Here is a 72,089-nt window from a genome sequence, read left to right on the forward strand (position 1 = left end):
TTGACAAAAGGTGATTATTTCTCATTAAAAAAAGAAAGTAATTTATACTTTGTCTTAAAGTTTTAAAGCAGGATATTCCAGTTTTAAGACAAAGAAATGGCAAAAAAAATAAAATAAACATATATACTGGCAAGTGTTCTTTTGACTCACAACTGTAATCTAAATACTTTGAAAGACCAAGGCAGGCAGATTGACCACAAAATTTTGAGGCCAGTCTTGGCAACATGGCATAGCTCTGTCTCTACAAAAAATACAAAAATTAGTCAGGCATAGTGGCACATGCCTGTGGTCTCAACTACTTGGGAGGCTGATATGAGAGGATCACCAGAGTTTGGGAAGCTGAGGCTGCAGTGAGCTATGATCATGCCATTGCACTCCAGCCTGAGCAACAGAGTGAGACCTTATCTCAATAAATAAATAAATAAAAGACCTAGGACAAATTCTTTTAAGAGTATGTGTGTGTATGTGTATACATACAAATATTTTTTACAAATATCCTCCAGCAGTATGAAGTTGATTAGTACAATGGAGGAACAACATTTAACAGCTGTCCTGTGCCTTAAGGGACATAAGTCTTGATTGTCCATTCATAGATACTGTATTTAAAGGAACAATAACTTTATTCTATTTAATTTAGTAGCAACTTCTCCAGAATGGATTGCAGTCAGAAAACTGTCAGATCTCTTTTGGGTGAGAACTTTGGAATGTTAAGGAAGTCTGTTTCTTAAAAATGAATGATGGTCAGGTAGCTGGATGTAGTTATTTAGGTTTCTGTTTATTATAAGTAGAGATATTTTTCTGAGTTTTCTACTAGTTTAGTTGTAGAACAATTCTTCTCTTCCTCTGTGTTAATTGGAACCTTGGCAGATATACTTTCACTGGTTTTACTGAAATGTATTGTTCCACTAAAATAAGGGTAAAAAGAGAAGGAACAGAATAGAAAATCTTCAGTCTTCAGATTTAGTGCTACCAACGCCTTAGAAGACCCAGTTTTCAGAGTTGCTGGAGGAATAGAGATGTCTACAGATTTCTGACGAATGTCACCATTAGTTTTCCTTTTTAATTATGCTGTGGAGGAAAGTTAGTTATTTCATATAAGAGAGAAAGGGTTTGCTCTGAGGGTAGCAGCATATAACTTTCCACCTCTATATTTTAATGTACATTTTCAGTAGGGTTAGGAGCAATGTTGGTGATACGGATGGGAGGCAGGGAAATACTGGGTAGAAGAGGGGAGTCCCCAGCAAAAGCCACACATTTTCAAGCCTGGAACCACAGACCAAAGTGATAACATTTATTGCTGTTTTCCCACTCAAATGTTGTTTTTTGGCCCACCCCACACCCCATCCTGTACCCATGAAAACCACAGGTCCCACCACCAGAGCAGCAGAACAGCAGAGTGGCAGTGTGGCAGAGAAAGAAAGAAAGAAAGAAAGAAAGAAAGAAAGAAAGAAAGAAAGAAAGAAAGAAAGAAAGAAAGAAAGAGAGAGAGAAAGAGAGAAAGAGAGAAAGAGAGAAAGAGAGAAAGAGAGAAAGGAAGGAAAGAAAGAAGCTGCCGGATGTCAGAGAGAAACAGTTTGAGCTCAGAGGGACAGCTTGATGGTGGGACCCCAGAGAAGAATTTGGCTGAAGACAGTGAACTCCAGGGGAAGACCACCTTCCCATTCCATCCCCTTTCCAGCTCCCCATCCTGCTGAGAGCCAATTTCACCCCTCAATAAAATCCTCTACATTCACCACCCTTCAATTTGTTCGCATGACCTGATTCTTCCTGGACGCTAAACAAGAACTGGGGTACCAAGAGGGCAGGTCCAAAAGGCTGTCACCCTGACCCTCCACTGAGCTGTTAAATACCTAAGTCATCTGTGGATAGAAAAGTTAAAAGAGCACACTGTAACTTTCACCCTCTGGGGCTTTGGGGGTCACAGAAGCCCCCCTAGATGCTGCCATGGGATAGCACAGAGTTCTACCCCTGCTGGCACCCAGAAGCCCTCCTCCTGGCCCCTACACCACTCATCTGTGAGCTCCCCCTCCTATGAGGGGTGGAGAGCTGTGGGCTGAGTAAACAAGCCAACCCCTTTGCGACTCTTGCAAAGGGGCCAGGGAACTATCCCATTTCATCAGCACTCTTGGCAGGTGCCAATGTCCTTTCATCTTCTCTGCTTTTGCAAGAAAAAAAAAGAAATCGATTTTTTTATGTAGATTTGAAACCTTCAGTCTAAGTTTTAACTCCAAAATATTGTTCATATCTCCAAATTTAGCACAAATGGAGTTGCACCACTCTCTCTCATTCATTCTGGAGTAGGTTTTAGGTTAGTCAATGCACCTTCAGCCTTGCTCAGTGCACTGTGTGCCTGATGCCTCATTCCTAGGTGACAGTTTGACCTAGGTGAGTAGTCATTCCAATTCTCAGTACATACTTTCTTTTCATTTTATTTGAATGTTTAGGATTGAATTTGTAGTCATCTATAAAATGGATGATTCTTTATACAGGAAGTAATTGCAATATTATGAATCCCTTCCAAAGGAGTAAAAAGAGAATCATTATACTATGCCTTTTGCCTTTTTTTCTTTTCTATGTTTGGGTTGATTTAACTTTTTATTTGATATTGATGAAACAATTAGAGTAATTTCCTTGGAACATCTTCATGATCAGTTTTACATGCCTGATAGTTTCATCATCTGCCAACTTCCATGACAACATCATTACTTTTGGAAACATCTCTTACATTAACCTCTGCTCTCTAACTCCATTGTTCATAGTATTTCCTGTGTTAATTGGATAGTTATTTCATTTCATAATTCTCTTTGTTTGGACCCAAAACTTCACGATTCTTACACAATTGACTACCATCTCTTCGTTGTTTATATGATTTACTATAACGTGTGGATCTCCATCTGTCTTTATGGTTTCTTGTTTTATTCCTTGGAGTTTTGCGAGGAATCTCTAATATCATTGCCAAGGATTTAGTCAGGATCTTTTTTTGGAGGGGGGGGGGCATATTTATTCTTATCTTTTGACTTTGCACTCAGTTCATTTTTATCTATATCTTTTTAATCTGGATTAAGTGTCTATTCCAACTTGTAGTGATGCCATAGCTTCATTAGACATTTTTGGGCAATCAGAGATAAAGGTTTCACTTGTCAGTATGAGGCAGGGCACTGTTCATAATTTCAGCAATGCTTTGGGAATTCACTACATAAGAAGCTGCTCCGCCTTGGATATAAGCAAGTTCATGTCGGGCGCTCTGGGACTGTAGGTTCAGAGGCAATGTATCTTTTGTCTTCTCAGGTGAATCTGATGGCAAGAATTTGAAATATGCAGTTTGGGCATTATACTGAACTTCATAAAAGTCAGATAAAGACTTCTGGTTAGAAGTGTTGCAGGAGCACTGGCAGCTTGCTCTGGCTTTTTGTTATTTGGAAAAAACAACCTAATTTTCCCATAAGCCAATATGACAGAACTCATATTTTATAAAAATATGTTTTTTCTGTGATCTGATATTTCATACAAATGAATCAACATTATTTTAACAAAGCACTATTTTAGTTGTATACTCTTTTGTTTGCAGAAAACTGATAAGAGGAGCACAATCATATTGGGCTTTACATCTTAGCCTCTTGCCAAGGAAATTATGGAATCTTTGTGAATTGTGGTTGGTTACATAGTTTATAAACCAGAGATTTCGTTTCCTCTTCTTATTTATGTAGGAAGTACAAGCTTCCTAGTATTCTCTTCTGCAAGCTAGAGAACGAGGAAAGCCAGTGTTGTGATCCAGTCTGAGTCCAAAGCCTTAGAACCAGGAAATGTCTTCATGACTAATACGTGAAGTATTATTAAAATATGCCTAAATCAAACAAAGCATAATTCTCAGTGTAAGGCCAAAGGTCTGGGAAACTGGGGAACTCCAATGTCTGAGAGCAGGAAGAAATGAATGCCCTAGCTTTAGAAGAGAGTGAATTTACCTTACCTGACTTTTTGCTCTGTTTGGGCAGGGCCTGCACGAATTGGGTGATGCCTGCCAACACTGGTGAAGGTAGATCATCTTTACACAGCTTAGTGATTCCAACGCCAATCTCTTCCAGAAAAGCCCTCGTAGACACATCCAGAGATAATGCTCTCCCTGCTGACTATACCTTATCTCCGTCAAGATGACGTGGAAAATTAGCCATCACACTTCACTTGACAGTTTTAAAGTGTTTTCAAAATGACTGTTACGTAAAACAGAAAGCCAATCATCTTTCACATAATTGAGACCCACCCTGAAGAATGAGAGATAGCTGTAATATATTTACAGTTCACTGCCTTTCAGAGTATTTACTCAGAATTATACTAGAAGTAATTTCATGAAAATAATATTTTATTGTACAACCTTTTCATTCTACTTCAATGAAAAGCAGGCATGAACATTACTCAAGCTTCAAATTTTACTGAAAAGTAAACATTTTAATTAAGCTTAAGGAAAAAAGAAATTTTCTGAGATTTCCAGTGTATACCGAAGTGTCTTTCCATTAAGAATAATTAAAAGTCACAAAATATGCTGATAACTTGCCAACTGAGGGGAATATTTAGTGGTATAGAAATCAGCAATGAGAAATGTTGGCTCCAACTTCATCCCAAGCGTCCAGTAATACCATAGCACTGTTTGAAATGCACTCTTAAAAATTATAAAAAAGTTAGAATGTCTTGCCCAATGTTTTATATGAAGCAGTCTTACTGAAATAGTTGTTTTAAAGCAAACTATTTTTCATCACTCTATGTTAATTTAAAAAAGTGGTTATTATGTAATAATAAAATGTTCTGGTTAGTAATTTCCGAACTATGACCTTGGTTTGTTAATGTTGAAGAGAGAATTAGGACCCTCTTGTATCTGCTAAACTGTGAATATTTTTACTTTGTTTGTTGTTGTTGTTTGTTTTCTTCAAGTCTTGAAAAATACTAGCCAATGCTTGGGCAAAGCTGTTTCTCTATTTGGGATATAAATTAGAGAAAATGGATTTTAAGAATTAGAAAATATGAAGCAACACAAATAATGCTTTATTGCCATTGCTTGGTTTTTAAGCCAAATATGACAGAAAGGTCACAGCCTTTGGGGTGCCCCTGTTTGACCCTAGACCCAGGTGCTGCCAGCATCTGGGCTCAAATTCCAACCCTTCCCCCATTCCTGGTATTGTGCAACTGACAGTGAACTGTAGTCCTGTGGAACTTATTCAGCTGCAGCTAAGCAGCTGGAGATAATCCTGAGTAAAATTCATTTATTGATGAGAAAAAAAAGACTTTTCTACAGCTGATTGAATTGTGTATTCCAATGAAAAGGGAGGAGTACTTATAGAACACTCCTAGATTATATACTTCCAGAATATAGAACAAATTCTCAGATTTGGGATTAGAGTTCATAAATATATAATTGTTATGCATTGTGTATTTTTTATATAATATATAATACATCATATTTAGGTGTAACATATAAATTATATTTGTTTAAAATTAAATGATAATCATATCAAAAAGGGAAAACAAATGTTTTAATGTGCTTAGTACTTAATATGTACTAGGCTTTGTGCATCACATAATTTGGTGCTCTAGGAAAAAGAGCTGAAGGATTTACCCCAAGCTTACGTGGCTTTCCTGATCCAGCCTGATAGGAGGCACAGCAGCAATACGGCAGTACTCCACAGCGCCACCTACTGATACTAAAGGCTGGAATGATGTCTATTGGAGTTTTTTTTTCTCCCACTTTCCGAAATTAAAGAAAAAAGAGACAAAATAAGGGCCTGATTGTTGGTGACCAGGAATGAGGGGAGTAAAGCCAGTTTTCAGGTAGCATTGCCAGACAAAATACAGGTCGTGTACTTAAATTTAAATTTCAGGTCGGGCATGGTGGCTCACACCTGTAATCCCAGCACTTTAGGAGCCCAAAGTGGACAGATCATGAGGTCAGGAGATCAAACCCATCCTGACCAACACGGTGAAACCCATCCTTACTAAAAATACAAAAAAAAAAAAAAAAAGAAAGAAATTAGCTGGGTGTGGTGGCACGCGATTGTAGCCCCAGCTACTGGGGAGGCTGAGGCAGAAGAATCGCTTGAAGCCAGCACACGGTGGCTGCAGCGAGCCGAGATCCTGCCACTGCACTCCAGCCTGGGTGACAGAGCAAGACTCCATCTCAAAAAAAAAAAAAGAAAAAAATGAATTTCAGATAAAAGGTTTTTTGTAGTATATTATTTTTAAAAAACTATTCAATCATACTTATTAAAGCACTGTTAGCAAGGCTTTAGTCAGGACCATCAGGATAGGTAAAGGGACCACTGCAATGAGGTTTTGCAGTGAGGGAGAGATATTGGGCCAACTCCAAATACAATATGGTTAAGTGGAAGTGTATAGCCAAGGACCAGTGTGGGAGTCAGTGGATGGAAAATTGCTAACAGGAACATTAGGCATAAGGGGGACTCTGGCTAAAGCAACCCCACAGGATTCGTGCAGAAGACAGGTCAGGGTGAACAGGCGTCACCTGGAGGATGGTGGATGAGGAACCTGATCAGATATCCAGAGTGATCAGATATCAAGGATGGGTGGTTCTTGCTAAACTGCCTTAGCAGGGTTATTTGCTAAAACTGAATTTTATAAGGAAATCCACACATGGGACTAGCCAAAGATTTAGAAGGCTGACTAAAGTTTTCCCAAGCAAAGAACTTTTGTCAGTACGTCCCAAATGTAATATGGAATATACTGTAGAGAAGATGATTTGCAGTTTATCTGAAATTTGAATATAACCCTAGTTATACTCTATTTTTGTTTACTACATCTGGGAACACTACCCATGGAAAGCATCCCTGGGATCTTTCCACCAACCCAAATTAATCCAGATATAGCTTTTCAAATTTTTCAAAATTCTGCATTAAATGCAAAGCTGAAGGTATGGGAATTTCTCTAAGGGCTGCAAATCATTGCAGAGAAATATCTCAGGCCTGAATTTGTTCCCACTCTGAAAGTTAAGGTCATTATTAAGCTGCTCTGCTGAGAACAGTAATATGTAAATCTAGGCAACCAACGGTCTTGAACCTCAATGATAGTAACCACCTGGGGTTTCAGATCACCAGTTACTGTATCATCTGGAGTTACCTAATCCCTAGTCTTCACCTAGACATCTTAATATGGAAACACTGAATTGCAAACAAAGCAATTACATTGGAGAAAGATTTAAAAGAGAAACTGAATGAACAGATTCTTGCATTTGAAAAGATAATATGAAACATAATTTTTCCCTCAGAACAGAATGGGTGAGAATGCAAACATTCTAAAAGGTATGAGGTGCTATCTAATTGTGGTTTTAATTTCCATTTCTCTAAATGATTAGTGATACTGAGGTTTATTTTTTTTCCTATAACATTAGGCCATTTGTATTTCCTATTTGGAGAAAGATCTATTTGGGTGCTTTGCCCATTTTAAAATCAGGTTTATTTGTTTTCTTGCTTTTGAGTTGTTCAAGTTCCTTATATAGTTTAGTTTGAATATTAACCCCTTGTTGAATATACAGTTAGCACCCAAAGTAAAACTTCTCCCCCTCTGAAGTTTTGCTAAAAATCAATTGACAGAGGCAGCTTAATAGGATAAATGGCAAACAAATCTGTAAAGATGCATGGAGAAAATCACAGAGTCATCACCCCACCAAGCAATAGGGTATAGATGGTGAAATACCCTTATTCTTAGGGGAAAGGGAGATGGAGAAGTGTGGACGATTTTGGGGGAATAGTAAATAATTTGGGGAGAACTTAATGGGGTGAAGATCACACAAGTGGCCTGGGACAAAGTCTATTGGGCTTGCAGAGAAGACAATGGTTTGTGAGAAAAATCTATCCAGGTGTGTTAAGAGACTTCATTCTTTTTCCTGCAATATGACTTCAGTTAATGAAAACCCATGGAAGGCACCAGAAGTAGCTGTTTTCTTATTTGGTGAGTCTGAACTTAAAGCAAATAAAGGAACTTCAGAGAACAACTTCCTTCTGTGCTCTGGGAAAACAGAGGATTAAGAAACAGGGGTTGAGGAGGAGGTCAGAGAGAGCTTGAGGCTTCTTTAGTTCCACCTGTCAAATCACCATATTTTAGGGGATCCGTTTCTGAGCTCCAACAATAGTTCGGAAATATCTTCTCCTAATCTGTAAGTTGTCTCTTTACTTCATTAATTGTTTCCTTTGCTGTGCAGAAACTTTTTTTATTTTATGCAATTTCATTTGTTTATTTTCACTGTTGCTGCACAAATCCAAAAATTATTGCCCAGACCAATGTTTTGAAGCTTTCCCCCATGTTTTCTTTTAGTAGTTTTATAGTTTTAAGTCTTTAATCGGTTTTCAGTTGGTTTTTATATATGGTATGAGATAGGGGTCCAATTTTATTCTTCTGCATGTGGATATATAATTTTCCCACCACCATTCATTGAAAAAACTATTTTTTCCCCATTGCGTATTCAACCATTAGGGACTGGGGGTGGGGAATAGAGAGATGCTCCCCACATGCCACAGGGTAGTAGGTTTCAGTTAAGAGGAATAAGCTTTTGAGATTTATTGCACAGCATAGTGACTATAGTTAATAATAGCGTATTGGATCTCTCCAAATTGCCAAGAGAATAAATCTCAAATGTTCTCACCACAGAAAATGATAAGTATGTGAGATGATGAAATGTTAATTAGTTTGATTTAATCATTCCATAGGGCACACATGTATCAGAACATCACATTTTATTCCATAATATTTTATGATTTTGATTTGTATTTTCCCAGTTATTAGTGACATTGAGTACATTTTCATATACCTGTTAGTATAAGAAATAAATTCTTGCCGGGTGCAGTGGCTCACGCCTGTAATCCCAGCACTTTGGGAGGCTGAGGCACTGGATCACGAGGTCAGGAGATCAAGACCATCCTGGCTAAGATGGTGAAACCTGTCTCTACTAAAAATACAAAAAATTAGCAGGGCATGATGGTGGGCACCTGTAGTCCCAGGTACTCAGGAGGCTGAGGCAGGAGAACTGCGTGAACCCAGGAGACAGCTTGCAGTGCGCCGAAATAGTGACACTGGATTCCAGCCTAGGTGACAGAGTGAGACTCCATCTCAACAACAACAAAAGATAAATAAAATTTTAAAAAATAAATTCTTTGCTCATTCTAAAATTGGAAAATGGGGTTATCAGTTCCAATGTGCTTCTAAAGATTAGTTGGGGCTTTGCTGTAACATCTGGACATAGGTATCTGGTTTGGAACAAATCCACTTCCTCTCTGTGTAGTACCTGGCACTACTGGCACCTTTGTCATTCAAATAGGCACACTCTCCTGCTCCCAGGATAGGAAACCTGCAAGAGAAGAAGCAGAATCAGTGTGTCACTGAACATGTCTTCAAAAGCAGAGAGAAAGAAGATGAGAAAGTGAGAAAACTAACATTAATTCAACCTCTAAAAATAATGTTGTTTTTCCTTGTGTCGCGGTGACTAATTAGTCAGTGGGCTTTGCTTAGCAGGAGATGTTATAAATCAACTATTGGAATAGTGCAAAGTCCTGAATCAAACCTATTTCATGCCTGTAAGCGTAATATTCTTTCCAGCACATCCAAAGCCTTAGCTGGCAGATGGGAGAAGTCTGATACCTGTTTTCTTTTACACCGTTTCCCAACATTTTGCTGCCTTAAATAAATGAAGACTCAGCAGCTATATCTAAAAACTATGCTTGATTTTATTCCTCCGACTTCCCTGTTTGTTTTAGTACTGAAACTGCAGTGCTATTTAGCTGAGTTTAGATGACTTGGCACAGATATTTTAGGTCAGCATTTGAATTATAAATTTCTCCTCTTTGCTCATTGGCATCACTATCATCTATGATATGATTTGCTAATTGTTGAAACATGCTAGACCTTAATCATATAATATTTCACATTTCTTTAAGTGATGAGCAGTTTCCAACAACTGGTTAGTTAACCATATATTTGATCCTTAAAATATTTTGAGAGGCCAGGCGTGGTGGCTCACACCGGTAATTCCAACATTTTGGGAGGCCGAGATGGGAGGATTGCTTGAGCTCAGGAGTTCAAGATCAGCCCAGGCAACATAGTGAGACCCCATCTCTGGAAAAAAAAAAAAAAAAAGCCAAGCAAGGTGGTACACACCTGTAGTCCCAGCTACTCAGGAGGCTGAGGTGAGAGGCTCACTTGAGCCAGGGAAGTCAAGGCTGCAGTGAGCCATGATGGTACTACTGCACTCCAGCCTGGGTAACAGAGTGAAACCCTGTTTCTCAAAAATGCAAACAAACAAAAAAACATTTTGAGAATTAGGTAGAGAAAATTTACTACTTCCGTACTGTAAAATAGGAAATAAAAGTTAATTCTAGATATTTATAAAGCAGTCACAATGTGCTGGGCAGTGTAGATACAGCAATGTATAAATGTACGTGTTCTCTGATTTCTAAAACTTACCATCCTATCCAAGGTCAAAAGCTAATGAGAAAAAACTCATTTCAAAGCTGCCAATGTCAAGTCTGGGGCTCTTCTTATTAAATAAAGTTAAATTTCCAATATCGATGAATGTATTATAATAAAGTAGCTTTTCAAAACTGTCTCATCTCTCAGACAAACGTTGAGTGAAATTGTGTGAATCCAATTTTTCCAGCATTATCTCAAATATTTTTAGTAATCTAAAGATCCTATAAATACACAATTGACATTAAATTTTCTAGTGCCAAACTTTACCCATTTACAAATTTTAAAACTATCATCTTATTTTAAATAATAGGTATAATTGCTGTCACTCATAATCTTTCTCTGATACATCAAAACCTCTGTTCCTCATATCAACCCTGTGAAATCAGGAGGACAAGTGCAATTCAATTTTGTTGTGGAGGTCAGGAACAGACTTAAAGATACTGTATAGTTTGCTTGAAATGGAAGTGTTTGAAAATGACATAGATAAGCCTGGAGCCAAGTTCACAGTCAGTCTACCTCACCATGACAGGTGTTGGATTCATTCGAGGAACTTGTGAAACCTTAGCAACATACAAGTTGGCACCATCTTCTTTTATGACTAATCTTAAAATGAGAATTTTTAAAGCATGTAACTAGAGAATACTTTAGATTTAATGCAAAGTAAATTCAAATACAAATATTACTGCCAGATTTTTCAGAACTTACCATCTTGTCCATTCAGTACCATTTATCCATTTCCATGGTTGGCCTTGTTCTCTGCTCAGCCCAATCCAGTGATCAGAGGGGCCTTTATATCTCAACAGGAAATTCTTTCAGAAAACACAGAGATGATAGTCATTAATCTAACATAACCCATCCTCTCGCAGAAATGTTGCTGCTATGCTATAATCTTAACTACTCATAATTGTCTTCGTTTTTATTTTGTATTGTTTAGTAATACACACAGAATAGGTATGCTATATTATACATATCAAAAGAAGATAATTTAAAACTGAGACAAATTGTTGATAATTTGGTTACTTTTGTTTCTGTATAGTACTCTTTTGTATGACTCTTCCCCAATTTATCTATTATACTATTGGTTGACACCAGGGTTTTATCAAGTTTGGAAGGTATGCTACTATGACATTCTTGTCACTTGTCCTAGAATAGAATTTTTAGGCCCCAGGATATGCTTTTTGTCAACTTTAAGAAATGACACTAGGCCAGGCACGTGTAATCCCAGCACTTTGGGAGGCCGAGGTGGACGGATCACCTGAGGCCAAGAGTTTGAGACTAGCCTTGGCCAACATGATAAAGCTCCCTTTCTATTAAAAAAATACAAAAATTAGCTGGGCATGATGGCACACACCTATAATCCCAGCTATTTGGGAGGCTGAGGTGTGAGAATCATTTGAACCTGGGAGACAAAAGTTGTAGTGAGTCAAGATCACACCACTGCACTCCAGCCTGGGCAATAGAGTGAGATTCTGTCTCAAAAAGAAAGAAAGAAATGACACCAGACTAATGTAAGTGTACCAAATTATCCTCACAGCAGCAGTGTAGGCTGGTTTCCTTTGCTGTGTTTGCTTGTCAACATGTACTGTCCTTTTTATGATTACAAGTTCTGAATTTGAATGCAGTTAAATATATAAACAATTTCCTTTATTAGTCATAAATTTAGGGACTTATTAAGTAAATCTTTTACTCTTTCAAATCATAAAGATGACTTTTATTTTTGCTTTACTTTTTTTAGTTCCTTATAGTGTACAGTTAGGCTATGGATTTGAGACCTTTCTTCCTTTTTAGTTATCTGTTCACAGCTATAAATTTCCCTCTTAGAACTATGTTTGCTGTATACCATAAACGTGCTATTTGTATTTTTACTTCATTTGTCTCAAGGTATTTTCTCAAGTCCCTTGTGATTTTTTCTTTGACCACTGGCTGTCTAAGAGTTGGGTTTTTAAATTTCTACATATGCGTGACTTTTCCGGTTTTTCTAGATATCGATTTCTAACTTCATTCCATTGTAACTGCAAAAGATACTTTTTATGACTTCAAACTTTTCAAATGTATTAATTTTTTTAGGTTTTGTGGCCTAACATATGGTCTATTTTGAAGAATGTTCCATGTGCACTTGAGAAGAATGAGTATTCTGCTCTTGCTGGGTAGGTTATTCTGTATATGCCCGTTAGGGATAATTGGTTTATAGTGTTGTTCAAATTTTCGATTTCCTTATTGATATTCTGTCTAGTTGTTTAATCTCATATTGAAAGTGGAATATTTCATTCTCCAACTTTTCGTAGAACCGTTTGTTTCTCCCTTAAATTATAGCAATTATTGCTTCATATATTTTGGGGCTGTGTTAGTAAGTATATATATTTCATGACTGATAATTACTTTGCTATGTCAAAATTTTTATCAATGCATAATGCCCTTCTTTGTCTCTTGTAAAATTTTTTACCTTAGTTTATTTTGTCTGACAAAAATATTGCCACTCAACACTATTTTGGTTACTACTGCTTGTATGGAATATCTTTCTAAGTCCTTTTACTTTCAACTTCTTTGTGTCCCTGTATCTAAGGCAACTCTCTTGTAGACAGCATATAGATGAGTCTTGTTTTTCTTTTTAATTTATTTTGGTTTTTAGCCAACTTGTCAGTCTTGGCCCTTTACCAGGATGGGTTCATCCTTTTTTATTTAATTACTAAAACAAAGTTTACTTTTGCCATTTAATCATTTGTTTTCTCTATATCTTATATGTCTTTGTTTCTCAAGTTGTCTGTTACTGACATTTTTCATATTTAATTGATTTTTTACAGTGTATTGTTTTTCTTTTTTTCTTTTCTGTATATTTTTGGTAATTTTATTAGTGGTTACCTTGAGAATTATAATTAGCATCTTAAACTTTTAACAATATAATTTCATAATATCAACATAGCTTCAATAACTATGTAAACATTTTGATCCTATATGTCTTCTTCCCTCCTGCTTCATAAGATTGTCACAGATTGCATCTTTATACATTATATGACCACTCTCATAGATTTATAATTTTTATTCATTTGCCTATGAAATTATAGATAAATATAAATATAGAAAGCTATAAATAGGAGAAGTTATAAACTATATGACACATATAGTAATTCTGGGTTTTATATTTACCTCTATTGTTACCTTTAGCAATATTCTTTATTTTGGGGGCTCTGAATTGCTTTCTAGTGTCCTTTCAGTTCAGCCTCAAAGGTTTCCTTTAGCATTTTTTGTAGCACATGTCTACTGGTAATAAAATTCCTTAATTATTTGTTATCTGAAAATGTGTTATTTTTTCCTTCATTCTTGAAGGACAGCTTTGCTATATATAGAATGCATAGTTGGCAGTTTTATTTTTTCTTTCAGACATTTAAATATGCCATTCCACTGCCTTCTGATCTCCATGGTTTCTCAGAGAAAATTAGCTATTAATTTTATTTAGGGTCTTATGTAAATGATGAGTTGCTTCATTCTTACTGCTTTCAAAATTCTCTCTTTGGATTTTGTCAACTTGACTATAATTTGTCTCAGTGTAGATCTCTTTAAGTTTACCCTTTTGGAGTTAATTGAGCCTTTTGGATGTATATATTTATGTATTTCCCCAGATTTTGGAAAGTTTTGTTCATTATTTCTTTAAGTGTATTTTTCTGCTTCTCTTTCTCTTCTCTTTCTTGGATTTCTACAGTGCATATCTTGGTATGTTTGCTCATGTCCTACAGATTTCTTAGAATCTGTTTATTTGTCTTCATTCTTTTTCTTTGTTTTTCTTAGTCTGGATTGTTTCAGTTGTCTTAATTTCAAGTTTTCTGATCTCTTACTTCTCAAATCTGCTGTTGAACTTCTTCAGTGAATTTTTAAAATTATTTTTAAATTTAAGTCACTGTACTTTTCAGCTCTGGAATTTTTGCTTGGTTCTTTTTTACAATTTCTACCTTTATATTGATATTCTAATTTTGTTCATTTATTATGTTTTGAGTTTCCTTTAGCTTTTTGTCTAGTTTCCTTTAGCTCATTGGTTATACTTAAGACTGCTGATTTAACATTCTTGACCCATATTTTTAATATCTGGGCCTCTTCAGGGATAGTTTCTGTCAGATTACTTTTTTTCCTGTGAATGAATCATACTTTTCTTTGCATCTTTTGTTTTTTTTGTTTTTGTTTTTTTGTTTTTTGTTGTTGTTGTTGTTGTTGTTGTTGTTTTTGAGAACTGGACATTATGAGTACTATGTTGTGGTAACTCTGGTAACTTAATCTTTCTGCTTTTCAGGGATTGTCGAATCTTGGTTGCTGTGGTTCACAGTCATTTGGTCATGATTTTTCCCAACTATTTTTATTCACTGTTGTGCATGGTCATTGAAATCTCTGTTCTGTTATCCCTGCAGTCAGCCAGTTATCTAACAAAAATTGTCTTAAATGCCTGCTTCCCAAATCGAGGAAAAACACGTACTATTTATTTAAATCCTTTGGAAGCCACTTCAGCTGATGAGGATTGATGCAATGATAGCCTGCTTCTGTGTCTGCCCCTCAGCATTCAAAGGCAGAAATCAGCAATAACCCTGATATTTGGAGAAAAAGATTCTTATTGTCCACCCTGGCAGCAGGAATTCATTACAGGAACATGGGCAGCAGTTCCCATGGCTCCCTGCAATAATGGGGTGTAGAAAATAGTTATTATTGAGTGGAAACACTGAAATTCACTGGAATTAACCAAAATGTATCATCCTTTTTATCAAACTCTTCCCTTGATGCTTCCAGTGTTTAACTAGACTCAAGAATTCCAAAATAGTTACTTCAGACAGTTTTTGACAATTTAATAGTTTTCTTAGTGGAGAAACAGATTTCTGTAGCTTTTTAGTCCACCATCCTCTCTGACACCATTCTTGCTTGACTTATTGTTTTTATTTTATTATTTTTTTGAGACAGAGTCTGTTGCCCAGACTGGAGTACAGTAGCGTGATCTCGGCTAAATGCAGCCTCCACCTCCCAGGTTCAAGCAGTTCTCCTGCCTCAGCCTCCTGAGTAGCTGGAAGGCGTGTGCCACCATGCCCAGCTAATTTTTGTATTTTTTAGTTGAGATGGGGTTTCACCATGTTGGCCAGGCTGGTCTCGAACTCCTGACCTCAAGTGATCCACCCACCTTGGCCTCCCAAAGTGCTGGGGTTACAGGCATGTGTTGCTGCTGCTGGCCTTGTTTGATTTATTTTGAAACAATGTTGCTAACTTCTTACAAATTTAAAATTGTGTTTTTACCAGTACTTTTCTAATCCTTATTTGCACAGTTCTGGCTCAGCGTCAAAGAAGGCTCTGGCTTGCTTGCCCTCTGGGCCCGTTCCTGCCATGAATGTTAAGGTAATTTTAGATGGTTCACTGTAAAATGTAATACATGCTAGGTCACTCTTTTCTTATACAAAAAAAAAAAAAAAATCAATGTAAGGCAGATGTCTAAACCTACCTCTTAGATAACTTCACAGGAAAAAATATCCTTGTAGGCCTGAATCTTTGATTCTGACCAGAACTATTTTCTTACCAGTTCCTGGAAGCTTTCAACCTGAGCAAGATCAGCATCTTGTGAGTCACAAAACCTCTGACTTGATGTCCAGTTCTTGGTGTCATCAGAAAAATAGAAACACTTTCTTTGAAAACCAATCCAGCTTTCTGGGCACGCAGCTTGAAGACATACTGATGACTTTTGATGGCAGTTAGCATTTATTGCTGAAAATAAAATAAAAATAAATAAAATTAAAAAATAAAATAAAATAAAATAAAAATTTACACTTTTATATCATATTGTATAAATTACCAAGTGCTAATATACTTTTTGACACTCTCATTAAGTATTAAATGTATTATTTTCATTTTTCAAATGAGAAATATGATGCTAAATATAATTGTATACACTACACAGCAAATGGCAAAACTGAGATTCAAGCTCATGCCTTCAGCAGGGGGTGAGCTGAAAAAGGAATTAGTAATTTAAGTGTGCTCTGGGCCATGTACCTATTTGGCTCTCAACAGTGTTACCCTTTCTTAAAATACTAGATACGTTAATGATAGCATTTGATCAGCTTTGGAGAACAGATAGTTCTCCTGTATTTACAGCCACTCCCCACCACTCATTACCTCCTGAGCCCTCCTCCTGTCAGATCAGCAGTGGCATTAGATTCTCATAGGAGTGAAAACGCTGTTGGGAACTGCTCATGTGAGGAATCTAGGTTGTGGGCTCCTGGTGACAATCTAATGTCTGATGATCTGTTACTGTCTCCCATCACTCACAGATGGTACCATCTACTTTCAGAAAAACAAGCTCAGGGCTCCCACTGATTCTACATTATGTTGAGTTGTATAATTATTTTACTATATATTATTACACAATGTAATAATAATGGAAATAAAGGGCACAATAAAAGAAATGCACTTAAATTATCCCCAAGCCATTCTTTGACCCCAGTCTATGAGAACGCTGTCTTTCACAAAACTGGTCCCTCGTGCCAAAAAGGTTGGGGACTGCTGCTCTAGATGACTTAGTAAAATGAAGGGCAGGACATAGACACCTCATGTGAATAAGGTTTCTTGATGTGAAAAGGCCTCATATATGTCTAAATACTATCATAAATATGAAATAAGTTGTACAGTGAGCTTCCTTCCACTAAGGAGATTTAGTGAGGTTTTCTACACTTTGAAGGCAGCAATACCTCATGGACAGGCTTTTCTGAACCACTTCTTATATAATCAGGAGAAATGCTCTCTTCATGTGGGATCTAAAGCAACGAATGTTTCTCCAGATAGTTGTCACTGAGCCCCTAGTAGCTGACTGTTCATCTTCCATTATATGATCCCCTTCTCCCTTCAACTCAACAGTTCTGAAAGTGTCTATGATAGACCAGAATGCTGGGTATTCATAGAATCATTAATATCAATTGGCATCTTTATCATTGGATTTGGCTCTTATGAGATGAGAAATCATGCTTTGTTGTGAATAATAACTGGTGTAATCTGAATGTCAAATCATAACACCAGGCAAACATGTATTGTACCTGGTTTGGTATCACAAACTAGGTACCAAATTATAACTATTATCATGTAATTCCTTGAACCAGACCACAAGGCAGGATGACTTTCCCCAAATCTGTGCATCTTTGTTGTGCTATCACTGCTCCTGTATCAACCAGTTTAAAGAAAATGACCAGATCAGAGAGGGCAAGATGGCTGATTAGGAACAGCTCCAGTCTGCAGCTCCCAGTGAGACCGATGCAGAAGGCAGGTGATTTCTGCATTTCCAACTGAGGTACCCGGATCATCTCACTGGGACTGGTTACACAGTGGGTACAGCCCACGGAGGGCAAGCAGAAGCAGGGTGGGGCATCGCTTCACCCAGGAAGCACAAGGGGTGGGGGAGCTCCCTCTCCTAGCCAAGTGAAGCCATGAGGGACTGTGCTGTGAGGGAAGGTGCTATCTGGCCCAGACGCTATACTTTTCCCACGGTTTTTGCAACCCACAGACCAGGAGATTCCCTAGTGCCTACACCACGAGAACCCTGGGTTTCAAGCACAAAACTGGGCGGCCGTTTGGGCAGTCACCGGGCTAGCTGTAGGAGTTTTTTTTCAATGCCCCAGTGGTGCCTGGAACCCACTGAGACAGAACCATTCACTCTGCTGGAAAAGGGGTTGAAGCCAGGGAGCCAAGTGGTCTTGCTCAGTGGGTCCAACCCCCACAGAGCCCAGCAAGCTAAGATCCACTGACTGGAAATTCTTCCTACCAGCACAGCAGTCTTAAGTGGACCCCGGATGCTCAAGTTTGGTGAGGGGAAGAGCATCCGCCATTACTGAGGCTTGAGTAGGCAGTTTTCTTCTCACAGTGTAAACAAAGCCCCCGGAGAAGTTCGGACTGGGCAGAGCCCATCACAGTGCAGCAAAGCTACTGCAGCCAGACTGCCTCTTTAGATTCCTTCTCTCTGGGCAGGACATCTCTGAAAGAAAGGCAGCAGCCCCAGACAGGGGCTTATAGATAAAACTCTTATCTCCCTGGGACAGAGCACCTGGGGGAAAGGGTGGCTGTGGTTGTGGCTTCAGCAGACTTAAACATTCCTGTCAGCCACCTCTGAAAAGAGCCCCTAGTAGCTGTCTGTTCAGCTCAGTTGGATCTCCCAGCACAGAGCTCGAGCTTTTCTAAGGGAAAGACTGCCTTCTCAAGTGGGTCCCTGACCCCCATGCCTCCTGACTGGGAGATACCAATCCAAATGCTCATCAGTGATAGACTGGATAAAGAAACTATGGCACATATACACCATGGAATTCTATGCAGCCATGAAGAAGAATGAGATCATATTCTTTGCAGGGAGACTAATGAAACTGGAAACCATCATTCTCATCAAACTAACACAGGAACAGAAAAGCAAACACTGCAGGTTCTCACTCACATGTGGGAAGTGAACAATGAGAACACGTGGATGCAGGGAGGGGAACATCACACATTGAGGCCTGTTGAGGGTTGTGGGGGAACAGGAAGGATAGCATTAGGATAAATACCTAATATAGATGACAGGTTGATGGGTGCATCAAAACACCATGGCACGTGTATACCTATGTAACAAACCTGCAGGTTCTCCACATTTATCCCAGAACTTAAAGTATAATTTAAAAAAAAGTCAGAGACCCAAGCTATAACTGCAAAGCTCTATTAGGAATTTTTATAAATAAAGACAATATATTAAAATCTAAATAACTCGATCTAAATGGGGAAATACCACATCTGAATAGTTAACTAGCAATCTACATGTTAAATAAAACATAAAGATGATACAAAGTAATAAATAATAACACATTTAAAAAAAAGAAAGAAAGGAAATGACCAGATTAATAGATGGCTCCAGCTATTGGCTCCACACAAGAAATCATTTCCAGTCAAAGTGCTAGCTGAAAGGAAGAGAAACACATAATGGATAATAAAGGAAAACAGTCATAAGTGTCAATTTCATATGCTTACTGTAAAAAAAGGGCTATAAATTTAAATTATACTTTAGAATAAATTCCCTTGATTAATATTGAGGTATCTACAGACTACAAAAATTGTCTCCTTCCAGTTTTTTCTTTCTTAAATAGTTGTAATTAGTTGACTTAAATCTCTGAAATAAAAAAAAATTTTGCTTCATAAATGTATAAAGTATATTATCTGTGATTTCAAAATGGCAAAAGATAATAAGCAAAAGATTTGCAAATGAATAGGAATTATCCAGAACATGGAGTGTTCCAAGTATTGCTGACTCTAAGTTATGTAAGCAGTATTTGAAGGGTCTCTCTGAAATTACTTCAGAATCCAATAATGGGGGTAGATTTTAGGTTGATACGTAGAGGGGCATGAGGTTTGGGGAAAGTGTTTTTGTAGTTTTCTATGTTTCAGCTTGGTTTATATTAGATGCAATGCAAGCATGTTTTGAGGTACAAGATAATTTTTATAGCTAAATTGCTTTTAGGGTACAATCACTAAAAGGAATTTGTTTTCTAGGGAGATGGGCTACATATGCTAAAAAAAACAAGGGCCAGAACATGCTCAAATAGCTAAGAAGAAAGACCAGGCTGCCTGTGATGTTATAGCCACTTAGTAGTTTTGTATACTTTTGTATGCTATTTTTCATGAAACAAGGCTATTGTAGAGGTAAAATTAACTCTGTCCCTAGACTGGATAAGGGACTATTTTTCAGTTTACTATTTTTTTAAATTTGTGCATCAGTATTCTTAAGGAATAGTGGTCTGTCTTCTACCTTCTGAAGATTCTGATCATCTCACTAAACTTGGAATAATGTGAACCCTACTTACATAATTAAAATTTTTGATGCCACTTAAAAAGCTATTGGAGTTTAACTGAATTAGTGAGACAATATATCAAAAGCTGTAAAGAATAACAAAATTAGATTCTTTCTCTTCTTTTTACAAGTATAATTCTCTCTAGATGAATGAAGATTACAGTTCACTTACCGCTTAAAGCAACAACGATTCCACACACTATGATTGTCACAAACAAGATTAAGAAAAATAAGGGCCAAATTAAGGTAGCTTTACTAGAATGCTCTTTTGAGTGCCGATAACCTGGAAAAAATTATTGAAAAACATTTTAGCAATTAAATACATACATAATACTGCTAGAAACATTAACTATCAAAATGTTATTTTTATTTAATTCCTTCCCTTTTCACTAGAGGATGCAAATGACCTGTCATCTTACAAACTTACTATTCTATCTCTACAGTTTAATCGTTTTCGAAAGTTAAAAGAATTGATTTTAACTTTCCAGCTACCATATTCAGGTTACCCTTTCAATTGGAGAGATTCATGTCAACTAAACCACAGGAACGAAATCAACATCCAAATCGTTGGAAATTCAACATAGCAAATTATTCTGATTGCTGTCTAAAAATGTAAAGAAATATTTTTAAACGATATTAAGAGGAGATCTATTGATTAAAATGGACTTAAAAGGCATTGTTTTGGAGGAAAAAAAGGCAAAACTGAAATGATAAAGTGATTATGGTAGAGGTCAAATTAGTGTTATTCTTGGAAGGATAGGAGAGTGAATAGTTAAGAATACATAGAGGGCCTCTGAGCCACATAACAACGATCTTTCTCAGACAGTGTTAGTAGTTGTATTAGTCCATCCTCAATGCTATGAAGAACTGCCCGAGACTGGATAATTTAAAAAGGAAAGAAGTTTAATTGACTCACAGTTCCGCATGGCTGGGGAGGCCTCAGGAAACTTACAATAATGGTGGAAGAAGCAGCAAACATGTTTTTCTTCACGTGGCACCAGGGGAGAGAAGTGCCTAACAAAGGGGTAAAGCCCCTTATAAAACCATCAGATCTCATGAAAACTCACTATCACGAGAACAGCATGAGGGTAACCACCTCCATGATTCAGTTATCTCCCATTGGGTCCCTCCCATGACAAGTGGGGATTATGAGAAATACAATTCAAGATGAGATTTGGGTGAAGACACAGCTAGGCCATATCAGGAGTCAACAAAGGTGTTTATCTTACAGTAATTAATCAAGCTACATATTTGTATTGTATAATTTCCTGTATCTGTGTTATATTTCAAAATGTCTTAGGTTATCTAAAACCTCTTATAAAGTTTATTATTGGAACCCTGTTCTGACACAATCTCTTGCATACAATTCACACTTCTAGTTAATTTATCTAGATTTGTCCTTAGCTAAATAGGCATATTTTTCTCTAACATTCCCCACAACACTAGAGACATTAGCAAGCTTTACATTGATGTTTCCCAAGATATTTGTCTTAATCAACAGATTTTAGTTTTTAGCAGTTTAAGTTGACAGAAATACTGAACGAAAAATATAGAGTTCACATATGCCCCTGTACCCCCTTTATAAAATATTTAAGAAATCATAAGAGAATCCAGAGGAAAATAAATTCTACATGTAGAGAAACAAAGATAAAAATGACGTTTACATTCTCCTCAAAAACCATGCAAGTAAGAAGACAGTGGAAACAAATATTTAAAGTATTAAGAGAAAAAAACCTTATCAACTTAGAATTCTTTAGCCTAAAAAATTCTTCAAAATGAATGACAAACAAATACTATTTTAGACAAACATTGAGATAACTTGTTGCCAGTAGACCTGTCTTATGTCAAAAAACAAAAAAGGTAAATGCAATTATTTTAAAAGGAAAGAGAATTATACAGGTTAGAAACATAAATTATATGGAAAAGGAAGAATATAAAAAATAAGTGAAGGTAAAATAAAACTATTTATTTTTCTTATTCTTAATTGATCTAACAAATGACAATTTATTCAAAATAATAATAGTAGCAATATATTTAATTATGTGTGCTTATATATATATCTTTATATATATTTATATGCTTATGTATTCTTATATGTAAATAAAATAAATAACAGAAATGACACATGCAATAAAAGCAGGGAATTAGGATTTTTTTATTAGAAGATGCTCATAGTACCTGTGAAATGGTATAGTATTATTTGAAAGCAAACTTATGTTAGTTGTGAGTGTATATTGCAAACACTAGGGTAACCACTAAAATCACATTTTTTAAAGTATAATTGATATACCAAGAATGAGAAAAAAAATGGAACTTTATAAATGCTAAGTTAAAAACTAAACATGCAGGGAAAAAAACGGAAGACAAGGCTGGGTATGGTAGCTTACACTCATAATCCCAACCCTTTCGGACACTGAGGCAGGAGGATCATTTGAGGCCAGAAGTTCAAGACCAGACTGGGAGACGCAGCAAGACTCTGTCTCTACAAAAATTAAATAAAAATTAGCCAGGCTTTGTGGCATATGCCTATAACACCAGGTACTCAGGCCTTAGGTGGTAGAATCACTTGAGCCTAGGATTTCAAGGGTACAGGGAGCTATAATTACACCATCACTCTCCAGCCTAATGAACAGAATGAGAGTCTGCCTCTGAAGAGAATGAAAAACGAAATAGAAACAAAGAACAAAGGAAAAAATAGAAAACAGAAAGAAATATGGTAGATATTTAATCCACCTATGTTAATAATCACTTTAATATCAATGATCTAAATGCACCAGTTAAAAATCAGAGATTAAACTATATGATATCTGCAGGAAATGCACTTTAAATATAAAGACACACGAACTAAAAGTAAATGGATTGTAAATATATATATATGTATATATATCATACTGGTACAAACAAAAGAAAGTAGGAGAAGCTATACAAATTTCAAACAGAACAAACCTCAAAGCAAGGAAATTTATCAGGAATGATGAAAATTATTGCATAATAGTATAAGAATTGGTTTTCCAAGAAACTATGTTATGTTTCCACATAACAAACCTAAATGTGCATGCACCTAACAAGAGAGTATTTAACTACATGAGGCAAAAATTAATAGAACTGCAAGGAGAAATCGATGAATTCATTATCCTAGTTGGAGATTTCAACAACACTCTATTGGAAATGCACAGATCCAGCAGGATACAGCGGCTCATGCCTGTAATCTCAGCACCTTCGGAAGCCAAAAAGGCTGGATTATTTGATCTCAGGAGTCCAAGACCAACCTGAGCAATGTGGTAAAACTCTGTCTCTACAAAAAGACAAAAATGAGCCAAATGTGGTGGTATGTGCCGGTATTCCCAGTTACTCAGGAGACTGAGATGTGAGGATTGCTTGAACCCGGGGAGCAGTGGTTGAAATGAGATGAGACTGCACTACTGCACTCCAGCCTGGGTGACAGAGCGAGACTCTGTCTCAAAAACAACAAAATAAAAAAATAATAATAATAAAAATAAAAATAAAAGAAAGAAAGAAACGCACACATCCGGCAGGGAGAAAATCAGTAGAACTTAGGTGAACTCAGCAACATAATCAATCAACTGAATATAATTGACATCTATAGACTACTTCGTCCAACAACAGCAGAATATACACTCTCAAGATTACATGGAATAGTCACCATAACAGACCACCTTCTGGGCCATAAAACATACCCTAGCAAATTTAACAAAATAGAAATCATACAGTGTCTGCTCTCAGACCACAATGTAAATAAATTAGAGTCAATAACAAAGAAAAGTTTTAAATCCCACTAATCTCCACAAACGTGGTGATTAAACAATATGTTTCTAAACAACATATGGGTCAAGGAAGAAATCACAACAGAAATTTTAAAATATTTCAACTAAATGAAAATGAAAATACAGCTTAACAAAATTTGTGGGATGCAGTAAAAGCATTGTTTAAGGAGAAATTGATAGCATTGAATGCATCTATTAGAAAAAAATAAAGATCTAAAATTAATTAGCTAAGTTTACACCTTAGGAAACTACAAATAGAAGAGAAAATCAGGTACAAAGTAAACAGAAGAAAAGAAATAATTAGAGCAGAAATAAAAAAAATGGGACATTAATAGAAAAAGTTATCACAACCAAAAACCAGGTTTTGAAAGATTAAAAATAATGCATAAGGCTCTAGCCTGGCTGATTAAGAAGAAAAGAGGAAGGACACAAATTACCTATATCAGAAATAAATAAGTAGCTATTACTACAGATCCCATGGATGCTAAAATGGACAGTTCTATGTCCACAGAGAGGATCAGTCACTTGAGAGACATAATTTCTCTAAACTCATACATGGAGAAATAGATGACCTAAATATGTTTACATTTGTTACAGAGGTTATATACAGAAGACCTTCCAAAACAGAAAGCACCATGTCAAGATGGACTCGCTGGTAAATTCAACCAAACATTTAAGGAAAAAATTATACCAATTCTCTATAATTTGTTTTAGAAGTCAGAGCAGACAGACTACTTCTTAACTCATTCTATGAGGCCAGCTTTATCCTAATAGGAAAATCAGATTAAGACATTACAGGAAAAGAAAACTATGGGCCACTATACCCCACGAACATAGATGCAAAACCTCAACAAAACTTCAGCAAATCCAATCCAATGATGTATAAAAAGAATTATACACTGTAATGAAGTGAAATTTATTTCAGCTATTTAAGGCAAGTTCAGCATTCAAAAATCAATTAATGTTATCCATAACATTAACAAGCTAAAAAAAATCACTTGATTATATCAATATATACAAAAAAATTTAACAAAATTCAATAGCCATTTGTGATAAAAACTCTCAGTAAACAAAATTCAACATGGATTTGTGACAAAAACTCTCAGTAAACTAGAAACAGGGAAGAACTTCTTCACCTTAATAAAGAATATCTACAATAATCTACAGCTAACATCCTCAAGTATGGTGAGAAACTTGAAGTTTTCCCACTAAGATCAAGAACAAGGCAAAGATGTCCTTCTTGCCAATGCTTTACAACATTGTTCTGGAAGTGCTAGATAACACAGTAAGACAAGAAAAGGAAATAAAGGAAATAAAAGGTATACAGATGAGAAAGTAAGAAATAAAACTGTATTTCTCTGCAGATGACATAATCATCCATGTAGAAAATCCTGAAGAATTGAAAATTCTGGGAACTGATCTGCAAGGTTATTGATATGTAAGGTTGTAGAATGCATGGCTAATATACAAAAGTCAATCACTTTTCTATATGCCAGAAATAAACAAACAGACTTTTATTTGAGAACACAGTGCCATACACATTAGCATTCAAAAAATAAACTACTTAGGTATAAATCTAACAAAATATGTACAAAATCTATATGTGGAAAACTACAAACTGATGAATGAAATCAAAGTAGAACTAAATAAATGGAGAAGTATTTTATGTTCATGGAGAGAAAGACTCAACATTGCCAAGATATCAATTCTTCCCAGCTTAATCTACAGATTAAATGCAATGATAATAATAATCTCAGCAAGTTATTGTGCAAATATCAACAAACTGATTCTAAAGTTTGTATAGATAGGCAAAAGACCCAGAAAAGCAAACACATTATTGAAGGAGACGAGCAAAGTTAAACAACTGATACTACCTGACTTCATGATTTACTCTGAAGCTACAGTAATCAAGACAATGTGGTATTTGTTAAAGAACAGACAAATAAGGCCGGGCGTGGTGGCTCACTCCTGTAATCCCAGCACTTTGGGAGGCCAAGGGGGGCAGATCACGAGGTCAGGAGATTGAGACCATCCTGGCTAACATGGTGAAACCTCGTCTCTACTAAAAATACAAAAATTAGCTGGGGGTGGTGGTGGGCATCTGTAGTCCCACTTACTCGGGAGGCTGAAGCAGGAGAATGGCATGAACCCAGGAGGCAGAGCTTGCAGTGAGCTGAGGTCGCACCACTGCGCTCCAGCCTGGGCGACAGAGCAAGACTCCATCTCTTAAAAAAAAAAAAAAAAAAAAGAATAGACAAATGTATTAATGAAAAAGGATAGAAAGCAGAGAAGTAGACTAAAAATAAATAGACCCAGATAAATATAGTCAACTGATCTTTGATAAAGGAGCAAAAGCAATACAATTAAAAGATAGTCTTTTCAACAAATGATGCTGAACAACTAGACACCCACATACAAATAAATGAATCTAGGCCCAGATGTTGCCTTTTTCCTAAAAATAAATCAAAATGTATCATAGCCCTAAATGTAAAACACAAAACTGTACAACTCATAGAAGATAATGTAAGAGAAAGCCTAGATAACTTTGAGTATGGTGATGACTTTTTAGATATAATACCAAAGGCACAATCCATGAAAGAACGGATAAACTGGACTTCATTAAAACTAAAAACCTTTGATCTGCAAAAGACATAATCAAAATAATGAGATGACAAATTATTAATATCATATGTCCTTTGAGAATTGCAAGTTAAAACAATGAGATATCATTACATATTACTTAAGTGTTACATTAAAACACTAACAATATCAAATGCTGGCGAGGATGTGGAGCAACCAGAAGTCTCATGCATTACTGGTAAGAAAGCTAAACGCTACAGCCACTTTGGCAGTTTCTTACAAAAGAAAACATACTTGACGGGAGGGGCCAAAATGGCCAAATAGAAACAGCTCTGGTCTGAAGCTCCCAGTGAGATGACTGTGGAAGGCAGGTGAATTCTGCATCTCCATCTGAGATACCAAGTTCATCTCATTGGGCAGCTGGTGCAACCCACAGAAAGCAAGGAGAAAGCAGATGGAGTGTCACTTCACTCAGGAGTTGCACAGGGCAGGGAGACCTGCCTCCTTGAGGTAAGGGAAGTGGGGAGGGTCTGTCCTACCCACCAGGGGTACTATGCTTCTCCCACAGATTTTTTGCAATCTGCAGATCAGAAGATTCCCTCATGAGCCTACACCACCAGGGCCCTGGGTCTCAAGCACAAACCTGGGCAAACCAATGACAGCCACTCCCATTGGTGGCTGTTCAGGCAGGCCCTGAGCTGCAGGAGTATTTACATGCTCCAGTGGTGCGTGGAACTCCAGTGAGGCAGGAGAACCATCCAGTTCCATGGAAAGGGGGCCGAAGCCAAGGAGGAGAGCCCAGCAGTCTCAATCAGTGGGTCCTACTCCCGTGGATCCCTGCAAGCTAAGACCCACTGACTTGAGATCCCCGCTGCCAGCAGAGTAGTCTGGAGTGTGCCTGGAATGACCAAGTTCCTGCGGGGAGGGGCGAGCACCATTAGTTGGCGGTTTGCCCCTGACAGTGCAAAGGAGCCTGAGAGGTTTGGACTGGGCCAAATTTCCCACAGTGCAGCAAAGTGCTGTGGCAGGTTGTGGCCAGACTGCCTCTTTAGGTGGGACCCTGAGCCATCCCTCCTCACCAGGCGGGCCGTTCCTGCAAGCGTTCCAGCAGCTCCAGTCAGGGGCTTACAGACACAACTCTCATCTCCCTGAGTCAGAGTACCTGAGGGGAGGCCGTTTCAGATTCAGCGGACTTAATCTTTCCTGCTGGCTCTGAAGAGACCAGATGAACGGGGTGAGTGGGATTCCCCCAGCACAGCACACCAGCTCTGCTAAGGGAGCATCAGACTCTCTACATAAGCGGGTCCTTGATCCTGTGCCTCCTGACTGGGTGAAACTTCCCAACAAGGGTTACCAGACACCTCATACAGAAGCATTCCGGCTGGCATCAGGCCAGTGTCCCTCTGGGGCGAAACTTCTGAAGGAAGAAGCAGGCAGCAATCTGCTGTTCTGCAGCCTCCATTGGTGATACCCAGGTGAACAGGGTCTGGAGTGGATCCCCAGCAAACTGCAGCAGATCTGCAGCAGAAAGCCTGACTGTTAGAAAATAAACAAACCAACAGAAAGTAACAATAACAACATCAACAAAAAAGACTCCACAAAAACCCCATTGAAAGGTCATCAGCCTCAAAGATCAAAGGTGGATAAATCCACAAAGATGAGGAAAAAACAATGCAAAAAACGCTGAAAATTCCAAAAGCCAGAGTGCCTCTTCTCCTCCAAATGATCACGACACTTCTCCAGTGAGGGCATAGAACAAGGCTGAAGCTGAGATGGATGAACTGACAGAAGTAGGCTTCAGAAAGTAGGTAATAGTGAATTTCTCTGAGCTACAGCATTATGTTCTAACCCAATGCAAAGAAGCTAAGAAGCATGATAAAAGATTACAGGAGCTGTTAACCAGAATAACCAGTTTAGCGAGAGCATAAATGACCTGATGGAGCTGAAAAACACAGCATGAGAACATCATGATGCAAACACAAGTATCAATAGCTGAATTGACCAAGCAGAAGAGAAAATACCAGAGCTTAAAGACTATCTTGCTGAAATAAGGCAGACAGACAAGACTAGAGAAAAAAGAATGAAAAGGAATGAACAAAACCTCCAAGAACTACAGGACTATGTAAAAAGACTGAACCTACCACTGATTGGAGTTCTTGAAAGAGACAGGGAGGATGGAACCAAGTTGGAAAACACACTTCAGGATATAACCCAGGAGAACTTCCCCAACTTAGCAAGACAGGCCAACATTCAAATTCAGGAAATCCAGAGAACCCCAGTAAGATACTTCATGAGAAGATCAACCCCAAGACACATAATCATCAGATACTCTAAGGTCAAAATGGAAGAAAAAATATTAAGGGCAGTCAGGGAGACAGGTCAGGTCACTGACAAAGGGAAGCCCATCAGACTATGAATTTTGAGTGACTACAATATGCCAGTGTAGGTTTATTAATTGTAACAAATGCACTGCTGGTGAAGAATGTTGATGTTAGAGACTGCTATGGTTTGAACGCATCTCCAAAGTTCATGTGTTAGTCACTTAGTCCCCAATGCAATAGTGTTGAGAGGTGGGCCCTTTAAGAGGGAATCAGGTCATAATGTCCTTATAAAGGGAGTGGGTTTACTATCGTGAAAGTGGATTTGTTATAAAAGCAAGTTTGGTGCCTCTTGCTCTCTCTCTCTTTCTTATGCATGTGCTCTCTTGCCCTTCCAAATTCTGCCATGGGATGATGGAGCAAAAAGGCCCTCACCAGATGTGTCTCTCAGTCTTGAACTTTCCAGCCTCCAGAACTATGAGTCAATAGATTTTGTTCATTATAAATCACCCAGTCTCAGGTATTCTGTAATAGCAGCACAAAACAGGCTAAGACGGAGTCTATGTATGTGTGGCAACAAGGAGAAAATGAAAAACAAATAACAACAAAAAAACTATCTTTCTCAGAATTTTGCTGTGATCCCAAAATGGCTCTAAAAATATGGTCTTTAAATCAAAAAAAGAGCAAAAGGAAAAATGATATACTAGCAGCAGATCTTACAAGAATATCCAAATTTAAAGAGCCATCAAACCAGTGGTGAATTTAAATTTCCCTCCTCTAATATCACTGCCCTGAACTTAATACAGCCAGAAACATGGAATTGAGCATCTGTCAGCATAAAAATAGAGAGGGCTCCAGGAGAAGCACTAGAGGTATGGTCCGAGAAACAGAAAAGCAAACTCCTACCTCATATAGAGTATGAAAATACTACATTTATTTTTTCTCCCTCTCTCTTGTCTACACTGCCATGTGCCTCAAACCTCAGGCAATCTGATGATGGTAGTGGAAACTACAGCAACATGCAATAGCCAAAACCTTGAGAAAGGTCAGTGCTCGGCCAGGCGCGGTGGCCCACGCCTGTAATCCCAGCACTTTGGGAGGCCGAGGCAGGCGGATCACGAGGTCAGGAGATCGAGACCATCCTGGCTAACACGGTGAAACCCCGTCTCTACTAAAAATACAAAAGATTAGTCGGGCGTGGTGGCGGGCACCTGTAGTCCCAGCTACTCGGGAGGCTGAGGCAGGAGAATGACGTGAACCCGGGAGGCGGAGCTTGCAGTGAACCGAGATCACGCCCCTGCACTCCAGCCTGGGCCACAGAGCGAGACTCCGTCTCAGAAATAAAAAGAAAAGAAAAGTCAGTCCTCTCCATTCAGTAGAGTTGTGGCTCCATGAGAGTGGGGCCAAACCTCTTGCTTTTTTTTTTTTTTCTTCTTGCTCGCTGTCCTTCTGCCACATGAGTTTAAAGATGCAGAAATGACTACAGAAGTGTATGGTTCATCAGAATAAAAGGAGCCCCGCGTTTCATGGAGGATGGAAAGGAGAAGCCCCTGGGAACCTGAAAGTACTGGTCAGACGGTGAAGAGGGAGAAACGTTAGAAAGAGATCCATGAACATTATTTATAAACTCCTGGATTCACCTGCCCCTCAACTTATGCATGCCTAGATGTGTTTCTAATTGGCATACTAAAGATGTTAAGACCCGAGCTAATGAATACAGCATTGCGCAGTTGCCAATTTCACCCCGGGTTGAGGCATGTATCTGAATAGCTCTACAAAGTCTTTCAGAATGGAACTGGCATTGGAACCAGATCCCACAGATTGTCTTCATCCCACCAGTGTGATTGCTTGCTAAAACAATAGTATCAACATTCTCCAAAATTTAAATAAGATCCGGTCTAACTAAATATTTATTCAAAAGTTTGAATTACAGTGCAATATTACACAGCATATGAAGAACCATGAAATTGTAAACTTCCGTGGGGAAAGACAGCAAAAGCCAAGGAGGGACATGATAGAGATATTGGAACTATCTGACAAATACTTCAAAGCAGTGGGTATAAAATGCTCAAAATACCCAGTGAATGAAGAAACAAATGAAGTCATTTAACAACATTTAGAGTTCATCTTTTTCCCCCTCTGAATTACCTTTTCTCTAAATTGATTACCTTTTAAGATGGGAGGAAAAAAACTCCAAACTTTTAAGTCCTGAGTTATAAAACCTTGATTTTCTCTAACTGTGGCAAAAGACATTTTTTTCCACTTACTAAATCATCATATAAAGCTTTTCACTTACTAAATCATCATATAAATCATCATATAAATCTATATATATATATATTTCCAGTGCATCCAATCTAACATAATTACATTAGAATGCCCCACTAAGTTTTTACTTCAACTTTTGTTTACTTTTTTGATTTGTAATTTTCTACCTTTTCTCTCTTATGAGCTTCCATGGTAGGTTTTCTACCTATGTAATAATGATAATATCTTGTATCTGAGTAACACTTTAGAGTTTGTATAGTTTTTTTTAGTGAAATTCACTATTTTTATTTTCAATCATAAAGTTAACCTTATCTCATTGTCTAACATGTTTCATTGTTCCCCCTCCTTAGTTGTTACAACTAGGAATATAAATATATGCATATTTCACATGAATTATAAGCCAATTTATAGACTCCCACATTCCATCTCTTATCCTTGAAAACTTCTTACTGGATCAGTACCTTACCTGTGTGAGCCCATCACTACCACTATCTTCCCATTCCAGTCCTCACATTTACTCTACATCCCAGCTTTTTACCTGGGTTTGCAGGCAATTCGGATGGTGCAATGTCTTTCTCCACATTGTTACTGTCATGCATTTTGTCTCCAGTTACCATGAGTGATCTAAACCGCAGTCTATGTTTTCAACCCCAAGAATGATTCAAAACAAAACAAAACCAAAAAAAGCCCAATGACTAAAACGTGTCAGTGTGTAACCGCCCCCATAACTCAGAATGTCAAGCCTGTAAGTTAAATATAGCTAGAGGAACAAATGAAGCATAAATGATTTCAAAAATCAGCTCATCACAACAGAATAAACTGGTGTTTGTAAGAATTTAAAAGAAAAAAAGTTGAAACTACTTCTCCAACAGTATTTTGGTTACAAAAGAAACTAATGCTTGATAACTTAAAATTTTTTGACTGTGAAAAAACTATAATTGGGGCCGGGCACGGTGGCTCAAGCCTGTAATCCCAGCACTTTGGGAGGCTGAGACGGGCGGATCACTAGGTCAGGAGATCGAGACCTTCCTGGCTAACACAGTGAAACCCCGTTCCTACTAAAAAAATACAAAAAACTAGCCGGGCGAGGTGGCGGGGGCCTGTAGTCCCAGCTACTCGGGAGGCTGAGGCGGGAGAATGGCCTAAACCCGGGAGGCGGAGCTTGCAGTGAGCTGAGATGAGGCCACTGCACTCCAGCCTGGGTGACAGAGCAAGACTCCATCTCAAAAAAAAAAAAGAAAGAAGAAATAAAAAAAGAAAAAACTATAATTGTATTTTATGTGGTACAAAGCAATATCATGATAGAAAATAAGAATTTATTGAAAGGAAGGAGTTGACTCACAGAGGAAATGAATGTTAGGTGAGTAAAGACAACAGCAATTTTCAACTCAAATTAAAATTCATTCCCAAGAGTTTATGTTCATTCAAAAAATATCTTGTTTTCAATTTCTGCAAGATATTTTGGGAAGTTGCTGCTATGGCTGCTACAACATTTCAAAAACGGGCCTGAACCGTGTGCAGCTTCTGTGCTCCCTCTGGAATAATCCAGGAGCACAGAGGCTCCTTAGGAGAAGGAGCTTCTTGTCAGATGTGTTGATTTCTTGTATATAAATGCTGGTAAGGGCACTTTTTACTAAAATATAGTTTATAGTAATGTGCACAAATCATAAGCGTACAACTAAACACATTCATTAAAAATATAACATGTAACAAGTACCTAAATGAAGTATATCTTAAAACCACATAAAACAATACCAACACCCTATGTGCCCTACTCATGTCCTGCAATGCTCGTTACCCCAAATATAATCTCTGTCTTAACTCTGACAACATAAATTGATTTTCCCTGTTTTTTGAATTCTATACAGTAGTGCCCCCTTACCTGTGAGAAATAAGTTCCAGATTGGACAGCTATTGCCTTAATCGAATAGAAATGAAGTTGAGTTAGGGCTGAGTTCCAGTTTCTGCAAGATTCTATCTATCTTTTTCTTTACTGTTTCATCCTTTCTAGTTTTTCCTAGGACCTATGATAAAGCCTTCTAATAATTCCATCTGAGAACTTGCTTTTGATCAAAGCTGCTTCTCTTTGTTGGAAGTTGAATTTGGTTTTTTCTCCTAAACAACATGTGATTGCCAAAAGTTGAAGTCTGTTTTTCACACTGTTCTTCCTAATCTCTTTTCCTGTGAAATTTAACAATTTGAAAATCGCTTGAGAGAAAAAATTTTCTCATTTCTTTGGCCCTCTCTCCTCTTTGGAATTTTGGCCCTTCAAGTGCTTTAGGAAGAGATTTTTCTCTCCCCGCAAAAAATGCCTGGTATCCACTGCCTTCTCCCCAGAATTTCAGCATCTGACCCACTGCCAAGATGCCCCTAAGAGAAGGGTGGCTCCTGGAATGCTGACTCACTTCTCTGTGGCCCCTTTCCAGAATCTTTGTTCCCCCTCCAGTTGCCTTGAACACTCTCTAATAATCTTAATGAAATCCTTTTTCTTCAACTCTAGCTCTTCTAGTTGTTCTCAGCGTGAGTTTGATGTCTCTCCAGTTATATTATCATACATAGAAGTGGATATGAACTGTCAGGCTTTTTCCTTTCACATCGTTTTATGATTTCATTGTTAGATTAAAGGGGACAGAAGGTAAACCCTGATAAATTTCACATCATCTTGGAATTTCCACACTAATCTTGGACCTTCCAGTGAAACTAGTATTACTTTTACTGTTATTAGCCTGGCATGACAACATAAAACTCCAGCTTATTACTACTTACTGTGCTCCATACACATTAATATGAGGTTTAAACATGTGTTCTTATTTAATTGGCATAACTAACTAATGACGCTGATATTACCTTTATTTTTCAGATGATCTTGGGTGAGGGACTAACTAATATGTCTAAGTTCACAGTAAGCTATAGAACCCATGACCGAAAGATCTGATATGAAAACTACTTAAAGGTCCAATATCAAGTGACATAGTATTTGTGAGTTAGTCACATCATTTATTCATATCAATCTCTTGGTTTCTGCATTGCTGTAAGTTTCTCCTTTTGTAGAAACTAAACTGAAAGTAAGTTCATGAAGTCCTAAAGATGTCCATAATCATTTAACAAATATATTCAAACTTCACGCCCTTCAGCCAGCACGCCAGGTGGACTTTGAGTGTAATGTCCCTTCCTTTAAGGAAGTTAATATGAAACTGAAAAATTAGTAGGTATGCATGACTTATTGTAACCAGATGTGAACGGCAGTAGAATAATTTATTAGGAGAGCAGTTAATGAGGGCACTTAACCCAGAAGAAGTTTTCCCAAGAAAGTACCAATCAAATGAACTGGAGTTAGTTAAATAAAGTGAGGCATTTAGGCCGGGCATGGTGGCTCACACCTGTAATCTCAGCACTTTGGGAGGTGGGTGGATCACATGAGGTCAGGAGTTCAAGATCAGCCTGACCAACATGGTGAAATCCTATCTCTACTAAAAATACAAAAATTACCGGGGCATGGTGGCTTGCACCTGTAGTCCCAGCTACTTGGGAGGTTGAGGCAGGAGAATTGCTCGAACCCTAGAGGCCGAGATTGCAGTGAGCCGAGGTTGCAGTGAGCCAAGGTTGCACCACCTGGGCGATAGAGTGAGACTCTGTCTCAAATAAATAAATAAATACATCCTGGCTGACACGGTGAAACCCGTCTCTACTAAAAATACAAAAAAATTAGCTAGGTGCAGTGGTGGGTGCCTGTAGTCCCAGCTACTCAGGAGGCTGAGGCAGGAGAATGGCATGAAACCAGGAAGCGGAGCTTGCAGTGAGCCGAGATCGTGCCATTGCACTCCAGCCTGGGCGACAGAGCGAGATTCCGTCTCAGAGAAAGAAAAAATTAATTAATTAATTAATTTACTTAAAAAATAAAGGGAGGCATTTGAGGTAGAGGAAGAAGTCTTCCAGTTGAAGGAAGTCTTCTAGTTTCTTTAGTTAGGCCCAGAGCGAAGAGAATATATCGAAGAGTTGGGAAAACACCTGAAATCTGAGATGGCTGAAGCATAAATTATGAAAGGAGAAATGTGACAAAATAACTCTCCAGTTATCACAGAAGCTTTATATTAAACTATGTGAATCTCATGACTTCTAAGCCATATCATCGTGCTTACCTTCTTATGCAACCTTGTGTTAAATAACTGATACCAACATAAGATATAGTGATGTGCATTTACACGGTCCCTAGAGAATTCTAGTGTAAGGAAAAGAAGTACACATACAGAGTAATTTTAATTTCATTTAGAAAATACATTTCTTTTTTCAAAATATAATTTTTTAGTGGTGTCTATATTAGAAGGCAGAAATTGATGACTAATTGACCGGATATGAAAGGAAAGAAAAAACCCCCTTCAAGGTAGCTATTGCTCCTCAATAGATGTGAGTGTCTCAACTGAGTAGTATAAAAGCAATATATTATCAGATTTTGCTTCATTGGAATAGCTGACTGATAAAAAGTTACAAGAAAGAACAAAAGTTTATAAAAATTATTTATTCTCCATGACCTATATCCCACTTTTCTTGGGTTCCTGTGTTTGTGACAGCATGATGGATGGTAATGATATTGAATAAGTGAGGGATATAAAAGGCAGGGTATTATGATGTAAAAGAACACAGCTGACAGGGCGTGGTGGCTCACGCCTCTAACCCCAGCACTTTGGGAGGCCGAGGCAGGTGGATCACCTCAGGTCAGGAGTTGGAGACCAGCCTGGCCAACATGGCAAAATCCTGTCTCTACTAAAGATACAAAAACTAGCTGGACGTGGTGGTGCGCACCTGTAATCCCAGCTACTTGGGAGGTTGAGGCAGGAGAATCACTTGAACCCAGAAGGTGGAGGTTGCAGTGAGCCGAGATTGTGCCACTGCACTCCAGCCTGGGCAACAGTGAGAGTCCATCTCAAAAAAAAAAAAAAAACCAAAAAAAAACACAGCCTTTAGGGCAAACAAGCTCAATTCATTTATGACTTTTGTAGCCTGATAGTTAATTTTAAATGGTTGTGGAAAGCAGAATAATGACTCCCTAAAGACATTAATAAGCTAATTCCGAAAACCTTGAGGTAAGGATGTTATTTTACATGACAAAAGACATTTTGCAGATGTGGTTAAGGGTCTAAAGACAGAGGGATTATTTTGGATAATCCAGGTGGGCCTAATCTAATCACATGGGTCTTTATTAGGGGAAGGCAGGAATGTCACTGTCAGAGACAGATTTGAAGACGCTGTGCTGCTGGCTTTAAAGCTGTAGCAAGGGACCATAAGCTAAGGAATGCAGGTGGCCTCTGGAAGCTGAAAAAGGCAAGGACACGGCTTCTTCCCTAGAGCCTTCAAAAGAAACGCAGCCCTATCAGTTTCACCCTGACTTTAGCCATTTTGAATCTCTCATTTCTAGATAGTAAGATATTTATGTTGTTTTTAATCCACTTGTTTTAGTTCATGTGGCCTATAACAAAATACCATAAAATGGGTAACTTATAAACAACAGAAATTTATTTCTCACAGTTCAGGAGGCTGGAAGTCCAAGATCAGAGTGCTGGCAGATTTGGTGCCTGGTGAGGGCCCACTTTCTGGTTCATTGATGGCACCTTCTAGATGTATCCTCACATAGTAGAAGGAACAAGGGAGGTTTGGTGGGTCCCTTTTGTAAGGGCACTAATCCCATTCATCAGTGTTCTACCCTCATGACCTAATCACCTCCCAAAGGTTTTATCTGCTAATGCCATCACCTTGAGAGTCAGGATTTCAACGTGTGAGTTTGGGAGTGGGAGACACAAATATTGAGATCATAGCACCCTTAGTTTATGGTAATTTGTTATTACACAATAATTATAGCATATTGATTAAACTCTGTCAGCCTCAAGATCTATATGAATAAAAGGAGTATAATAGCACCTTCCTTGACTGGTTTGTTCTCAGAAATGAAAACTTCATCAGTTAGTATACCTATTAAGTTACTAGTAATTCATACCTGCTTTAGGAAATATTATGAACTTCAACAACTAAAATCTTCCTGGCGATGCTTTGATCTGGAGCATATCTACAACCTTTTTCTTCAGGGTTCAGATAAAGTCATTTCCCTTAAGTGTGGCACATTGGCCAGAAACTCTTCTGATTGGTCAGTGCCTGGATTTAAATATTCTGAATATCAATGTTTCCTCAAGACTAGGAGAAAGGGTGTGCTTCATCCTAGCGCATCATGAAAATGATCTGAGAGAAATGGATGAAGCCCATTAGGCAGGGCAACTACTGTTAAACAGCTTAGCAGAGAAAGAAGAGAAAATTACCCTCCTGAAGAAAGAAATTCACTGAGCCCAAAGAGGCAATGGTGAATGGATCATGGGCAAAACTCATTCCATTTGCAGGGCCAGATATGTGAATGTGCAATCTGTGTGGTAGCACAGTTCATCAAGCTTATAAGCGCTCCACAGGTGGTTTAATGCTTTATCATCAATGTCTCAAAATTATTAATAATTTTTGAACAAGATGTTTTACATTTGTATTCTGCACTAGATCCTGCAAATTATGTCACAGTCTCTGACTCTGTGTGCAGGAAAAGGGTGAATTATTTTTTGCTTCGTTGCATGTAGCTTTTATCTTATAATTAAACTTTTTATTCTGAGCTAGTTGTAGATTCACATGCAGTTGTAAGAAATATTACAGAAAGATCCCATATCTTCTTTACTCAGCTTCTCCCAATGGTAACATCTAAAAAACTGCACTACAATATCACAACTAAGATAATGCCATTGATACAATAAGGAAACAAAACTCTTCCATCACCACAGAGATCCACACCACCCTTTCTCCATTCTACCCCCTCTTCTCCACTCACCACTCACCCATCCATAACCCTCATTCTCTATCTGTACAATTTTGTCATTTCAAGAATGTTATGTAAATTAAATCATACAGAATGTGATCTTCAGTAATTGATTTTTCTTACTTAGCCTAAGTACTTTGAGATTCAAGGAAGTTGTTCTATGTATCAATAGCCCATTCCTTTTTATTGCTGAGTAGTATTCCATTGTATGCCTGTAACAGAGTTTACTTCATTATTCACCCGTTGTGAGACATATGGTTGTTCATAAGTTTTGACTATTATGAATAAAGCTGTCATGAACATTTTATATACAGGCTTTCGTGTAAATATAAGTTGTCATTTGTGTGAGAGAAATGTCTACAAACGTAGTAACTAGATTGTATGATAGTTTTACATTGAAAGAAATTGTCAGAGTCACAAGATGGCAGAATAGAAGGCCCCAAACTCTCCTTCGTCATCCTGGACACATCAATTCAACAGCAACATACAGGCAAATTCTCATCACTGGAAATCCAGAAACTGATTGAGCCACTCCTGCACCCTAGGTGAGTGTTAAACTATCTACATCAAAACTGGTAGGAAAAAACTTTCACACACTGATCATAATCTCTAGCCCTAATACAATGCCATATGATCAGGAAGGAACTCCCATCTCTTAGCCTATCCCTGAGGAGTGAAGGGTTTGGACCACGTATCTGGCATCACAACTTCTCTAGATGCTACCAGAGGGACTGGTTTCTAATTTCCCTGTTTTGCTGAGCTGACAGGGCCTAGCATCTGCTAAACCTCTGGGGCTACACAAAACAAAACAGCAGTTGTTTTTAAAATAATAATTGTTACAGCCCTGGTACTTCAAATATTTTAAGAGCAGTTTTTAATAAGCATATGGGTACTTTCCCCTGCTCCTCACTTTGGCTTAGTGCAGAGTGATCAAGCCCAGCTTCCAGCTTCTCTCTGAAAAGCAAAGGACACAGACCAAATAACTAGCACCCCAGTTATTCTGGCTGCTACCTGAGGAACTGGATTTTATCTCACGTAACTGAGAGCACGGAAAGGACCTGGCATACTCTAGATACCTGAGGACCATTAAGAACAAACATTGTGGTTTCAACTACCATGAAGGTTTAAGTGGCACCCAGAACCTCTGCCTGGACTGATTGGCAAAGGCGTTCTCCTATATGAGACCTGCCTGTGAAGACTGGAGAGGAAGTTGTTTTATCTGGTGCACAGACACTAATGCAGAGAGTCAAGGAAAATAAAGACATGGAAAATATGTTCTAAATGTTACCCACACAGCAGGTGGGTTCAGTCACTTGTCAGGTATCAACCCAATGACCACAGCCAGGGAGGATTTAGCAAGGAGATTTTATTACTTACAGAAAGTAAAGAGAACACTGGACAAAGCTCCCAAAGCAGTGCCTCCCCAAGCTGGGAGTTGGGTCAGGTTTCATTAGCATAGGGTAGTGAGGAATAATCTGATTGGATCTTGCAATGAGACAAAACAACAGAAAGTACAATCACACGTGTAGTGAGGACTGCAGTGATGAGCAAGCAACAGTAAACCTTGGCAGGAGTTACTGGAGACATAAGTGCTAGACATTTTCTTTGCAGAGTTTTATCTGTAAAATACAAATATCAGAATCTCAATCTCAGGAATATCCGAGGGAGAAAAAATTCATCATAGAATCAACACTAACATCAGATGTACTTCAATTCTCCTACTGCCAACTCCTTTCACAAAAGGGCTTGGTTCATAAATTAGAATAATGGCCCAAAGAGGGCTAGAGCTAAAAACTGAATTCCCCCATGCCCAGGGAATCTTCCAGTTATTGGAAAAAGAGTAGAAATTGTGATGAAAAAGAAACATACATAATCCAGATTTAGCCCCATAGTAAAGCAGCTGGTTAGAAGCAACAGGGGAAGCAGAAAATAAATCAATGTAATTCACCATACTGACAGAATGAGACAAGGGACAACATACGAGCATCTGAATAAATGCTGCAAGAGAATGTGAAAAACTTAATATTCATCCACGATAGTAAGACTCAACAAATCAGAAATTGAAGAACCTTCTTCAACCTGATAAAAGGCATCTACAGAAAAACTACAGCTAGCACCAAACTTAAGGATGAAAGAATAAATGCTTTCCCCCAGTGACATGGAACAAGGCAAGGATGTCTGATCTCTCTCACCAATCCAATTTATCATTTTATTGGATGTCCTATTAGGGGCAAAAAGGCAAGAAAAAAGAAATAAATGTCATACAGATTGGAAAGAAATAAAGGCATTGCTATTCACAGACAACATAGTTGTCTGCATGTAAAATTCTAAGGACTCTACCAAATGGCTATGAGAATAAATGAATTTGGCAAAGCTACAGGATTAGCTATGTTCATATATAAAAAACACTTATAGTTCCATATATTCATAATTATGAAGTGGAAATTTAAATATAAAAACAGTGCCATTTATAATAACACAAAAGATATCAAATAAATCTATCAAAATATGCTTAGGATCAGTATGATGAAAGCTGGAAACCAAAGCGATAAAGAAATCAAAGACTTGAATCAACAGAGAGATATAAAATATTCATAGACTAGCATATGCAATATTGCTGGATGTCAATTATACCCAAACAGGTTTAGAGATTCAGTGCAATCCTGATAAACATTGAAGTATGAAATTTTGTAGAAATAAGCCAGGTAATTTTAAAATTATAAGAAAAATCAAAGAATTAGAACAGCTGAACAATTTTGAAGGAAAAAAAATGGCCAAATTTGGAGATCAGGGAACCTTCTTTCATAATTTACAAAGTAACAGAAACAAAGACAGTATGATATTGACAAAAGAACAAACATATAAATCAATGGAACAGAAAAAAATTTCAGAAACAAATCTAAACATATATGGTCAATTGACATTTGACAGAAGTGGAAAGTAATCAGGCAGGTAAGGGGTAATATTTTCTGAACTCATAGTGCTGGAACACTTACTGCAAAATAGTGAAACTCAACTCACACCTAATACCTTATAAGAAAATGAGCTCAGAATAAATCTTAGACTCATATATGAAGCCTCAAACACTAAAACTATTAGAAGGAAAGAGGAAAATAAAATTTTTGTGAGCTTGAATTAGGCAAAAAATTATTAGATACAACACCAAAAGCATTATCAATATTTTAAAACTTGATAAATTGAACTTTAACGTAATTAAAACTCTCTGCTAGAAAAAAAAAAAAAACACCCTGAAAAGGGAATAAAAAGACAAGCAAAGGCAGAAAAACATCTTTCTAAAAAGCAACTTGTATCTAGAATATATTAAGAACTCAAAACTCAACAATAAGAAAATGAAAACTAGATTAAAAAGTGGGTCAACGATTTGGAGATATACTTGATTAAAGAGGATGATATATGAATAGCAAATAAGTGCATAAAAACATGCTTGAAATAACCAGCCATTTGAGAGATACAAATTAAAAGCATAATGAGTGACTACTACATGGTTATTAGAGTGGCAAAGAAAACAAAAGACAAAAAGGAACAACCAACTGCTGGTGAGGAAGGGATGTGATATGGTTTGGATGTGTGTCCCCACCCAAATCTTATGTTGAATTGTAATCTCCAGTGTTGGAGGTGGGGTGTGGTGGGAGGTGATTGGGTCACGGGGGCAGATTTCCCCCTTGGTACTGTGTCGCGATGAGTGAGTCCTCGCGAGATCTGGTTATTGAAAACTGTGTGGTGCCCTCCGTCACTTCCTCTCCTCCTCCTGCTCAGACCAAGCAAAGTATGGACTCCCCCTTTGCCTTCTGCCATTAAGTGTAAGTTTCCTGAGGCAGCCCCAGAAGCTAAGCAGATGCCAGAATCATGCTTCCTGGCCAGCCTGTGGAATGGTGAGCCAATTCAACCTCCTTTCTTACAAATTACTCAGTCTCAGGCAATTTCTTTATAGCAGTGCGAGAATAGACAGGATGCAACTGGAATTTGCATGCAGCATCACTGGAAATGCAAAATATTATGAGCATTTTGGAAAACGGTTAAACAGTTTGTTATGGTTAATGTAAATTCCCCACATGCCCTAGCCATCCTATCCCTAGGTATTTAAACAAGGGAAGGGAAAACTTGTGTTTACCCAAAAACCTAAAAGGAATATTTTACACCAGTTTTATTCATTATCACAAAAAACTAGCAACAGCTCAAATATGCTTCAGCTGCTGAAGAGGTGAACCACTATTCCTCAGCCCTAATAAAAGAAAAAACTTGATAATACATTCACAATTGTCAATTTCTTACTGTGTGTTAGCTGGCCAAACTTTTGCCGGGTTTTTCTCCTCCTCACAAGCCCTAAATGTGTTTGCCTGCAAGTTTGCCTAAAGGCCCCAAAGCACAGACTTGCAAAAAACATCCTGCCTTAACCTGACCACATTGCACCATTTCCTGTTGAAACGCCTAGACTTTGCCCCCTGCTCTCTCCCACACCACTAAGTTTTTTTTGTTGCTGCTGTTTTTTGGGGTTTTCTTTTTGGGTTTTTTTGTTTTGTTTTGTTTTGTTTGAGACAGAGTCTCTGTAGCCCATGCTGGAGTGCAGGGACACGATCTCGGTTCACTGCAAGCTTCCACCTCCCAGGTTCACGCCATTCTCCTGCCTCAGCCTCCCGAGTACCTGGGACCACAGATGCCCACCACTAGGCCCGGCTAATTTTTTGTATTTTGTTTAGTAGAGACAGGGTTTCACCATGTTAGCCAGGATGGTCTCAATCTCCTGACCTTGTGATCCACCCACCTCGGCCTCCCAAATTGCTGGGATTACAGGCATGAGCCACTGTGCCAGCCCACTAACATATTTTTGAAATCAGTGTTAGTCCTATTGCAATAGTCCTTTTGAATAAAGTTTCTCCCTATCTTGTTTTTCTTTGACAAATGATACATACTATAACACAGATGACTTGAAAATGCATTATTGTTAAGTGAATGAAGTCAGATTCTACAGTTACCAGCTGCAGGATTTCATTCATGTGACATTCTGGAAAAGCAAAAGTGTAAGAACAGAAAAGAGATCAGTGGTTGCCAAGGGCTAGGGGCAGAGGAAGAGACATTCTACAAAGGGACATGAGGGAATTTCGAGTGGGCGGGTATGGTTCTATATCTTGACTTTTATGGCAGTTACATGAATATATATGTTTACCATAGAAATCTACACCAAAAGAGTGAATTTTGCTGAATATAAATTGTAATACTTTAAAAGTCCCTGCCAACTTTCGTTCGTTTAATATACATCTACAAGAATAACAGGGAGCTTCAGCTTCAGTTCTAGACAGTGGAAAAGATGGGTAAGATTGGATGATCTTAAGCAGTAAATACTGTTTGGATTTTGGCTCATATAAAAATATCAGCCTTTATTCTTTCTGGTTCTACACTAATGCAAAATTGTCTTAAAGGTTCAGAATACTAAGACTTCCATAATTCTTTTTCGTTGTTACTAGGGTAATGTGTAACTCTCCCCTTAAAACTTCCCCCAAATCTCCCATTTGCCTCTCTTAATCATCTTCTAAATGTCCCTGCTTTCTCTTCTTCTTTTTTATATCTCTGTTTCCTCCTGCTAATACTGAGACAGCCAGGCATGAAGGGGTGCCTGGAGAAACTCCAACTAGCCTGCCCACTGAGGTGGAGCCTTGGGAAGTTCGCAAGGTTTGCAGCAGGGAGAAGCCTGAGTCTGGCCCCTCTCTTTCATGTGTGGCACCTGGGATCCAAACGGCCAGGTGGGAAGCACTCTAGCAGAAGGACTGTGGCCTTGCCAAAGTAACTGGTTCCCCCCTTTTTTCCATTTTTCACCCAATAAAACTCCACTTCACACACCCTTTAAAGTATCTGTGAGCCTGCATTTTCATGGCCATGGGACAAAGAATCCCATTTTTAGCTGAAATAAGGAAAGATCCTGCAGCAATATTCCCACATGTATCTTGTTCCATTTCCCTCTCTTGCTCACTTACTTCTCTTCTACCTTTCTAATAGTGTGTCCTGACTCCTGTAGATTCATATCACTCTTAAAGTACACACTGAACACAATATTCTTCAGACTTCTAGTTGGAAAAACAACATTAGGAATTATCTCTCAGAAGAACAAAGAAATAAAGCATTATTGGATGGCCGAATAGGAACAGCTCCAGCCTCCAGCTCCCAGTGTGAGCGACACAGAAGATGGGTGATTTCTGCATTTTCAAATGAGGTGCAGACTGCCACCTCACACCTCACATGGCTGGGTACACCTCTGAGATGAAGCTTTCAGAGCAAGAATCAGACAGCAACACTTGCTGATCAGCAATATTCTATCTTCTGCAGCCTCCACTGCTGATACCCAGGCAAACACAGTCTGGAGTGGACCTCAAGCAAACTCCAACAGACCTGCAGCTGTGGGTCCTGACTGTTAGAAGGAAAACTAACAAACAGAAAGGACACCCACACCAAAACCCCATCAGCATGTCACCATCATCAAAGACCAAAAGGCAGATAAAACCACAAAGATGGGGAAAAAACAGTGCAGAAAAGCTGGAAATTCAAAAAATCAGAGTGCATCTCCCCCTCCAAAGGAATGCAGCTCATCGCCAGCAATGGAACAAAGCTGGATGGAGAATGACTTTGACGACCTAAGAGAAGAAAGCTTCAGTCAATCAAACTTCTCAGAGCTAAAGGAGGAACTATGTACCCAGTGCAAAGAAACTAAAAACCTTGAAAAAAGAATGGAAGAATGGATAACTAGAATAACCAATGCAGAGAAGTCCATAAACGAACTAATAGAGATGAAAACCATGACATGAAAACTATGTGACAAATGCAAAAGTTTCAGTAATTGACTCGATCAACTGGAAGAAAGAGTAGCAGTGATTGAAGATCAAACGAATGAAATGCAGCAAGAAGAGAAGTTTAGAGAAAAAAGAGTAAAAAGAAATGAACAAAGCCTCCAAGAAATAAGGGATTATGTGAAAAGACAAAATCTATGTCTGATTGGTATGCCTGAAAGTGATGGGGAGAATGGAACCAAGCTGGAAAACACTCTGCAGGATATTATCCAGGAGAACTTCCCCAACCTAGTAGGGCAGGCCAATATTCAATTTCAGGAAATACAGAGAACGCCACAAAGATACTCCTCCAGAAGAGCAACTCCAAGACACATAATTGTCAGATTCACCAAAGCTGAAATGAAGGAAAAAAATGTTAAGGCCAGCCAGAAAGAAAGGTCAGGTTACCCACAAAGGGAAGCCCATCAGACTAACAGCAAATCTCTCAGCAGAAACTCTATAAGCCAGAAAAGAGTGGGGGCCAATATTCAACATTCTTAAAGAAAAGAATTTTCAAACCAGAATTTCATATCCAGCCAAACTAAGTTTCATAAGTGAAGGAGAAATAAAATTATTCACAGACAAGCAAATGCTTAGAGATTGTGTCACCACCAGGCCTGCCCTACAAGATATCCTGAAGGAAGCACTAAACATGGAAAGGAACGAACGGTACCAGCCATTGCAAAAACATGCCAAAATGTAAAGACCATCAATGCTAAGGAGAAACTGCATCAACTAATGAGCAAAATAGCCAGCTAATATCATAATGACAGGATCAAGTTCACACACAACAATATTAACTTTAAATGTAAATGGACTAAATGGTCCCATTAAAAGACACAGATTGGCAAATTGGATAAAGAGTCAAGACCCATCAGTTTGCTGTATTCAGGAGACCCACTTCACATGTAGAGACACACATAAGCTCAAAATAAAGGGATAGAGGAAGATCTACCAAGCAAATGGAGAACAAAAAAAAGCAGGGGTTGCAATCCTAGTCTCTGATAAAATAGACTTTAAACCATCAAAGATCAAAAGAGACAAAGAAGGCCATTACATAATGGTAACGGGATCAATTCAACAGGAAGAGCTAACTATCTTAAATATACATGCACCCAATACAGGAGCACCCAGATTCATAAAGCAAGTCCTTAGAGACTTACAAAGAGACTTAGACTCCCACACAATAATAATGTGAGACTTTTAACACCCCACTGTCAACATTAGACAGATCAACGAGACAGAAAGTTAAAAAGGATATCCAGGAATTGAACTCAGCTCTGCACCAAGCGGACCTAATAGACATCTACAGAACTCTCCACCCCAAATCAACAGAATATACATTCTTCTCAGCACCACATCACACTTATTCCAAAACTGACCTCATAGTTGGAAGTAAAGCACTCCTCAGCAAAAGTAAAAGAACAGAAATTATAGCAAACTGTCTCTCAGACCACAGTGCAATCAAACTAGAAATCAGGACTAAGAAACTCAATCAAAACTGCTCAACTACATGGAAACTGAACAACCTGCTCCTGAATGACTACTGGGTACATCATAAAATGAAGGCAGAAATAAAGATGTTCTTTGAAACCAATGAGAACAAAAATACAACATACCAGAATCTCTGGGACACATTTAAAGCAGTGTGTAGAGGGAACTTTATAGCACTAACTGCCCACAAGAGAAAGCAGGAAAGATCTAAAATTGACACTCTAACATCACAATTAAAAGAACTAGAGAAGCAAGAGCAAACACATTCAAAAGCTAACAGAAGGCAAGAAACAACTAAGATCAGAGCAGAACTGAAGGAGATAGAGACACAAAAAACCCTCCAAAAAATCAATGAATCCAGGAGCTGTTTTTTTTTGAAAAGATCAACAAAATTGATAGACCACTAGCAAGACTAATAAAGAAGAAAAGAGAGAAGAATCAAATAGACACAATAAAAAATGATAAAGGGGATATCACCACCGACCCCAAAGAAATACAAACAACCATCAGAGAATACTACAAACACCTCTACACAAATAAACTAGAAAACCTAGAAGAAATGGATAAATTCCTGCACACATACACTCTCCCAAGACTAAATCAGGAAGAAGTTGAATCCCTGAATAGACCAATAGCAGGCTCTGAAATTGAGGCAATAATTAATAGCATACCAACCAAAAAAAGTCCAGGACCAGATGGATTCACAGTCGAATTCTACCAGAGGTACAAGGAGGAGCTGGTACCATTCCTTCTGAAACTATTCCAATCAATAGAAAAAGAGGGAATCCTCCTTAACTCATTTTATGAGGCCAACATCATCCTGATACCAAAGCCTGGCAGAGACACAACAAAAAAAGAGAATTTCAGACCAATATCCCTGATGAACATCAATGCAAAAATCCTCAATAAAATACTGGCAAATGGAATCCAGCAGCACATCAAAAAGCTTATCCACCATTATCAGGTGGGCTTCATCCCTGGGATGCAAGGCTGGTTCAACATTCGCAAATCAATAAACGTAATCCAGCATATAAACAGAACCAATGACAAAAACCACATGATTGTCTCAATAGATGCAGAAAAGGCCTTTGACAAAATTCAACAGCCCTTCATGCTAAAAACTCTCAATAAATTCGGTACTGATGGAACGCATCTCAAAATAATAAGAGCTATATATGACAAACCAACAGTCAATATCATACTGAAAGGGCAAAAACTGGAAACATTCCTTTTGAAAACTGAGAAAAGACAGGGATGCCCTCTCTTACCACTCCTATTCAACATAGTGTTGGAAGTTCTGGCCAGGGCAATTAGGCAAGAGAAAGAAATAAAGGGTATTCAATTAGGAAAAGAAGAAGTCAAATTGTCCCTGTTTGCAGATGACATGATTGCATATTTAGAAAACCCCATTGTCTCAGCCCAAAATCTCCTTAAGCTGATAAGCGACTTCAGCAAAGTCTCAGCATACAAAATCAATGTGCAAAAATCACAAGCATTCCTATACATCAATAACAGACAAACAGAGAGCCAATCATGAATGAACTCCCATTCACAATTGCTTCAAAGAGTATCAAATACCTAGGAACCCAACTTACAAGGGATGTAAAGGACCTATTCAAGGAGAAATGCAAACCACTGCTCAACGAAATAAAAAAGGACAGAAACAAATGGAACAACAAATCATGCTCATGGATAGGAAGAATCAACATCATGAAAATGGCCATACTGTCCAAGGTAATTTATAGATTCAATGCCATCCCCATTAAGCTACCAATGACTTTCTTCACAGAATTGGAAAAAACTGCTTTAAAGTTCATATGGAACCAAAAAAGAGCCCGTATTGCCAAGACAATCCTAAGCCAAAACAACAAAGCTGGAGGCATCACGCTACCTGACTTCAAACTATACTAATGACTTCAAACTATACTAAAAGGCTACAGTAACCAAAACAGCATGGTACTGGTACCAAAACAGAGATATAGACCAATGGAACAGAACAGAGTCCTCAGAAATAATACCACACATATACAGCCATCTGATCTTTGACAAACCTGACAAAAACAAGAAATGGGGAAAGGATTCCCTATTTAATAAATGGTGCTGGGAAAATTGGCTAGCCATAAGTAGAAAGCTGAAACTGGATCCTTTCCTTACTCCTTATATGAAAATTAATTCAAGATGGATTAGAGACTTAAATGTTAGACCTAAAACCATAAAAACCCTAGAAGAAAACCTAGGTAATACCATTCAGGACATAGGCATGGGCAAGGACTTCATGTCTAAAACACCAAAAGCAATGGCAACAAAAGTCAAAATTGACAAATGGGATCTAATTAAACTAAAGAGCTTCTGCACAGCAAAAGAAACTACCATCAGAGTGAACAGGCAATCTACAGAATGGGAGAAAATTTTTGCAAACTACTCATCTGACAAAGAGCTAATATCCAGAACCCACAAAGACCTCAAACAAATTTACAAAAATAAAAATAAAACATAAAAAACAACCCCAGCAAAAAGTGGGCAAAGGATATGAATGGACACTTCTCAAAATAAGACATTTATACAGCCAACAGACACATGAAAAAATGCTCATCATCACTGGCCATCAGAGAAATGCAAATCAAAACCACAATGAGATACCATCTCACACCAGTTAGAATGGTGATCATTAAAAAGTCAGGAAACAACAGGTGCTGGAGACGATGTGGAGAAATAGGAACGCTTTTACACTCTTGGTGGGACTGTAAACTAGTTCAACCATTGTGGAAGACAGTGTGGCGATTCCTTAAGCATCTAGAACTAGAAATACCATTTGACTCTGTGATCCCATTACTCAGTATATACCCAAAGGATTATAAATCATGCTGCTATGAAGACACACGCGCACGTATGTTTATTGTGGCACTATTTACAATAGCAAAGACTTGGAATCAACCCAAATGTCCATCAGTGACAGACTGGATTAAGAAAATGTGGCACATATACACCATGGAATACTATGCAGCCATAAAAAAGGATGAGTTTGTGTCCTTTGTAGGGACATGAATGAAGCTGGAAACCGTCATTCTCAGCAAACTATCACAAGAACAGAAAACCAAATACCGCATGTTCTCACTCATAGGTGGGAATTGAACAATGAGATCACTTGGACACAGGAAAGGGAACATCACACACCGGGGCCTATTGTGGGGAGGGGGAGGGGGACGGATAGCATTAGGAGATATACTTAATGTAAATGACAAGTTAATGGGTGCAGCACACCAACATAGCACATGTGTACATATGTAACAAACCTGCATGTTGTGCACATGCACCCTAGAACTTAAAGTGTAAAAAAAAAGAAAGAAAGAAAGAAAGCATTATTACTGGCCAAATTTTACTCAGTTTCAGGATCTGAAAAACTTAACCACAGGATGCATTTTAAAAAACAAGTTTCACAACTGTACCAGGTAATAAATATTTAGTTTCAGTTTTGTAAACATTCTTTAGAATATAACATTTGGCTTAGTTAGTAAGAATGTAACATTTGGGCTTAGTTCATAAGAATCGTAACTTAGCAAGAATGTCACTTAGCCAAAAGGTACATTTGTAACATCTAAAGAATGTTAGAATGCACTGCTCCGGGAGACAGACTTGAGAAGACCGATTTGAGTAATAACAAAATTCCCATCCCGCACAGTCGGCTCAGTGTTAAATTCTCTTTCTCCACTGTAATCCCCGTCTTGATAAATCGGCTCTATCTAGCAAGCAAAGGGAACCCATTGGACGGTTACAACAGTACCAGGAATGCTAAGAGCTAGGAGCAACATGTTACAGAAACAGTGGCACCTCTCCTTAAAAACAAGTTTCCCCAAGAAAGGTGGGAGGAAAATAGGGGTTCAGGACAGTTGCAAATAGATGCGTATCTTCCAAATAAAATGCCAAGTCTTCTTGAGGTCACAGCATCCACAACCTAGCCTGGAAAAACAAGTCGGATCAGAGAGAGGTTGGGGGTGGGCCTGTGGGTGGCCCTGAAGCAGGCCACTAGGACGCCCTGTTTCCCTCTCTCCGCCTTTCCAAAAGTCCTTAAGCCACAGACAGCCGTGGCCCGTCCAGGGGGCACTCCCCTCTCAGGTCCCCCAAAGTTCTGCAAACTCTGACGACAAAGGCAAGTCAGAGTCCTGTGACATGTGGGGAGGCATCAGACAGATGTTTCTTTTCACGGCCTGGTCAGAGCGGATGCTCACCCAACTGAGAAGGCCCTGGCAGGGTCACACTGGGTAAATCGAAGCGAAGCCGCCTTCTTCCGCTTTTTTCGGAGCTCCAGGTGAAGTGAAGGCTCCTCCTTCACTCCAGGGCGGAGCTCTGCAGAAAAGGCGGGGAAGCACCGAGGGAGAAGTACTGGGGCTGCGGTATTCGCAGCTACACAGGCTTCTAGGCTCTCTCGCGCCCACACTGCCCCCACCTACGGAGCCCCTTCCGGTCCCACGGTCTCCAAACCTCAGGTTTCCGCACATCCTCCAGAGAAGCGTCCCCGCCGCAGCCCCGGGTGGGCGGGAGGCGAGGCTGCGCCCAGCACCGGCCCCACCTCCCCCGCGCCCGCGGGAGATTTGCCTGGGGCTGGATCCCCCGCCTTCAGTTTCACCGCAGCCGCCGGCGCTTGTGGCGCTTGTGACCCGAGCAGGAAGCCCAGAGACAAACCAGAAAGACGGGAAGGGGATTCCTGGACTTCCTTTCCACATCTGGCAGGGACGCGACCCTCCTTCAGCTAGGAGCGCCTGTCCGGGTCTGGTGTACCCCTTACCCTGTCTTGAGGATCCCCTTGTCCCCGGAATTAGGGGGAACCCAATGGTGGCCTCGACCCAGGGCCTATTCCCACCCTGGGCCACAGGGGCTTTTTAGGCAGTGAAACTACCCTATGTGTAATGGTGGATATGTTATAGGAGGCAGAAACAAATTATTTGGGTGGACAGGGTAAGGCAAGTTCCCGGTAGAAAACTTTCCTTTTAACAAAAAGCAGCTCAAAAGTAGCTCCGTTTCTAACCTCATGCAGTTCAAAGAAATCACTTTTCTTCTAATAACAAGAGACCTGAAAGAGCAGACAGTAAAACACAGAAAAGACAGACACAGAAGGACTGAGGTGGACAGCGGGGAGTTTCCTGGGTAATCACCAAGCTTCACACTTACACCATGGGCCCCAGTAAAACAGCGGGCCTTAATAAGCACATTCCTTTCTGTTTAGGCGCACCAAGATGCCTAGAGCTGCAAGAAGATGTATGGAAATCGACACAGAAACTTTTCCTACTAGATAAGCAGGACAAAGAAACAGACTGAGAGTTGGCCTGTGTGCTCACGGAATGGGATAAGAGATGATAAAAAATTCTGCTCTGTACAGAGAGCACACCTGTTCCCAACTAAACCCTGGGGCCCTAGGAAGATAAGACAAGACATCCCCTCCTCACAAGCCCCCTCCTCATGAGCTTCCCTCCCCGCCCGCCTCACGAGCCCATTTATAAAATCTCTGACATTTTTACTACAACTTGGCAATCTGCTTACGATCCCTCTCTGTAACAGAGACCTGTTCTTTCCTTCTGCCTATTAAACTCCTGCTCCAAACTCACTCTGTCTGTGTGTATGTCCGAGACCTTGATCTCCTTGGCCATGAGAGTAAGGTCTTGGTATTTACCCCAGACAATGAGGCTGCTTCAGATATATCTCATACGTTTGTCAAACCCACAGAATGTACAACAGAAAGAAGGAACCCTAAAGGATGGACTTACTTATAATGTATCAATATTTGTTCATCAAGACAAATGGCACAACACTAATGGGCGTTGTTACTAATAAGGGAAATTGTGCAGGAGGAAGAAGTCATAAATGAGAATTCTACACTTGCCACTCAATTTTTCCACAACCCTAAAACTATTCTAAAATGACACGTATTAATTATTTTAAAAAGCAGATGACTTTTTGTCAGTGTTATGATTGTTTTTAGCTGTAACATAGAAACCTATAATCATCCTTCAATTTAACTTATAATTTGTTGAGATATATATATATGTGTGTGTGTGTGTATGTGTGTGTATATATTCTGCACCACACGATATAGTAAGATTAGAATTTTCTTACATGGTAATGAAATAGCCTCAATCACATTTCAGAAGTAGTGCCTTAATAAGTCCTTCCACCTTTTGACTCTCTCGGAGGAAGTATGGAAAAGGAGATATAATGTTAATATCTAAGTTTGTTGCTGTGTAACAAATATTTTGCTATGTATGCATACAGATAACAAAAATAATAATACTATATAGCTATAACTATCCTAATGTAACCCTTATAAAGAAAAGTGTCTGTGAAAAATGAGTGAGCTTGAGTGCATCGTGGTGGTTTAAATTTTTTTCTTTATTTTTTCAAACTCTAAAAGACAGGCATCAAAGGATCTGATTGCAGGGCCTTAAATTTGACTAGGTTTCTCAAATGTACCATCACAGTAAATGAAATGTAAGCCCATGTCTATTATATATGAAAAAAAAGTTAATACATAAGCACAAGACTGTGCTGGAATTGCATTCAGAATTCCCCTGTCCTCAGAAGAAAGGAAATGTTCTGCCTCATACATTATTCTCTTCTGTATGTAAAGGACAATAAATAAAGGTTATGTAAATAAGTACACAGTCAGGATTCTTTTAGGACACACACATAGAATGTAAGTTATTTGGCTTTTGAATACAATGATACTTGCAAAAGTTTGTTGCAGTTAGAAATGCTTACTCATATCTTTCCTCATTATTACCTAGTTAAATAAACAAATGGCAAACATTTGTGTGAAGAGTCATATATTATGTGAAGTGCTAGATGGTGACATGTTAATAAAAGGACCTACCAGTAAAAAATGTAGTTTTTAAAACAAATGAGAAAACCTTTATTGGATTTTCTAGATCTGCCTATAGTAACATCCCCAGTTTCTCTGCTAACATTATCATCATGTAGCAGGACGAGCCACAGACAAAACCTCTCAGACACCGAGTTGTAGAAGGAAGGGCTTTATTCAGCTGGGAGCATCCGCAAGCTACTGCCTTAAAATCCGAGCTCACTGAGTGCACAATGTCTGTCCCTTTTAAGGGCTCACGACACTAAAGATTTCACATGAAAGCGTCGTGATTGATTTCAGCAAGCAGGGGGTACGTGACAGGGGCTGCATGCACCGGTGGTCAGAGAGAAACAGAACAGGGCAGGGAGTTTCACTATGTTCTTTTATACAATGCCTGGAATCTATGAATAATATTGGTTTCTAAGTTATGAGTTGATTTTTAACTACTGGGTTTAGGCCAGGCAGGCCCAGGCCTGGTTTTGGGCCTGGCACTGGGCTGCCTGTCTTTGGTTTTACTTTCTTGTTTTTTTCTTAAAACAGGTACTGAGTATAAAACAATATGAGAGGATCTCTCTCTCCTCAATCATAGCAGTTCCAATATATCTATCTCTTATTTTACCTTAGAGTGGTATTACTCAAAGTGTGTATCATGGATCAGTGGCAGTTCATGAACTATGTGTTACCAGTCAACAGTGAGGTAAACACAGACTTTATTAGTCTGTTTTCACGCTGCTGATAAAGACATACCCAAGACTGGGCAATTTACAAATAAAGGGGTTTAATTGGACTTACAGTTCTATGTGGCTGGGGAAGCCTCACAATCATGGCAGAAGGCAAGGAGGAGCAAGTCACGTCTTACATTGATGGCAGCAAGCAGAGAGTGCTTGTGCAGGAAAATTTCCCCTTATAATAAACATCAAACCTCATGAGACTTACGATCACAAGAACAGCACAGGAAAGACCTGCCCCCATGATGCAATTACCTCTCACTAGGTCCCTCCCACAGCATATGGGAATTCAAGATGAGATGTGGGTGGGGACACAGCCAAACCATATCACAGACATTGAGAGTAAGCATTTAAACACTCATATAGCAACTTGACATTTCCTTAATAACCAAGTTGGTGAATCCACCTTGTTGGACAGGAAATAGACAAGTGTGGTACCATCAGACTCAGTGGTGGGTCACTTGTGACATGAGTGTGTATTGTGTATGAGTCATGAGAAATTGTACAGCATTTAAAAATTTGGTATCTTACCTGACTTCAAACTGTACTACAAGGCTACAGTAACCAAAACAGCATGGTACTGGTACCAAAACAGAGACATAGACCAATGGAACAGAACAGAGTCCTCAGAAATAATACCACACATCTACAGCCATCTGATCTTTGATAAACATGAGAAAAACAAGAAATGGGGAAAGGATTCCCTATTTAATAAATGGTGCTGGGAAAATTGGCTAGCCATAAGTAGAAAGCTGAAACTGGATCCTTTCCTTACTCCTTATATGAAAATTAATTCAAGATGGATTAGAGACTTAAATGTTAGACCTAATACCATAAAAACCCTAGAAGAAAACCTAGGGAATACCATTCAGGACATAGGCATGGGCAAGGACTTAATGTGTAAAAGCAATGGCAACAAAAGCCAAAATTGACAAATGGGATCTAATTAAACTAAAGAGCTTCTGCACAGCAAAAAGCAACTACCATCAGCGTGAACAGGCAACCTACAGAATGGGAGAAAATTTTTGCAATCTACTCATCCGACAAAGGGCTAATATCCAGAACCTACAAAGAACTCAAACAAATTTACAAGAAAAAAACAAACAACCCCATCAACAAGTGGGCAAAGGATATGAACAGGCATTTCTCAAAAGAAGACATTCATACAGCCAACAGACACATGAAAATATGCTCATCATCACTGGCCATCAGAGAAATGCAAATCAAAACCACAATGAGATACCATCTCACACCAGTTAGAATGGCAATCATTAAAAAGTCAGGAAACAACAGGTGCTGGAGAGGATGTGGAGAAATAGGAACACTTTTACACTGTTGGTGGGATTGTAAACTAGTTCAACCATTATGGAAAACAGTATGGCGATTCCTCAAGGATCTAGAACTAGAAGTACCATTTGACCCAGCCATCCCATTACTGGGTATATACCCAAAGGATTATAAATCATGCTGCTATAAAGATACATGCACACGTATGTTTATTGCGGCACTATTCAGAATAGCAAAGACTTGGAATCAACCCAAATGTCCATCAGTGACAGACTGGATTAAGAAATGTGGCACATATACACCATGGAATACTATGCAGCCATAAAAAAGGATGAGTTTGTGTCCTTTAGGGACATGGATGCAACTGGAAACCATCAGTCTCAGCAAACTATCGCAAGAACAGAGAACCAAACAGCGCATGTTCTCACTCATAGGTGGGAACTGAAAAATGAGATCACTTGGACTCGGGAAGGGGAACATCACACACCGGGGCCTATCACGGGGAGGAGGAAGGGGAGAGGGATTGCATTGGGAGTTATACCTGATGTAAATGACGAGTTGATGGGTGCAGCACACCAACATGGCACAAGTATACGTATGTAACAAACCTCCACGTTATGCACAAGTACCCTAGAACTTAAAGTATAATTAAAAAAAAAAAAAAGAATAGCTCCAAATACCAAAAATAAAAAATAAAATAAATAAAAATTTGGTATCTTAATGTTATTTTGTCAACTGCAGTCCAACTGTGCATAAACATCTGAAATTCACATATTACCTGCTTGTAAAATAATAACAAATAATTATGAAATTTACAGGATAATTTGTTGGAAATAGTTATTGATGATTTATGAAAATAAAATTTGAAAACAAGGCATCATTTGCATCATTTTGGGTAAGATTTAGAAACAAATAACCTTAACTTGCAGAAATTAAAATTTCTTTCTCTGTTCTCTTGAATATAGATCTTTGAAATCAGTTCTAGTTTTAATGGTAAATAGAAATATTTGCGGTACTCTTTCTCTTCAGTGAATAGAATGTTGTCATAAATGCAACCTCATAAGCTCATTTGTCACATTACAACTTTACATATTAATATAAATAAAATTCATTCACAGTGTGGGTGTAGGCATTTAATATAGGAAATCCAATTTCATACTTAAACTTGGGATTAGTTACAGTTTTATTTTTTCCTTTTTTCCTTTTGTTTCTTAATTGACAAATTGTAACTACATATTCATAAAGTACGTAGTGATATTTTGATACATATGATGTACGATAATTCTATTAGGGTAATTAGCATGTCTATCATCTCAAACATTTATCATTTCTTTATGTTGGAAACATTTAATACCCTCTTCCTAGCTTTTTGAAACTATATTACATATTATTTTTAACCGTAGTAATCATACAGTGCAATGGAATGCTAGGAGGTATTCCACCTATCTCCTGCACAATGGAGAAACAGAAAATTTTTTTTTGTTTTTCTTTTTTTCCCATCACATCATCAGGCTGAAAATTTTCTAAACTTTATCCTCTGTTTCCCTTTCAAAACTGAATATTTTAACAGCACGCAAGTCACCTCTTGACTGCTTCAATGCTTAGAAGTTTCTTCTGCCAGATACCCTAAATCATCTCCCTCAAGTTCGAAGTTCCACAAATCTCTAGGCTGCAATAAGTCTACATGGTTTCCAGGGGGTGAAGCCTGAACTCAGCTGGCAGCACACAAAGCCTAGAATATCCTCTTTCCTGGTACCACCCTGTGCCACTGAACTCAGGGGGTGAGATGAGTGACTGCACAACCACATTCAACAGAGGAGGTACAACAGGGCAGAGACAACATCACAACCAGAGAAGACTACACAATCATTCAAGAGGATGCTGAGATAAAGTACAGTTACCTACTCTCCATTATTCTTTGCTGAGAAAGGCGAGGGTATGACATCAGCAGAAAATTATGTTTATTCTTAAAAAAATCCCAATAGGATGGGGTTGATGGTCATTCAAGCAGTAGAATGAGATAAAAATCTGCATTAGTTAAAAATCTTTGTGCATAAGGAAAAGAACAGCAATGGCAAGGGAGAAAAGAGAGCATTCTCTTTTTCTTAAATAAGACAGGAAACTGCATTATTTTCCTTGCTGTAGTGGCAGCAGACTCATTGGTTTTCATAAAACATAATTTCCGCAATGCAGTCTATTGACAAGGCTGCTCCATCATGGGAGGACAGATATGAGGCCAAGTGTTCATGACAGAACTAGGTCTTCTCTCAAAGCCTCTAATGTGGCTATTTCTCATGAGGAACCCGACACTGTATGACACTTCAGTTAAAGCTTCTGAAATATTGCAATGGCATAATTGACAGGTTTTTTGGTGTGATGACTTTCTTGTACATGTAAACTCTTTGAGAAAAGTTGGAGATAAAAGGACAGGGGAGAGTTTGGTTTAGAGCCACAGTGTTCCAGATGCCAGCCACGGATCCCTCTGCCCTGTGTCACTACATGTTCTTTTCTGAGAAACATTCAGTCGCTGAGTGTTAAACACTGTGGTTTAAGGAAATGATCCACTCACCACCATCCACCCTCTCTCATCCTCTGTGTGAAGCTTCCAATAGCAGAGGCTGAAGACAGAAAGGCTGTCTCTGTTTCCTTGCACCAGGTATGTTACTTGGTGACCTGGTGAATGGTACGAGCAAGGTAGCCCACATTGCCAGAGGTGACCCCTGCCTCAGAGATGCGGCCCTCCTTTGTCATATAGATGGAGAACTCTTTGGTCAGCTGATCCACCTGTTCAGGCTTTAGCCCTGTGAAACAAAACATGCCAATTTGGGCAGTGATGTGTGGCCAGTTGTGGGTGGAACTCTCCTTCTTGAGGTTGGAGACCAGCTGAGTCCACATGCTAATGATGTGGTCGGCCATGCCTTTCACTTCTTGCAACCATTGTTTTCACAAATCAGGGGTGTTAAGAATGGTAGAAGCAATCTGGGCCCATGGTGGGGACGGTTGGAATGCATGGGATGGCTCAAGATCTTCAACTGTGACTCTACCCTTTTGGTTTCATCTCATCTTTGCATACCACAGGGAAGGCTCCTACACACTCACCATATAAGCCCATGTTCTTGGCATATGATCGGCAGAGACAAACATTAATGCCCTGTTTGATGAAGTGGCACACAGTCCAGGCATCCTTATCACCATCACCAATGGTAAAGCCTTGGTAGGCCATGTCAAAGAAGGCAAAGAGATTCTTCTTCTTTACCAGTGTTGGCATTTCCTTCCACTGTTCTGGATGTGGGTCCACTCCTGTGGAATTGTGGGTGCAGGCATACAGAAGAAGAACATTCTGCTCTGGTATTTTTGAAAGGTCCTTCACAGCACCTGTGAAGTCAAAACCGCAAGTCTTGGGGTCATAAAACTGATAACCTTGTAGCTGCATGCCAGTGTCCCTGAAGACGGGTGTGTGATTTCCCCAGCTTGGTTTAGGCAGAAAGACATCTCAAATGACCTTAAAAAATCTTTGCAGAAAACTGGCTCCAATCCTTAAGGCTCCAGTTCCAGTGACAAACCGGCCACTTTTCAAGACTTCGCTGTTCTCACCGAGAGCTAGCTCAGCAGATGCCTTGCAAAATTCAGCCAGTCCCCCAACGGGCAGGTATTCCTTGTCCAAACTTTTTGTGGTGATCTGGACATTTGCCTTGCGGAAGCTAGGCAGCACATAAGGCTTTCCGTTATCATCCTGGTAGGCATCAACTCCCAGATTCATCTTTTTGCTATTGCTGTCCCTCTTAAAGGCTTCAATGACTCCCAGATATCTGGAGGTCCCATTTCTACATGGGTCCATCAGGAGCTGTCTCTGGCTGAGGCCGCGGCAGCGAGGCCCAGGTGGAAGGTGGCGGGGGATCCCGGAGAGGACGCGGATGGAGTGCAGCAGGGCCATGGTGGACAGTAGGAGGGCAGTGAGCAGCTGCAGGACTGAGCAGAGGACTCTCTGTAGAGTTTTAATTGTGAGAGAGCATTTGTGAGGTTGATCTTAAGCTGTAGCCAATCAGGTCTGCTTTGCATGTCTTTCTGTATGGTCCAAGCAAATTCGCTGAGAACCTCCATCTTGTTTAACATCCTTGGGAGCAAGACCTGTAACGACTTGGCAAGGTTTTGCGTAGCCTCTGTGTAGCTTGGATTCAATCCTGGCTTAGGGAATGAGTCTTGTCTGGTTTGATATCTGCATGACCTTTTGCTATTTGTTGATTCCATTTCTCTCCACGAACTGCCTTGGATTTTCCTTTCTCTGAGCCTTTAGCAGAGTTTGAAAGTCAGAAATACTGGCCACTTGGTGTGGCTAAATTCAGATAATAAGGGAGTTAACAGGATTTTCTTAAGGAGTGCTCGGCTTAACTGAAAGTGGATATCCGAGTTAGGGTCATATTTAAAAGGCTTTTAGGTTTCCCTTTTCTTGGACCTTGTTTTGCTGGAAAAAGGTTTTTCTTGGTCAACTGAATTACTTTTTCCGCATTTTGCTTTGCCACTTTTAATGTGTGCATGAGAGGGGAGAGACCTCTGTTTTTCTCATGGACCCCAGAAATTAAAAGCACCCAGAGGCCAATAAGCCAATTAGGAGACTGGCAAATGAAAGATCTTATGGGGATTGGATTATCTTTTACCTGTCTGTGTAATTATATATGTGTTGTGTGTGTGATGTTCAGATAAAAAAGAGCTCTAATTAATTTTGCCTAAAGGAAGACAAGCACTTGGATCAAATATTTTATAAAAGAGAAGATAAAAAGCTGTGGTACCTTTCAGTTCATGTAACTTTGATCTTGGAGAAATAAAAACAGCCTTAAAGATTATTGGTAAAAAGCAGATGTCATCGGAATGTAAATAGGTGGACTACGTTATGCAGGTCAGATACTAGGTTGGCTAAATATTTTAAGGTCATAAACTGCTTTTTTGGTTTTTGAGAACTTTTTAATTTGCTGACTTCACAATTGGTAAGGCCTGGGGACATACGGAACTAAACATGCCCTTAATTATGCTGGAAGGAGTCAAACGTTGGCTGCACCTAGCACATAATCAAAACAACTTACCAGGTTTTACGTTAAAGTTAAAAATTGCTAAAAGTTACCATTATGACATGCAATTGAAACTACTGGAAATAGATTTACATGCATGGTGTGTAAGAACAGTGAAATGTGTTTTAATAAAAGATTATAAGAAATCATAAAAATGTAAACTCTGCCCTACTCACCCTGCAATGTGTCCTCATGCCTAATTTATCTTAGTCATGTGACAAGAACCTGGATTTTCCTATAACATAGAGATTTTTCACTTCCTCGGTTAAATTTATTCCTAGATTTTTTTGTGTGTGTAGCTATTGCAGATGGGATTGCCTTCTTGATTTTGCTTTCAGCTAGTATATTGTGTGTGTATATAAATATTACAGATTTTTTCTGTCTTAATTTTGTATCTTGCAAATTTACTAAGTTCTTGTATCTCTTCTGAGAGTTTTTGGTGGACTTTCTAGTTTTCTATATATAAGATTATGTCATCAGGAAACAGGAACATTTGACTTCCTCCTTTCCCCATTTAGAAATACAGAAAATTTAGATTTTTTTCTGTATTTTTTTCCTCTTGTCTAATTGCTTGGGGTGGGCTTCTAGTACTATGTTGAATAAGAGTGATGAGAGTAGCCATCCATGTTTTGTTCCAGATCTTTGGGGAAAAACTTTCGGCTGTCATAACCAAAATAGATCTGAGGAATGAGCATTCCTTCCCTTGGGAACAGCAGGAGCAAAGGGCCTAAGGAAGGAGAACCTGGCATGTGCTAGGAATGGAAAGAAGTTCTTGTGGATCTAATATGATCAATATGGCAGTGGAGGCAGAAGTGAAGAAGGATGAGTGGTGAAGGTTGAGGTTGAGGACATATAAAGATGCTAGATTGTATTGGACCTTGTAAAACAGTGAGAAGGATTTGAGTATCATTTTTTCTCTAACTGCAATGAAGAACTGTTGAAGGACTTCAAGCAGAGAAAAGATACTTTTACATTTTTATATTTTAGAAGATAACTCTGACTGCTAGGTGGAACAGGTTTGCAGAAGGGTAACTGTGGAAGTGACAATGAGATCTGTTAATCTACATGTCTGTACCTGTGTAAATAGAGAAGTGAAGTGAGCCAAGATTAAAATCTTAATTTTGCATTTAGAGGAAAACACAGGAAAAGTCAGCAAATGAGACATTGTGGTCCTTGAAGTTGGAAGAACAGTAGAATAATATATTTTAGGAAGACATAAGGGAAAAACATTGAACAGGGGCTACTTCATCTATAGGATTACTTTTCAGTGGTTTCAGGTGTAGAGGAAAAATACCCATATTCTTCAATTACACTTATTATTTTCTAATAATGAGCCATAAAGAATGCCAGTAGTATGTAGTAGCTAATACAATAACCTTACTGTATTTGCATCTCAATAGGCTATTCTCAAAGAAAAATTGCATTGGAGAAAGTTAAATAGGCAAAGAAGACTTTATTCAAAATTGCTGCAATAGGTGTCAAGCCTGTTCCAATAGGAAAGAGAGACTGTATTCAAATCTGTTGAATAAAAGACAGGAGAGTTTGCAAAGGCTGGAGTATGCTAGTGAAAAAGTTCTGGAGAATGTTAGTGGGGAATGTGGGTCAACATGATTAGACCATCTGCATTTGCTAACTGGCACATATGGAAGTTAGAGTACTACCCTCCCACACAGATGGGAAGACAAGGGAACTATTTTTCTTGATGATTATTTTTCAAAGAAATGGCTCCCAGGTCTCTGAGAAAGCTATTTCTGGGTTGCAAAAGTGATAAAAGGCTTGAGAAAAATTTAAATCTCAAATAAGAAGAGAAAGAATTTATAGCAGGAAGTTTTCTAAAGTAAACAATCTAAGAAAAGAGAAGTAAAGGAGCAATAAGTCCAGAAGAAATCTGTCTAAAGTTTAGTAAAGTTGAAGGGAACATCAAGGCAGTCCTGTTCATCCTATACATGTATAAAATATTGTTCAGAGGTACCTTGACAGTAACTCACCCTCAAAATTCTTGCAAAACACATAACAGAATATTTTATTTACGTTTGCAAAGTCTAAGCAATATGGATAACATTTTGTGTTGAAAGTAGCTAAAAGGCTCTTAGCAAAGCAACACAATAAACATTGGTCTAATCTACTTGAATTTAGCCAGACCGCTCAACTAAGAGCAGAGCTACCTTTTTAAGAATTAAGCCCAGTCTTAGGCAAAACTGTGAAGCAGACAGTATTTTGCTTTAGTTCTTCGCCTCCGTGTGTCCTGGTATAACGGTCCCCAGTGTTACTGTAGATTTTGAAAGAAGCCTGAATTTGGGAGTTGGGAAACAGTTCAGTCTTCCTCTCTACTCATCTACAAAGTAAAGAAAAGAATAGCTACCTAGCAAGTACAAGTATTGGTACATCCAATGAAATAAGGTGGATTTCAATATTTTACCAATTACTTTCTGACATCAGTACACAGGTGTACGGACAAAAAAAGAAAGGCATTGCAGCGCCCTCTTCTGGGAACTGTTGGTAAATTAACTCAGATAGTTGAAATGGATTTTCCAGGTGAATACAAAATTCCACTCTGGGAATAACTTCTCCATTTTTAAAAATATACAAATACATTGAAATGTGCAAACAAATATCAAATTCAAACTCTTGAAGAGAAACACCAATGTTCATCTCTTTCCTCAACCCCTATCCACACATCCAGGTAGGCAGCCAGGGGACCTCAGATTGAAAATCAGAAAATAACTTAGCAAGAAGCCATGTCACTTATAGCAGTAGTTCTAAAACTTTAATGCATCTATGAATTACCTGGAGATCTTTTAAAACTGCAGATTCATATTCACTGGGTCCAGGATTCTACGTTTGTAACAATCTCCCAGGTGAGGCCTACACTGATGGTGGCATGACTGAAATCACCTTTGAAAAATTATAGCAGTGAGAATGTAACCACCCAACAGGTTCACCTTGCCCAATGCTTAGACAGAGCCAATTTATCAAGACAGGGAAATTGCAATAGAGAAAGAGTAACTCATGCAGAGCCAGCTGTGTGGGAGTCCAGAGTTTTATTCAAAACTCAAATCAGTCTCTTAGAGCATTCAGGGAGCAGTTTTTAACAACAACTTGGTAGATAGGGGGAAGCCAGTGACACAGGACCTAGAAAGAAATTATTTAGGCAGATAGTAAGGACAACAGAATCATAGGCAGAATTTTCCATTCTAACACAAAGCAGCCAAAAAAGTCTTTTCTAATGAAGAGCAGCCTGAGAAATCGAGATGCAGACATAGATGAGCAAGCTGGAAGCTTGTACAGATGAATGCCAGCCACTGTGACAATAGAAAAGGGCTACTTGAGGGCCAGGCATGGTCAACATGGAGGCTCCATCTTCCCTTCTTGTCATCACATGTAGAGTAAAGGAACAGGCAACAAGGCACAGGCCAGGTAAAGAACCCATCTGCATACTAAAAGATTAGGGAGGACAGTCGCCGGGAGGTTCCAAGATGGCCGAATAAGAACAGCTCCAGTCTAGAGTTCCCAGCGTGAGTGATGCAGAAGATGGGTGATTTCTGCATTTCCAACTGAGGTACTGGGTTCATCTCACTGGGGCTTGTTGGACAGTGGATGCAGCCCACAGAGCAGGGTGGGGCATCGCCTCATCTGGGAAGCACAAGCGGTCAGGGAATTCCCTTTCCTAGCCAAGGGAAGCCATGACAGATGGTACCTGGAAAATCAGGACACTCCCACTTTAATACTGCACTTTTCCAATGGTCTTAGCAAATGGCACACCAGGAGATTATATCCTGCACTTGGCTCAGAGGTTCCCATGCCCATGGAGCCTCGCTGACTGCTAGCACAGTAGCCTAAGATCAAACTGCAAGGTGGCAGCGAGGCTGGGGGAGGGGCGTCCGCCATGGCTGAGGCTTGAGTAGGTAAACAAAGCTGCCAGGAATTCGAACTGGGTGGAGCCCACTGCAGCCCAAGGAGGCCTGCCTGCCTCTGTAGACTCCACCTCTGGGGGCAGGGCATAGCTGAACAAAAGGCAGCAGAAACTTCTGCAGACTTAAATGTCCCTGTCTGACAGCTTTGAAGAGAGTAGTGATTCTCCCAGCATGGAGTATGAGATCTGAGAACAAACAGACTGCCTCCTCTAGTGGGTCCCTGACCCCCAAGTGGCCTAACCGGGAGACATCTCTCAGTAGCGGCCGACTGACACCTCATACAGCCGGGTGCCCCTATGAGACAAAGCTTCCAGAGGAAGGATTAGGCAGCAACATTTGCCTTCTGTTCTGCAGCCTCAGCTGGTGAGGTTTGGAGTGGACCCCGAGCAAACTGCAACAGACCTGCAACTGAGGGTCCTGAATGTTAGAAGGAAAACTAACAAACAGAAAGGACATCCACACCAAAACCCCATCTGTACGTCACCATCATCAAAGACCAAAGGTAGGTAAAACCACAAAGATGGGGAGATCAGAGCAGAACTGGAGACAGAGACACGAAAAACCCTTCAAAAAAAAAAAATCAATGAATCCAGGAGCTGGTTTTTTGAAAAGATCAACAAAATAGATAGACCACTAGCAAGACTAATAAAGAAGAAAAGAGAGAAGAATCAAATAGACACAATAAAAAATGATAAAGAGGATATCACCCCTGAGCCCACAGAAATACAAACTACCGTCAGAGAATACTATAAACACCTCTGCACAAATTAACTAGAAAATGTAGAAGAAATGGTTACATTCCCTAACACATACACCCTCCCAAGACTAAACCAAGAAGAAGTTGAATCCCTGAATAGACCAATAATGGCTCTGAAATTGAGGCAATAATTAATAGCCTACCAACCAAAAAAAGTCCAGGACCAGACAGATTCACAGCCACATTCTACCAGAGGTACAAATAGGAGCTGGTACCATTCCTTTTGAAACTGTTCCAATCAACAGAAAAAGAGGGAATCCTCCCTAACTCATTTTAGGAGGCCAGCATCATCCTGATACCAAAGCCTGGCAGAGACACAACAAAAAAAGAGAATTTTAGACCAATGTACCTGATGAATATCAATGTAAAAATCCTCAATAAAATACTGGCAAATCAAATCCAGCAGCACATCAAAAAGCTTATTCACCATGATCAAGTGGGCTTCATCCCTGGGATGCAAGGCGGGTTCAACATATGCAAATCAATAAATGTAACCCAGCATATAAACAGAACCAATGACAAAAACCACATGATTATCTCAATAGATGCAGAAAAGGCCTTTGACAAAATTCAACAGTCCTTCATGCTAAAAACTCTCAATAAATTCGGTACTGATGGAACATATCTCAAAATAATGAGAGCTATTTATGACAAACCAACAGTCAATATCATACTGAAAGGGCAAGAACTGGAAACATTCCTTTTGAAAACTGAGAAAAGACAGGGATGCCCTCTCTCACCACTCCTATTCAACATAGTGTTGGAAGTTCTGGCCGGGGCAATCAGGCAGGAGAAAGAAATAAAGGGTATTCAATTAGGAAAAGAGAAAGTCAAATTGTACTGGTTTGCAGATGTATGTTTAGAAAACCCCATCATCTCAGCCCAAAATCTCTTTAAGCTGATAAGCAACTGCAGCAAAGTTTCAGGATACAAAATCAATGTGCAAAAATCACAAGCATTCCTCTACACCAATAACAGATAAACAGAGAGCCAAATCATGAGAGAACTCCCATTCACAATTGCTTCAAAGAGAATAAAATACCTAGGAATCCAACTTACAAGGGATGTGAAGGACCTCTTCAAGGAGAAATGCAAACCACTGCTCAACGAAATAAAAAAGGACACAAACAAATGGAAGAACATTCCATACTCATGGATTGGAAGAATCAATATCGTGAAAATGGCCATACTGCCCAAGGTAATTTATAGATTCAATGCTATCCCCATTAAACTGCCAATGACTTTTTTCACAGAATTGGAAAAAACTGCTTTAAAGTTCATATGGAACCAAAAAAGAACCCTCATTGCCAAGACAATCCTGAGACAAAAGAACAAAGCTGGAGACATCACACTACCTGACTATACTACAAGGCTACAGTAACCAAAACAGCATGGTACTGCTATCAAAACAGAGATATAGACCAATGGAACAGAACAAAGATCTCAGGAATAATATCACACATCTACAACCATCTGATCTTTGACAAACCTGATAAAAACAAGAAATGGGGAAAGGATTCTTTATTTAACAAATGGTGCTGGGAAAATTGGCTAGCAGTATGTAGAAAGCTGAAACTGGATCTCTTCCTTACACCTTATACAAAAATTAATTCAAGATGAATTAAAGACTTGAATGTTAGATAAATATTAGACCTAAAACCATAAAAACCCTAGAAGAACATCTAGGCAATACCATTCAGGACATAGGCATGGGCAAAGACTTCATGACTAAAACACCAAAAGCAATGGCAACAAAAGCCAAAATTGACAAATAGGATCTAATTAAACTAAAGAGCTTCTGCACAGCAAAAGAAACTACCACCAGAGTGAACATGCAAACCACAGAATGGGAGAAACTTTTTATAGCCCATCTGACAAAGGGCTAATATCCAGAATCTACAAAGAACTTAAACAAATTTAAGAAAAAATCAAACAACCCCATCCAAAAGTGGGCAAAGGATATGAACAGACACTTCTCAAAAGAAGACATTTATGTAGCCAACAGACACATGAAAAAATGCTCATCATCACAGGCCATCAGAGAAATGCAAATCAAAACCACAATGAGATACCAAGTCATGCCAGTTAGAATGGTGATCATTAAAAAGTCAGGAAACAACACGTGCTGGAGACGGTGTGGAGAAATAGGAACACTTTTACACTGTTGATGGGACTGTAAACTAGTTCAACCATTGTGGAAGACAGTATGATGATTCCTCTAGGATCTAGAACTAGAAATACCATTTGACCCAGCCATCCCATTACTGGGCATACACCCAAAAGATTATAAATCATGCTGCTATAAAGTCACATGCACATGTATGTTTATTGTGGCACTATTCAGAATAGCAAAGACTTGGAACCAACCCAAATGTCCATCAGTGATAGATTGGATTTAGAAAATGTGGCACATATACAGCATGGAATACTATGCGGCCATAAAAAAGGATGAGTTCATGTCCTTTGTAGGGACATGGATGAAGCTGGAAATCATCATTCTGAGCAAACTATTGCAAGGACAGAAAACCAAACAGCACATGTTCTCACTCATAGGTGGGAATTGAAAAATGAGAACACTTGGACACAGAGTGGGGACCACCACACACCGGGGCCTGTCGTGGGGTGGGTGTACGGGGGAGGGATGGCATTAGGAGATATACCTAATGTAAGTGACGAGTTAATGGGTGCAGCACACCAACGTACCACATGTATACATAAGTAACAAACCTGCACATTGTGCACATGTACCCTATAACTGGAAGTATAATAAATAAATAAATAAATAAATAAATAAATAAAATTTTTCTAAAAAGATTTTAAGTGTCTCCAAGTCTGACATTTTCACATTACAGGTTAAAAAAACAGCAAAATCTGAGATTTCCTAAAAGTCACTTTCTATTATTGGAGCAGAATTAAACCAGGTCTCAAATTACTTGACAGTGGAAACAGTCTTCTGGCTTTGAACCCTGAAGACAGAAAGTGTTTATCCATTGAAGAAAATTTTCATTATGTGTCTATCATGAGAGCACACACTTATTTCTTAAAGCTCACTGACAATTATGAAGTGAAATGTGTGTGTGACTTCCACAATCCACTCTTTAGTGATTCAGTTAAAATGTTCTTAACTATCTATTTGATAACTAACAGTCTTTTTATTGGTACTAGTGTATTTGGTTCTGCCATACATCCTATCTAAATTTTTAGGATACACAGAGTCTGCCACAATTATGAAAGGGTATCCTGGGTCATCTGCATGGAATAATTCGATATATTTATAGAATTATTCTCAAGCTTTAGTATATAAAGCTTTAGTGCATATAAAGATCTCAAACTATAGTGTATATAAGAATAACTTGAAAACTTGTTAATAATGCAGATTCTTGTGACAATAAACCCTTTTTTCTTCCCAAAGTACAGTTAGCTAGAATGGAGAATGTGCTAAAAATTATTTCAGGTGGTTCATGGATCACGTTTAAAGAAACATTCATCAAGTAAATGTAAAGGGTGGGAGTATCTTAGAAAGGTCAATAGAGTGACTAGAAGTCTGATGATGTAATTAGGGGATTAAGATACTGTTTTAGTGCACTCAAGTATAACTTCAAGTTCTGAAGCATGACTGTGTCTACTAGGAATCCACAGTGGCCGTACCAAAAATAACTGATTTGCGGTAAGCTGTTCTCTTCAAACAGATGCTTGCAAAAGCCTATAAGGTGCAAAAGTATAAACTAGCTAGAAATATCAACCAAAGAAGAGTCTTCACTTGTCCATACATGGCATGAAACATGTTGATGGATCATCTTGCTTCTTACAGAGTACGAAGAGCAACAACCAATCACCTGCACAATTTTCTTCTATCACAACAGATCCTTGTTATACAATTATTAATGTGTGTATATATTTTATATACATATGTAATATATATTATATATTATTATAATGTGCCTGTAAACATATATGTTCTATCTCTGTATATACACACGTATATAAAACTCTCATGAAAATTCAGATCTATAATTTTTTTCTATTTATGCTAGTGAATCCATTTGATGATGTAATTATGCAAATTATACTTTACAGCAAAGCATATCAGAATTTATGAATATCTTATCACTAGAAAATATAAATAGATAGTGAGAGAGAGAGAACTGACAAAACACACACACACACATACACACAATATAATATGAAACCTAAAAAATTCAAAGAATTATTGATTATATGTAATCGGAAGATTTATAATGTAGTAATAGTAGAGGTAATAATTGAGCAGCTCAAGGAACAATAAAGACAAGTTGTTGACTAGATTACCTATTTTTGACATTGAACTTTGCCAGGTTAGCAGTGGGCATTGGGGTGGACAGGAAAATACAGTAAAATAAAACAATGTAACTGTTGAAAATGAAGAGCCACAATAGAGGCCAGAAGGTGACCACAAAAAGAAGTAATTAAGAGGATAATTTTGTGCAAGAAGGTAAAGATACAAAAGTGAGCAAGTGTTAATCATGAGCTAAAAGAATCTACTTTAGGCTTAAAAATGATAAAAGGAAGGGATGACATTAGCAAGACAGCAGAATAGGAAATTACGGGACTGCCTTCCCCACAGGCCCATTGCTGTGGCAACACTAGAGACTACTAGAGAAGCTGAAGCACCAGCCCATTATAAAACCAAGAAAGGATTCCCCCCCAAAAAAAGGATAGAAAAAATTTGTGACATTTGACATGCCCATTCATGTCCTGCCTTTGTGCATTATACTATGAAGCAACCTACAAGGGATTCTCTCTCCTGATGGAAACGAAAAAGTGGACCATGCATCTAATGCTGGGGCTTGTCTGAGGGCTGCCTGAGGAACTGGTTTCTGTCTCCCCTGACTCACAGTGCTGGTGGGACAGGTAGTAGAATGTGGAAGGCACTGAAAGCAAAGGCAAGCAGCATGTTAGAGTTGCAGTTTTATGGGACAACACCAAGAAAATAAGACATGAGAAAAGGTTTCAAAGATCCCAGAACCTCAAACTGAGTTGATTGGTAAAGCTAGGAGAGGTGGCTGTTTTTCCAAAAGCCCAAAACCCAGAAAAAAAGTATACGTGTGTGTGTGTGTGTGTGTGTATAGATATAATATCTATAGATATAGATATAGATATAGATATCTCACAAGGCATACAAAGAAACAGAGAAACAGATTGGTCCAATCAAAGGACCAAAATAAAACCTGTCCTAAAACGAAAGCAACACAGATCTAAGAGCTGCTTGACAAAGAATTTTTTAAATTGTCATAAATGCACTCAATAAGCTAAACAAGGGGACAGATATGCCACTAAAGGAGACAAGAAAAATGGTGCATCAACACAATGAGGTTATTAACAAATATACAAAATACTATAACAAAGAACCAAACGGAAATTATGGAGTGAAAAATATAATAACTGAACTGAAAAGCTTATTAGAGGGGTTCAATGGCAGACTTGATCAAAAAGAAGAATCAAAGGTAAATTCATGAGCAAGTAGAGTAACCTGTATTATCTTAATTTTGGGGCATAGATTTTAAGTGATAAAACTGTACAACAAATAAGTACAATTGCATGTTAACTGGTATACAGTATATAAATATGTAACTTGTGACATCAATAACATAAAGTGCTGGGGGGGGGGCAAAGCTGCAATGTAGTACAATGTTTGTATATGATTGAAGTTGTTAACAGTTTAAAATAGACTACTATAACTTTAAGATGCTTTACATAATTACCATGGTGACCAAAAAGAAAATATCTATAGAATAGTGGGAAAAAAAAATGCAAAAAGAATAAAAGTATGTCACTCCAAAAAATCAATGTAATACAAAGGAATTGTATTACAGAGGCAGAGAAAATGAGAGATAAAAAAGTCACAAGACATGCAAAAAAAATTGACAGTGTTTGCTTCAGCAGTATACAAACTAAAGTTGGAACAAGACAGAGAAGATTTGTGTGGCCCTTGAGCAACGATGACATGCAAATTTGTGAAGTGTTTTATTTTTTAACAAAAAGCAATTAAGAAAATTACAAAGTAAGTCTTAATATCAGGACATATATAGGCTAAAAGTGAAAAAATGGAAAAAATCAGATTCTGGGCAAATAATAACCAAAATAGAGCAAGAGTGGCTACATAATATCAGACAAATAGACTTTAAATGAAAAACTTACAGGAGACAAAGAAGGACATCCTATAACGAAAAACGTTCAATTCACCATGAATATCTTATAATTATGAATACTTATGCACCAAACTTAATAGCTCCTAAATATATAAATCAAACTTTGAAAGAATTGAAGGGAGAAAAACACAGAAACAACAATTGTAGTAGAAGACTTCAATAAGTTACATTTAATAGTTGACAGAAGAACCAGACAGAAGATTAATAAGGAAATAGAAGACTTGAACAACACTATAAACCAACTGGACCCAACAGACACATACAGAACATTCCAACCAACAGCACCAGGGTATACATTCATTTTGAGTGCACATGGAACATTTTCCAGGATACATCACATGTTAGGTCACAAAACACATCTTAACAAATTCAAAAACATTGAAATCATAGAAAGTATCTTTGCCAATCACCATATAGTGAACTAGAAAACACTAACACAAGAGAAACTGAAAAATCTATAAATACTTAGAAATTAAACAACTCTTTTTTTTTTTATTTTACTTTAAGTTCTAGGGTACATGTGCATAACATGCAGGTTTGTTACATATGTATACATGTGCCATGTGCTGCACCCATCAACTCGTCAGCACCCATCAATTCATCATTTATATCAGGTATAACTCCCCAATACAATCCCTCCCCCCTCTCCCCTCCCCATGATAGGCCCCATTGTGTGATGTTCCCCTTCCCAAGTCCAAGTGAGCTCATTGTTCAGTTCACACCTATGAGTGAGAACATGCGGTGTTTGGTTTTCTCTTCTTGTGATAGTGTGCTAAGAATGATGATTTCCAGCTGCATCCATGTCCCTACAAAGGACGCAAACTCATCCTTTTTTATGGCTGCATAGTATTCCATGGTGTATATGTGCCACATTTTCTTAATCCAGTCTGTCACTGATGGACATTTAG

General features: G+C 38.6%; 1 protein-coding gene, 1 non-coding gene and 1 pseudogene across 6 annotated transcripts; 1 reads left to right on the forward strand and 2 right to left on the reverse strand.

Moving 5' to 3' along the window:
* Positions 1-8,915: 8,915 nt before the first annotated feature.
* CLEC2D (C-type lectin domain family 2 member D) lies at positions 8,916-31,918 on the reverse strand. 5 transcript variants are annotated; one of them, XM_023192354.2, is made up of 6 exons: positions 31,690-31,718; positions 21,225-21,286; positions 20,445-20,555; positions 16,001-16,185; positions 11,167-11,270; positions 8,916-9,343 (listed from the first exon to the last, which is right to left on the reverse strand). In XM_023192354.2, exons 1-6 carry the CDS (start codon positions 31,701-31,703, stop codon positions 9,205-9,207), a joined length of 615 nt encoding a protein of 204 aa, XP_023048122.1. In that variant the 5' UTR covers positions 31,704-31,718; the 3' UTR covers positions 8,916-9,204. The 5 variants fall into 5 exon arrangements, with proteins under 5 accessions (XP_023048122.1, XP_023048120.1, XP_023048117.1 ...); XM_023192352.2 differs by having other exon boundaries at positions 21,189-21,286; XM_023192349.3 differs by lacking the exon at positions 31,690-31,718 and adding an exon at positions 27,281-27,635 and having other exon boundaries at positions 21,189-21,286.
* A 25,937-nt stretch (positions 31,919-57,855) lies between these two features.
* Positions 57,856-59,193, reverse strand: LOC111526595 (annotated as a pseudogene).
* An 11,710-nt stretch (positions 59,194-70,903) lies between these two features.
* Positions 70,904-71,006, forward strand: LOC111526640. Its single transcript, XR_002726443.1, has one exon. It is a non-coding gene; the product is annotated as a U6 spliceosomal RNA (small nuclear RNA).
* The last annotated feature ends 1,083 nt before the right edge of the window (positions 71,007-72,089 follow it).

Source organism: Piliocolobus tephrosceles, chromosome 10 (genome assembly GCF_002776525.5).
Source record: "Piliocolobus tephrosceles isolate RC106 chromosome 10, ASM277652v3, whole genome shotgun sequence".
NCBI classification, from domain to species: Eukaryota; Metazoa; Chordata; class Mammalia; order Primates; family Cercopithecidae; genus Piliocolobus; species Piliocolobus tephrosceles.

What these genes read in the sequence shown, in the direction of transcription:
- CLEC2D (XM_023192349.3), bottom strand. Translation starts at nt 27,405, where the DNA reads ATGGAACTGGATGGTTCTCCTGCCTCACTGGAGTTCCACGCACCACTG. An exon ending in GCTGTCATTGGTTTGCCCAG is followed by an intron (nt 21,287 to 27,280) that starts GTTTGTGCTTGA and finishes CCCCTTTGTTAG; the next exon opens with GCACTTCTCTCCCCTGGTGC. An exon ending in CTCCCCAGCCATGCGGAACT is followed by an intron (nt 20,556 to 21,188) that starts GTGAGTCAATTA and finishes AATTTTTTCCAG; the next exon opens with GTTATCGGCACTCAAAAGAG.